The following is a 64,305-nucleotide window of genomic DNA, read 5'->3' on the forward strand; positions in this document are numbered from 1 at the left end:
TCCACTTTAGGGTGTCGATAGCCTCGGGATTCGCGCCCGCCGAGCCCCCCACGATGGCTCGGCCTTGGCACCAACTGAGCCTCGGCTCTTTACACTGCCAGCGCACAGCGACCGGCACGTCGTCCGCCATGCCCTGCGTCAAGCTATCACTGAAGCTCCCATGTCGCACAGGATCGGATGTGACCGGCGCGTTGCTCTAGCACATCCAGGACAGGACCACTCCATCGACCATGCTGCCACAGTAGCAAGCTACAGGGCTCGGACGCGCCACCTCCGCTTATAGGACGCTGCATAGCGAACACATGTATCACCCCTGTCCCCCCTTCAACTATAAAAGGGAGAGACCGAGGCCATTTCTAGAGGGACGCACAGGCACAGACAGACTCACTTACTCGCGCGCAAGCGACACTCTGTAACACGCACGCTTCCCCGCTGCCTGAGACCAACATCTCAAGCAATTCACACTACTCCACGCAGAGACCTGGGACTAGCTCCCTCTCTCGCCCTGCTTGTAACCCCCTACTACAAGCACTTCGGTGCAAGGAATACAAGATCGATCTCTCAGACTAGACGTAGGGCACCTATTGTCTGAACCAGTATAAACATTGTGTCTCTTTGCATCACCATCCAGGATTAGGGGCACGCAGTACACTTTCACTAGTTGGTTGAGGGCCCGCCGGTCCAAAACACCGACAGACATGCCATGGGATATGCGCACGCAATCCCTATCCTTTCCCTCGAAAAACTCACCGAACATTTTGCCTCCCTTGGAGGGCCACGACTTGTTGCGAATGAGAGGAATACAGATCAAAATACACCTCTACGGCCTGTCTGGGCCTAGGGGTTTGACGGTTGGCCCATCAACGGGTTTGACAGCCGCTCCTGGCACCCTTACGATAAGGGATGGAAAGGGATGAGCCCCGCAAGCGGCCAGTGCCCAGGAACACGAGCGCCATGGGTGTCTCAGTCCACGATCGAGTCTCAGCCAGGCTGATCCTAGCTAGATCCCCGCAAAACGGGATGCTAGGACCCCAATCAAAGTATCTAGCTAATGAACCTCCAAATCTCACGGCCATACCCACGAAGGGTCTGACCTCGGCAAGAAGGAATCACCGTTCCCAGGACATGCCATGGGTGACATAAGAAGGCCAAGACCCTCAGAGTCCTCCCTTTCGAAAAACCTCCGAAGGTATTCTACTCCTCCGTAGGCTCGGGGGTTACACCCACCAGGTGCACTCGCGCGCACCCACTGATAAGTCTAAAAAACCCCCAGGTGATTATACCCGAATCACCTAGGGGCTCGGGGGCTACTGTTAGAGACCAATACTAGGGTACCCTAAGAGGAGGAGCTAATAACCATCAACGTTGATTCATCTGAGCGGTCAAGAGTGTGACTACACCTCTTACTGGGCTCTGCCTCGTCTGACCACCGAGGCCATGGGCTTCGCCTTATCCGACCTCTGAGGGTCGGCTATGCCTCGTTGGACACTGAGGCCACGGGCTCCGTCTCGTCCGACCCCCGAGGGTTGGCACCACCTCAGTTAACTTCCAAGGGTTGGCTAACTACGGGCCAGAAAGTACTACTCGAGGTCAAACTTCTCGCATCGTGCAGAGAGCATTCACATCTCAGCATGACCCGTCCCCATGACATGTCATTACGGGGAACTCACATCGCCCACAGTGACGGATGTGTGGTCACTGTGCTACCAACTCCCTACCTGACCACCGTCCAACGTCAGTCGACCGGTGTCAGTTGACTGGCACTGCACCGCTAGCCCCCCACATGGCCCCTGTCAGGGGACTCTTTGACTATTCCGTCCGCTCGGATGGGATAGAAGACAAGAACAACGCATGACGCCCGCACGTATGTTATAGCGGCCAACAGGACCCGGTACGACACCGCTGCTACCATGATCTACAGGGTCAGCGGGACCCATGCGAAGAGGAGAACGACACACCTCCGGGAGCTTGTTTTCTTTTTCTCTTTCCCTCTTCCCTTCGGCTGTAACCCCTGCTTTCCCTTGGGCTATAAAAGGGAAAGCAGGGTGTCCCACTATGGGACATCGAACAAGTGCATCACACAGCATCGGTTCACCGCACCGTATCAGACACCGAGCAATCGAACCACAGAGACTTGGGAGCTACCTGCCTCTCTCGTGAGTTTGTAACTCCCTACTACAAACTCAGTGCTGGTAACACGAGCAGCCCAAAACTAAACATAGGGACATTCGGTCTGAACTAGTATAACATTTGTGTCTTCTCAGCACACCATCCGAACCAGACGCGTAATATATAAATTTACTCGTTGGTGTTTACTCAAAACACCGACAATGATCTAAAAAATTGTAGTTGAAAAGTTTTTTATTTAAAGTTGTTTAGTGTCCCAAATATGTGTTCTAAGTTTATGGATTCTGAAATAAGAAACTTAGAACACATATTTGAGATATTAAACGACTTCAAATAAAAAAAACTTTTCAACTATAAAATTGTAGATTATATTGATAAATATAACTTTCATATAGACCATGTCAACATCCGAGATTTTTTGTTAATTTTAAATTTTAAATTTCAAAATCTGTAAACTTACAATAGTATTTTGGGACCCTAAACAGTTTTAATTTAAAAACTTTTCAACTACAAAGTTGTAGGTCCTGTTGTGGGTTACAATTTTTTTTAATAAAGTTTGTCTTTATCCGAGCTCATTTGGACTTGGATGACACCCGAAGCCAAAGTTCATGGACCCAGAATTGATATTTTAAAAGTAGAGGGACCAAGTTGAAGGACTGCATGTGCATTTTTCTTTTTTTTTTCTTCCGTTGCGCTCGTTTGTAATAACCCCAAGTACTAAGGTTCTGTTCGCTTGTCTTATAATCAGTATTTTTCAGCTTGTTTTTTTAGCTGAACAGTGTTTTTCTCTCATAATAAACCCATTAAAACAGTGTTTCATTTTTTTTTCGCGAAACGAACGAGGCCTAAGAATGACAATGGATCTTAGCCCCCGTCTAGCTAGGTCTACTAGACTAGAGACACGTATTTGGTCGGGCACCCATATGGACCGCGGTCTGATGTGTCGCGTGTCGGCCATGCGATTGGCTGTAAGCGGCTGATGACCAAAGGAGCAGATTTTACCACGTCCATCACATGGGTGTCTCGGTTAAAGAAGAATCTCAGAACTTGTTCAGCAATACTGTAGTTCTTCAGCAAACCAAAGGTATACTCCGTACTCCAGATAAATATACTAGTAGATCGATGCAGCATATATATATATATATATATATATATATATATATATATATATATATATATATATATATATATATATATATATAATGACCATGTTCGTTTGGACTGGCTTGGATTATAAGTTATAGCTGAAAATACTGTTGATTGGTTTAATGTAAGAGAAAAATATTATTTATTGGTTGATAAGTCAAACCCAGCGAAGAGGCTGAATATACTTGTAAGCAAAACACAAACCGGGAGGCGGGCACGGACGTGTTTTGCGCTCCACGTACAGCACTAGTACTCCAAAGCGCCGCGACGGGCAGGGCCGCCACCGCCAGGCATCCGCCACGACGGTGTACGACTAGGGGCTTCCGGTCCACCGGTTCCGTAGGGCGCCACGGCACGGCGGGCATCCTATTGCGTGTGCTGTCGCGCTAACAGTACCAGTACCAGAGCAATGCAAATGGTCCTCCCGTCTATCTGCCGATGTCGTTTTTGGGACAAAGCAGGAGGGTGGAATCCGCATGCTCCCCCGGTTCCTGCAATATGGCGAAAGGGATCACTGCTTCTGAACATACCAGTATACGATACGGACCAGGACCAGCCATGGCAGGAGGATACTACTGTTGCTTATGAACAACACCACAGTCCACAGAGGCCAGATGCCAGACCCACCCACCAGCAATCCAGCATCATGTGTCAGTCACCAGACGTATCTAGTGGGCCACAGAAGGTAAGAAAGCGGCCCATGGTTTCCAAACGAATGAATGTGGCCGGCCTATTACTCTACCCAGTCTGAGCCGAATGGTAAGGTGTGGAGTCGTTCGTTGCGCTGCTGCTACTGCTGCTGCGAGGAGATAGCACCACATCGGTAGCGTAAAGACGAGGCGGAGCACAGGCTGGCTACATAACAAGGGACAGGTGCACCGACTCTAGGCGCGCAGCTGCGTGGTGAGTACAAAGCGAATTATTCTTTCGCCTTTTACTAAAGAATACCGTGTGCACTTCACAATAAGCAGAATACACTAATTTTTGGAGGGTGCCATCTTTATAAGGAGGTGCCCAACAAATTAAATGTAAAATAAAATATTTATATTATTAAATTAATAAATATGTTTAGTAAATTCAAAATTGTCTCTTTAAATATGTTAATAAATTCAAAGTTTTGCATTAAATATGTTTAATAAATTCATAAATTTCACATTTTATCTTTAAGTTTAATATTTTTTTGAGGTGAATAGCTAATTAAATTAAATGCATATGTACCATTGTCAATAATTTCTAATATATCTCAACATATTCTTTTGTTCACATTATTTCCTTTGATTTATTTTTCTCTCTCTATAGTTTCTCCATAAGCAATACCTACTAAAGCAACAGCTCACAGGTTAACAAAGACTGAAAACTATTATTTCAGAAATGCAAAAGCACCCTCACAGGTTAATACGGACTGAAAACAATTATTTCAGAAATGCTAAAGGCCAACTCACAAATTAACAGGAAGGACTGAACACTATTTCAGAAACGCAAAAGCTTATTGAACTAAAAACACTGAACATTAGTCTAGCACTCTAGTTCATATATCGGACTGCAATACTGGACTCTGTTCGCTAAATAATGTTTTGGCTTTTCAGCGAAGTGAACGGGGCTGGCATATGTACTGTACGTTGCATTCTCTTGCTGTGTACGTTCGTTGCTCCTTGCTTCTTTTGTGTCTCGTCAGGTTTGTCTCGCTTCTCTGTTCCCACTCTTTAGCCGTATGTATCGTGTGTCCATTCTCTACAGTCGTGTCGTGTTTGGATTCAGTCAGTTTCTCCAGGGTTCCTAAAATGGGGGGATGAGAAATTTTACAATAGGGACCAATTAACGGGCTCCTGTGATTATTATTTGTGCTTTGTGGGAACTGTAAATGCACGGTACAATGCAAAGAGCGATTACGACGCTGGAACTGCTAACACGACCGGGCACGGACGTGTTTGGCCGGCGCTCCACGTACACTCGATCGTACAGGGCACGTGTATTAGGGACAGAATCTCTTGATTATAAGAATATAAAACCCGTAGTAATCAAGTTGTAGAATTAAGGCTGGGAAGGGCTACCTCCGGTGCGGACTCGACGCCGGAGCAATATTATAGTAGAGCTAGCAGCCGCGCGGAGACGGAGCGGACCAGGCTCGGGGCGTCGCCGGCTGTTGCTGCGACGGGAGACCTGGCTCGGTCGCCCGGCTGAAGAATCTGCGAGGCGAACCCGCGCCAGGGGGAAGGGTAACGGCGGGCGAGGAGTTCGCCGCCGGGAACACACCGCGCTGGGGTAAGCGCCGAGACGACGCGAAGGAAAAGGGCTGCAGAAGCGGGCCTGGGCCTTGGGTTAGGATTATTGGGCCAGGCTCTAGTTGGGCTGTTAAATATTCTGTATAGCTTTTTTCTTTTTCTTTGGCTAATCTGATAAAACTTCAACTTTCGTCCAGGGCATTTCTTTGTCTAAAATCATTTGAAAATTTCAAAGATTTTCAAAATTTTGGATGGTAGCATCAACCAGCACAGAAACTTACTTTTAGTGTCGATTGATGCTACAAACCGGCAATTATGCCCTGGGAGATCGACTTTAGTACATTTTTTGGCTTCTATCGGTCCATGGCACTAAAAGAGGGTATCATTGTCGGTCACCAACCGTGCAATAGACTTCTCTAGCTTTTAAACCTTTGCAGCCTAGGCTGTCGAGGGTAGTGTTGCTCGCGCACGTAAACTAGTTGTTTTACTATCTCCTCTTATTATTATTAATGAAAAGCTGGGTGACTGGATCTTAAAAAAATATTGTCGGCTCTAAAGCAACAAACGTTGATGGAAGGGTAAGAAATGGTCGTTCTGTAGTGTCAATCACGAATCACGATAGCTCACCAAATGTGTTTTCATGAGGGTTTATGTACATATAGCCTATAGGACAAGTATATTTCAAATTTCATAACATATAGATCTAATTATGCTCATTTGACATTGCAATTACTATTGTTCTTTTTTTATAAACTTGGTCTAATTTAGAATAACAAAACTTAAGACAAACTCAAATACCCTGTACTAATCAGGAAGAAAGTACTGAGTGTACGAACTAGCTATTCGCTTATTTTACTCTCATTTGTGGTTACTTTATCTCTTTCTATATCTTTCGACCATTTGGCAGTGTGTGTTCATGTTGTGCGTTTCATTTATATGCGTTTCAAAAGCATGTATGATAATGTGTGTTCACAAAAAAAAAATGTTAATGTGCATATTATGAGTGTTTCTGGCAGCATCAACGTGAATACGGAACTCGAAGGCGATGGACTGCATCTACGCCGGGGTCTATCTATGCAGATTGGCACAAGGCCATGTGTCGATGGGCACGACAGGCAAAGGAGTCTAGAATCCTACACACACGTACGGTCGCCAAAGAGAAGTGCCACAGCAATAGTGTGTTTTTATGATCCTAAATTCCCAATCAATAGAGAATGGCCAACAATAGTTCACTATACACAGAAGAGAAAGTTGGACGAAGAAAGGCTTCCCTCTTAGGGCCTTTACGTACAACCTTCACCGATGAGCTGACCAAGATAGTAGAGATAGGGCAATCTACTTGTAGATCGAGAGAAGCACTATGCCCATTTTAATCGGTGCTCTCTATGCCTATTAGCTTGCAGCTGCAGTAGTGACTTTCACTCTTTCAGCAGATTGATCCCCTAGTATCCAACATGTACACTGAAGGTATTATATATGGGGTAATTTCTTTATTCATTTTTCTCCGGATGATGGGATCTTGTTACATAGTAACAGCTAGTGATATATATATATATATATATATATATATATATATATATATATATATATATATATATTTATTGTCTTTACTTGTCTGTTGTTTATTTAATATAACTACTTGTGTGTTGCAATCATAGTGGTTGGATTATTCTCGGATATGCTTCATATAGTGCACACGATAGAAAGTGGGTTGGTTCGCTGCCTTTATGAAAGAAGTGCGGGTGAGCGCTATCTATACTTGGTCATGCAGCTTGAGGCACGACGGCACGGCACGAAGCCCGTTTTTTTAGCTCGACACGAGCACGGCCCGGCACGGAGGCTAGCGGGCCCGGGCTGGCCCGGCCCGGAGTAGCAGGCCGTGCCTGGGCCTTACCCTAGGCACGTGGGCCGGCACAGCACGGCCTGCTACAGTCGAGCCGGCCCGCTAGCGGCCCGCCTGCGGCCTCCCAGGCCTCCCCGGCTCCCCCTCCCCTCCCCGCTCCCCTAACCCTATCTCATTTCCCCAATTCCCCGGTCGTCGACGCCGTCCCCCTTTCCCCTTTTCCCTAGCCACGAGCAGCATCAGCCATCGGCGTCGCCTCCCCCTCTCCTCTCCCAGGCGTCTATACCCTCTCCCTCTCTACGGCGCGCTCGGCACCGCGCGGCCGCGCCTCGCCCTTCTCCGCTCCGCTCCGCGCCCTCGCGACCTCCCTCCTCCATCTCTCTAGACAGTGGTGGCAGCGGCGCCGCCCTCCCCCACCCTTTTCCTCCCCTCTCCCTCAGATCCGGCGAGCAGCCAGCGACGGTGGCACCCTCTTCCTCGGATCCAGCGAGCAAGCGACAGTGGCGCCCTCCCCCACCCTCTTCCTCCCCTCTCCCTCAGATCCGGCGAGCCAGCGACGGTGGCGCCCTCCCCCACCCTCTTCCTTCCCTCTCCCTCAGATCCGGCGAGCCAGCGACGGTGGCGCCCTCCCCCACCCTCTCCTCCCCTCTCCCTCAGATCCGGCGAGCCAGCGACGGTGGCGCCCTCCCCCACCCTCTTCCTTCCCTCTCCCTCAGATCCGGCGAGCCAGCGACGGTGGCCCCCTCCCCCACCCTCTCCCTCAGATCCGGCGAGCCCAAGGCGGCCCAGGCGGTGGCATCTGCTGTGGGCGCGCTCACCGGTGGCGGATCTAGGGTTCAAGCGTGCGCAGCCGTCTTCCGCCCGCGCGCGGCATCCCCGCGCGGCCCCACCTCCAGGGCGAGCGCGTCGGCGGCGGCCGCCGCCTCCCGTGGCGCCCTGCCTCCTGCTCTCCCCTTCCCTCTCTCGTGGGCCTCGGGCTGGCACGGCCTGTGAAAATGGCCGTGCCTCGTGGGCCGGCCCGGCACGGAAATCGGCCCATAGGGCCGTGCCTGGGCCAGAGTCCAGGCCCGTGGCCCGGGGAGGCACGGCCCGGGAGGCACGGTGTGCCGTGCCGGCCCGTTGGCTATCGGGCCGTGCTGGCACGGGCCCGTGCCGTGCCGTGCCGGGCCGGCCTGTTGGCCATATATAGCGCTACCCCATCCCCACCCCTTCAGTTGTATCACTTCAATTGTTTTGTAGTTTAGCCGGCTGCGTTGGCTCTAATATTTTAGCGTAGCTCTTAATTCCTATTCACTTTGGTGATTACCTCACAGGCTCAAACCGAGAGAACTTGAGATTTCCCTGTTGCTCAATCAGTATTAACACATCTGTCCTACTTCTCCCAAACTTCAACGCCTGAAGCTGTCACGGTGCCTCTGCCCTAAAAGACTTGATGATAAAAATTTATTATTAGGATAGATCACCAAATAATCCCATAAGGTTTTGTGTAAGTACATATATAGGACAATCTTGCCGGCCCTGTTGTCCCTTTCAAGAATCAAGAGCATTATGCAAAAGTAGCCAGCAACATGTCTTCGCTTGTATGAACACATCCACCGAAAAAGCATATTACATGGGGCTGGCAAACTGGTCAAATGATCGACTAGGATGTTGAAAAATATATATGACAGGATGCTCCCCTTATTGTCCAAGGCCTAAAGTGCACTAGAGCAAAAAAGAAAAAAGAAAAACAGTGGTGGAAATTAGATGCAAAAGATCCTCCGCTTCTCCTATATTTTATTCCTCTCCTCTCTTCTTGCCAAAAATTTTGGGAGGAGAGGAGGGAGGGGGGCAGGGTGGTAGATTTGCTCCTGGCAAAAAAGAATTTGCTAGTTAGTGGATCAAGGACTCATTTGTTTTTCAGCTAAGGATTGCAGATTGTATCTTCTATAATCGAAAGCTTAAACAAATGAGTAATTCTGCACCTACGGATTGTAACAATCCACATGCAAAAAATCGTGTTTTTTCCCCGAAAGCGTGCATTGGTACGTGTTTCATTAAGGAGGATTAAGATTCATACAACGTCCGGGATCGCAACACCGTGAGATAACGTTAGTTACCGGGTTAGACACAAACACAAGGCACCGACAGGGGCGGATCCAAAGGGGGGGGGGGGGGGGGGCCCAAGCCCCCCCTACCCATGCCGGAACAGTGGAACCCCTGTGGAGCCCCCATGAATTTTTAGGCAAAGTTCTATAGTGTAGGGGGCTGAGACTTAAGATCGAACAACAGTGTTGTTCAGCCCCCGAAATATTTCCTGGATCCGCCGCTGGGCACCGGCTAACGGTGGATTACACGGAGGTGTATTAACTAAGGGATTAATTTTGCGACTGAAAGAGATAGCCAGCGCGCGTGCCAAAAATTGTTGAAATTCAACAATAATACGTCTTTTTCCAACTTGTAGATCGTTAGCTGTTACGGTCTGCACGTTGCTTTCCACAATCTATTAGGTAAAACAAATAAGTCATGGTACTATGATGGTGCGATTTGGACACAAACCTACCCCACCCTTACTGATCTACTAGTTCTATAGTGGACTACGTGACCGACTTGTTGTATGTATGCATAGTCACTTGTGTGGTGTCCTCTACGTACTACTCTGTATTTAAATGCAGAGGGAGTACAACCTAGCGAAGTGAGGAAACAACCATTTTCTGCAATGAATTGCTGCTACTCTTTTTCTTGCTCATGCCCCAGCAAGAACGTACGGAGTGTCGGATCGCATCTTTTGGATTCTGCAGGATGGAATTTTGGCCAACAACGGGACATCAAATTAAATTTTCTTTTGTGTGTGAGTTTATAGTACCTTTTTGGTCTTTTGTTAGCTTTAAACCAAAACTAACCGTTGGGTTGCTGGGACTTTTTGTGAACTTTTCCACGGAGAGAGTTTAGCCCTGTCACATTAAATCTTTAGATATTAATTAGGAGGACTAAACATGAGCTAATTATAGAACTAATTGCACATGAGTAGACTAAGTAGCGAGACGAATCTATTAAGTCTAATTAGTCCATGATTTAACATTGTGGTGCTACAGTAAATATTTGCTAATAATGAATTAATTAGGCTTAATAGATTCGTCTCGCTACTTAGTCTACTCCTGTACAATTAGTTCTATAATTAGCTCATATTTAGTCCTTCTAATTAGCATCCGAATGTCCGATGGGACACGGACTAAACTTTAGCCGTTGGATTGAACACCAGTGCTCCTGCCCCTGTTTCGTCAAATCAAACAGGACAGGGCAGACCTAGTGCCGGAGGCTCCACGTGAGTGGGTCTGGGAAAAGGAAAAACCGAGGTAAGACTTTCCTCCGCAAAATCTGCGGAGAGATTACTTCGAACCCGTGACCTGGTGACTCAATGAGATAGCTCTCGCCACTGCACCAGGCCTGTTTCGTCAAATCAAACAGAAAGAAGAAAAAAAGAACCAACCATTAGGTGCGAGAAAACAACTGCATCACATCACCATCTTCTATTTTCCTTGCACTGTCAAAAGCAAGTTGAATTGGCTCTTATAACAAACAGCTGAGTTCACATTGGCACATCGGTCTACTACTTATGCCGAACTTGTGAGTTCTTGTTTTATGGTGACACTTCAGTTGATACAAGAGAATATATCGCCGATTCCTTGACACACATGCACGGTTTCACAGCATACATTCACAATCATGATAAACAACAGTTTGCAGTGGCTTTTTGTTACATTATATATCAATTTTGAAGGGGAATAGATATATGTATTGATCATATACTACGAAAAATTATGCATAAAGTGCAACTGGCTGTTTAAATTGACTGAAAGTGGTAGTATCCTTTGTTTCCTCAAGATGACAGTGACATACGGAGTACTAATTGATGACCACCCGCCTGTGTTTAGAAAGCTACTTACTTTGTTGATCGATTGAGTGGTTGGTTGATAATGACAGACTTGCATCAAAACAAAGGAGAATGCTTCACCTTCACGTATGAATGTTGGAGCAGCGTGCGACTAAGTGATGCTGCTAACTCTCCTTGATTCACACAGAGCAGTCATATGTATAGCAGCGTCCAAAACCAAACATAGACTAGTTTTTCCTAACAAACGTGTATTAATTGATGAACTGAAAATGATCTTTGGCGACTAAACTGCTGCTCCATTTCTGACTTCTGAACATCTTCATAAGACATTGACCAACTTGCCGCAAACGCAAAGAAGAGGAGCACAGTTGTTCACTCACCAGATCAGAACCAAGATAAAAAAAAATCCTGTGGCAACATGTTGTACCGGCCTAGATCAGTGCATACCTAATTTTGATGCTATCTTAGGTTTCTTTTGCCAAAAGATGCTATCTAATGCTTTGCACTTTCAAAAAAAAAGTGTTAATGCTTATGAAATAACAAAGAAACATAATATTTTGAGGAGATAATGTGAAAACAACAAAATAAAAATTCTAACTGGAATAATACTAAGCAACCTTCGGTTGTAAATTTCAGTAATATCCGGCTTTTACATATAGTTGATCAGAACAACAGCCTTCACAGGCATAACCCCCCTGGCACTAATGGGTGCAGTCTCTTTCCCTTCTAGTATTCCTCTGCTTTGAGCAATGCTGGGCACATACATGATACTAAAATCTGTTTTAAGATTAGATATTGTTTCCAATGTGAAAGTGGGTGACGACACCTGGAGAATTCCTCCACCGTCTTGATTATAAGAATAGCAGAAGAGAAAATACGTCCCCGCCCGACAGTGAAGCGGCAACTGGGAATCTACTTGCTGCAACTTTCTTCTGTTTGTGTCTTTTGAGCTTTGTTTTGCTGTATCTGTTGAACTGTCTGCTGCCTCCAACCATATAAGTAGCCTGATCCTGGCTGGTTGCTTTGCACTAAAACAAGCACAAACGACCAGCTAAGCTCTCCCCAATCAACGCAGCAATAATGGTGCTGTTCCTTGAGCATCTCTTGCTGGCCTTTGTCTCTCTAGCTTGCTGTACCACAAGCATGACACAGACCTCACTCGTCCTCGCAGCTCATGCGGCATCCACCTCCAATTTCTCCGATCACCTGGCTCTCATGGCATTCAAGTCACAAGTGACGAGTGACCCATCGAGAGCGCTGGCGACGTGGAGCAACCAGTCTGTGCCGATGTGCCAGTGGCAGGGCGTGTCTTGTGGCTTGAAGGGAAGCCGCCATGGCCGTGTGGTGGCGTTGGACCTCGGCGAGCTCAACCTTGTTGGCACCGTCACTCCTGCGTTGGGAAACCTCACGTACCTGAGGCTGCTCAACCTTTCGTCGAATCACTTCCATGGGATCCTGCCACCAGAGCTCGGTAATCTCCATGACCTTGAGGATCTGCAGCTTAGCTACAACTCCATTGAAGGGCAGATTCCACCATCACTCTCCAACTGCAGCTACCTTGTCGATATTTCAATCAACGATAACAAGTTGCAGGGTGTGATACCAGGAGAGTTCAGCTCACTGCATAATCTCCAAATACTCCATCTTGAGTCTAATGCACTTACAGGAACCATACCTTCCAGTATAGGTAACCTTGTGAATCTCAAATACCTCGGCCTAACATTCAACAATTTGACTGGGGAAATCCCAGTAGAGATAGGCAGTCTTGTCAGTCTCGTCGAGTTAGATCTAGGTTACAATCTGTTTTATGGAAGTATCCCTGCATCACTTGGAAACCTCTCAGCATTGACCGTTCTTACTATTCCCAACACTAACCTAGAACACATCCCACCACTCCAAGGCTTATCATCTCTCCAAATACTTGAGTTGGCAAACAACAAGCTCACGGGAAACATCCCTTCTTGGTTAGGAAACCTCTCTTCACTAGTTTACTTAAGTCTCAAGTATAACAGTCTAGTGGGTCAAATCCCAGAATCATTAGGAAACCTTGAGTTGCTTCAGATCCTTTCTCTCTCAGTGAACAATCTTTCAGGTTCCGTACCACAGTCAATTGGAAACCTCCATGACCTCACCGAACTATATCTATCCAAAAATGCACTAGAAGGATCATTGCCTCATTCGATGTTCAATCTCTCTTCTCTTGAACTTCTGCTATTGGATTTCAACAGTTTCACTGGGGATTTTCCACCTGATATGGGCAGCAAGCTATCAAAACTAAAATTACTATTTGCATCAATCAATCAATTTCACAGTTCGCTCCCGTCATCCATATGCAATGCCTCCATGCTTCAAGTCATTGAAATAGTAACCACCTTCATGTCGGGCACAATTCCCCAGTGCTCGGGAACTCACCAAAAGAACCTCTCTGTGGTGTTCCTTGCAGATAGTTACTTTGAGGCAAGAAATGATGCTGATTGGGGCTTCCTGACAGGTCTCACCAATTCTAGCAATATGAGGAAATTAGCTTTGAGTTCCAACAAACTCGAAGGTGTGCTGCCAAATTCAATTGGTAATCTTTCAACACAAATGAAGTTTCTTACCATAAAAGACAACAAGATAACTGGACCAATACCAGAAGGAATAGGGAACCTAATCAACCTAAATGAACTTGATATGGGTAACAACATGCTAGTATCCGCTATTCCAGTATCTCTCAGCAAACTCAAGAAGTTGAATAGGTTATCTTTATCAAATAATGCATTGTCAGGACCCATCCCTGTATCTCTGGGCAATCTTACAGAACTTATTACCCTTATCCTCGGTACTAATGCGATAAGTGGAGCTATACCTTCCAGTCTCAGCAACTGTCCTTTAGAGGTTTTAGATCTTTCTCACAACAATCTTTCCGGTCCGATACCCAAAGAACTATTTTTCATATCAACACTGTCGAAATCCATGAATCTCGCACATAATTCCTTATCAGGTCCTTTCCCATCAGAAGTTGGAAATCTCAAAAATCTCAACGAAATCGATTTATCTAATAATATGATTTCTGGTGAAATTCCAACCTCCATTGGTGAGTGTCAAAGCTTGGAAAACCTAAGAGGCTACTAACAGAGACAGAAAACAAAGAAGCAAGCATCTCTTACTCTGGCAGTATTAGCAATATGAGAATTCCTTGCATTGCCTCCATTCTGCAAGTTGGAATTTTCTGTTCACATGAGACACCAGCAGATCGCCCACCCATCGGAGATGCTCTTAAAGAGTTGCAAGCAATTAGAGACAAGTTTCACAAGCTCCTCCCCAGCTCTCTGGTAAAGGAGCACCATAAAAAATCAACTGACACGTCCCAAGAATTTTCTAGTGCATGACGTCCTGATGCCTTACTGTCTGCTACATCCAGGCTGAGACTTGTGTAGGTTCTTGCTATTCAGGCTAGTGTTTCACAAAATGCTTCATCTTGTTCCAGAATAAAGTTTTCTAGTTGTTCTGGCAAAATGGATTGTTGGATGTCAGCCACCGCTACCACATTTCATGTAGATGTGTTGGAGCTTGGGTTACTGCGAAGGTGGTACGAGTGCGAGGTGGTGGCGCCGTGCTCGGCGCCGGCAGCTAGGGCAGGGAAAACGAGAGAACGCGAGAGCACTAGCGCCAGGGAGCGAGAGAGAGAGAGAGATTAACTCTAATCTCTGGCTAATCTTTTCATTAAACAAACGTTTAGACCTTATAGGCAAATCCAAACACACTGCTAACAAACTACTCAAAACACTCAAGTGATCTAACAAACCAAAGGATAGCTAACACCCCAACTAACGATCCTCAGCGTGGTGATCGCGCCCAACGCGCCTTCGCCAGCCGCGCGCTGATCCCTTAGCCACGGCTGCGCTTCCTTCTCTAATAGGTGTGGCCCACCATAACATCTCTCCCCCCCGGGAAACAACTCGTCCTCGAGCTGTAAGGAGGGGTGCATGGCGCGAAAGGCGTCAACCGGCTCCCAAGTGGCCTCGGACGCCGGCATGTTCGCCCACTGGACCAAGACGTGCCAGGCGCCACGACGCAGACTGGCGCGCAGGACGCGCTCCGGCTACTGGAGGGAACGCCTGTGTTGAAGAGGTGTAAGCGCCGAAGCGCTGGTACAGACATCGGAGGAGTGCCCCGTAATGGCTTCAGCACGCCCACATGGAGCACATCGTGAATGCGGGCGCCATCAGGCAGCTGGAGGCGATAGGCCACCGTGCCCACGCGGTCCAGCACCTGATACGACCCAGCGTACTTGGGGCCGAGCTTCCCACGAGCGCCGGCCACCAGGGACTGAGCTGGACGATGAAGCAGCCGTAGCCACACCTAGTCCCCAACAGCGAACTCCAGAGCCCGATGATGCGCGTCGTAGTGCCGGCCAGCGTACTCCTGCGCCTGAAGCAGACGGACGCGTACCTCCGTGACAAACTGGTCGCGGTTGGCCAGCATGGCATCGATGGTGTCGGTGTGGGCGCTACCCGTCTCATAAGGCAGCAGGGCCGGAGGTGATCGACTGTAGGCCACTGTGAACGGCATCGTGCGAAGCGCGGAGTGGAACGAAGTGTTATAGCAATACTCCGCCCAAGGGAGCCAGTCGAGCCAGTCACGTGGGCGATCACCGGTGATGCAGCGGAGGTACATGGCTATCGTCTTGTTCACCGCCTCGGACTGACCGTCGATTTGAGGATGGAACGCCGTGCTCATACGAAGCTGGACACCGGCTAGCCGGAAGAGATTGCGCCAGACGTGCCCAGTGAACACGGGGTCGCGGTCGCTGACGATCGAGGCGGGGAAGCCGTGCAAGCGGACGATGTCGTGGAAGAAGGCGCGTGCAACGGGTGACGCCGTGTACGGGTGGCCTAGCAGAATGAAATGGGCGTACTTCGAGAACTTGTCAACCACCGTGAGTATGACGCTCTTGCCGTGTACCTTGGGAAGAGCCTCGACGAAGTCCATGGATATATCAAACTAGACGCGGGAGGGCACCGACAGTGGCTGAAGGAGACCGACGCGGTGTAAAGCCTCGGTCTTGTTCCGCTGGCAGGTGGCACAAGAGCAGACATAGTCGCGGACGATGCGCCGGTCGTGCTCGAGGAAGAAATCAGCGCGTAGTCGTTGGAGCGTCTTCTGGACCCCCTCATGACCCACCATGTGGGCAAGATGGAGGATGTCAGGGAGGATCGCCGATGTGCTCGGAACAAACACACGCCCGTCGTGGAGGATGAGGCCATCGTTGACACGCCAAGAGTCACCATGGTCACCAGCGGCGACGGCATCACGGCGCGCCCACAGGTCGTCGAAGGTAGCAATCTCCTGACGCGGCTCATCGAAGAGCTTGAAGGATGGTCTCTCTGATCAAAAGTGATCGGGGAGTCCGACCAGCTAAGGAAAGAGGGGACGGCCGACTCGGCGGCACATGCCTCTCTGTAGCGTACCTTGTGCTGGCGCTTGGAGTGGATGGCGTCGGATCCCCCAAAGATCATGAGGCATTCCTCGGGGTCGAGGAAGCCGTCATCATCCTTGCCCGCCGTGCCTCCTTTCTTGGCCACCTCCTCCTTGCCCTTCACTTCCTTCGGCTTGCCGGCCTGTCGCAGAAAGCGCTTGAGAAGCTCGCAGTCCTTGTAGAGGTGCTTGACGGGGTAGGCGTGGTTGGTGCATGGACTCTCCATGAGCTTGTCAAAGTGGTCGAGCTGGCCCTGCTTGCCCGCACGATCGGCTGCGGTGACCAAAGCTAGGTTGGTCGGTCGGCGCTGATCCTTCTTGTTCTTCTTGCCCTTTTGCGTGGAGGGGCCCTCGCCTTGGTCCTCGCGCTTGGCCTTGCCCCTGTCCCAATCGCCGCTGAAGACCGCCCCGATCGCCGCCTCGCCGGAGGCGTGGTTCGTGGCAATGTCGAGCAGGTCGTGGGTGGTACGGGGCTTCAGACAGCCGAGCTTGTGGATCAAGGACTCACAGGTTGTCCCAGAGAGGAACGCGCTGATGACGTCCGCATCGACGACATTAGGAAGGGAGTTGCACCGCTTTGAGAACCTATGGATGTAATCCCGTAGGGACTCGTTAGGCTCCTGCTGGCAGCTCTTGAGGTCCCAGGAATTCTCAGGACGGACATATGTCCCCTGAAAATTTCAAACGAAGACCCTCTTGAGATCCGCCCAGTCGCGGATGCTGTTGGGCGGGAGGAATTCGAGCCATGCTCGAACATGCTCCCCCACGCAGATGGGGAGATACCGAATGATGAAGTGGTCATCATCCACTCCTCCGGCTCGGCAGGCGAGCCGGAAGTCTTCGAGCCATATACCGGGGTTCATTTCCCCGGTGTATCTGGCGATGTTGGTGGGTGGTCGGAAGCGCTGTGGGAACGGCGCTCTCTGGATGCGACGACCAAAGGCCTGTGGCCCCGGGCCATCTGGGCTAGGGCTCCGATCGTTTGGTCGGCCACCATGCCTGGGATGCGTGTCCCCGCACTCCTCGATGGTCAGGCCGGGGCCCGTGCCGCCTGCTCTCGCCGCCACTTGATGGACGTCATCATCGTGCCGGGCATGGCGTCGATTGTTGATGACGCTGTGAGCGTCACGGTTCGGCCCGAGCCGTTCGCGCATAGGTGGTCGGTGTGGAGCGGGCGCCGGGTCAGGCCGTGGTGCAGCCGCGGCCTCCTGCCCCACGCCCAGCAACTGTCGTGGTGAGTGGATGGAGCGATTCGACTGGTGTGGCCCCATTCCCCCGGTGGGGCAAAAGGCCGCGAGCCGGTATCGCGACGCGGAGCTCTTCGCCTGTTGAACGGCGGCGGTTTCCACCAGCGTCCGGAGGTTCCGGTGGATTGCCTGTTCCTGGGGGTCGGCAGGCTCAGGAAGGCCGCGTAGAAGCATCACCGCAGCAGCGATATTCTGGCCAGCCCGAGCAAATTGTGGGGGATCGTTCCCTCCGTCCAGGATGTTACGCTGGACCTGGCGGGCGCGACCCCGAACGCCGCTCACCGAGTTACACGCACGTGGCGCAGTGTGCTGTGCCCAGCGCGGCAGCGTAGGTGGCGGCTGACTCTGCCGCCATTGTCGTAACTCCTCGCCGTGCTCCTGCGCACGCGTGAGGGCCTTCGCACGAGGGTCCGAAGGAGTGTGAGTCCGCTACCACCGGTGGCTGTCACGGGGCGTCCGCCATAGCGCACTCCCGGGACAGAGGGTGGCCAGATGCCACGACGTCGCCGATGCTGGAGCCATCGCTTTCGACCTCGTCATCTACGAGGTCACGAAAGGAGGCGAGAGCGTAGCCCGCCATCCCCATGAATTCGGATGTGAGAGGGGGCGGCGTCAGCATCCTTCGGAGCCCCCTCATGTACGCGTCCTCGGGGGACGCGAAGCCGTAGGGGAACCGGTCGCACGGCGGTCGCAGTGGGGACAACGGGGTCCCTCCGGAGAGTCAGCGGAAGGTGTTAAATAATGAGTAAAGAACAACATATACGTTACTCACCGTGGAGTTTGAGCCCAGCATGGGCTCGAGGTGCAACGTGAGGGTTTCGATGTTGAGGTCGTCGGGTGGCCCGAGGCCGATGGAGGGCGCTCCTCCTCCAGTGGACGCCGGGACAAGCGCCTCCTCGCGGAGGCGGAGTATGCCGAGCCGGTCAGCGACGAAATCCAGACTCCCGAAGAGGAAGGTCTGGAGTGGCACGAAGACGGGAGGAACCCACATCCCAACAGGTGGGAGCGTGGGGAACTCTAGCGAGCCGAAGTGAATCGTATCGCTCGAGCCCGCCATGACGAAGATGGTGGAAAGGTGGGCCATCCGATGACCAAAAGCGTGAACGCACGGCGTGCTCCCCACAGACGACGCCAACCGTCGGTGCGAAAAGTGACCAACAAGTAAATATTTGTAGTTTTGCCATGCGTTGTGATCGGATATGGCCTAACACTCAATGACACAGGATTGACACTGGTTCAGGCAACGTGCCCTACGTCTAGTTTCAGTCGGTCGGTGACATTTTTCCTGAGCCCAGGTGCTCGAAGTTTGCAGTGGAGTTACAAACGAGTAGGAATAAAAATGGGGTGTTAAAGGCCCGGTTGGACTCTGAACCGAAGGGCCGAGAGTGACGGGGGCTCTAACGTGCGCTAAGTATTAAAGCGTATGCTCTGTGTAGCTTTAGAGTTCTAGAGCTGTTGAGTTATTCGAGTTCTCAGGTCCTCGAGTGCTCGAATCGTCTATCTTCTCTTTTTTTAGAGAGCCAGAGAGCCAGAGAGTTTTTTAGAGAGAGCTCATCTCCTTTTATAGTCGAAGGGGATGGCTTTACAAGTCAGAGAAAGAGAGAGAATGTATACGTGTGCTACCTAGTCTTGTTGCCCACGTTGTCGGGTACGAGACGGTCGTCGGCGCCCACAATACTGTTTATGTCCAGATGCATGTGGCAGGCTCTACCGTGTTCACCTGGTATGGCAAACGTTGGCGCCTACAATACTTTTTATGTTCTGACACACCTAGAAGGTTGCATAGTGCTCATCTAGCATGGCCTGGTAGCACCGTCCTGCAGGTGCGCAGAGTATGATAGAGTACGGTCCTCGGTATTGCGGTTTGACTTGAGCGCCTTACCTTATCTGCTCCACCTGATCCCTAGGCCCTCACCGAGCAGGCGTCCCCGGTCGGTCGTTCCCAGTCGGCCCCGACTGTGTTGGTCGGAGAAGAGCCGTGAGCAGCGGTCCGACGTATCCCCGGTCGGAAAAGGAGGTTGATGTCGGACTGTGTCCTCACCTTAGCCAGGCCTTCCGGTCGGGGACCGGATCATTCTCCCGGCCTGTCATTATGTATCTGGGACGGCCCGGGAGGCGCGCGTTGTCGCTACGCCGTCTGCTGGGCCGAGTTTTTGCAGAGAAGCGGGTCCATTGGGGACCCCGGGTTTATGAACCCGATAAAATGAATTTGCCACCCCTAACTGTTACTAAGTACTAATAAAGATGTTTAAAACATACTATATTCCATGCTCACTAATTTAAGGAAAGTTTATAGGTTCTAAAAAATCAAACGTACCTTGCGGACCAAAATGTATAAATAGGTTAAACTCCACGGATATGGACATCTTTGGCAGATACATCTCTAGCTGATGGCTTATATTATTCTTCTCTCAAACTTCATGGCCAAAACCTAGACTGAGGGGAGACATGTCAGTCATAGGAATAGAATGGAATGCATTGTGAATACTGTTAGTAGGAAATACAAAAATATTCATTTCACAAAATAATCTCTCTCATCTTATTCCACTCACATGTTTTCTTCAAGATGAAGCGACGCTGCTTTGATGGGTTGCTTGCATGCACACTGCATCCTCCTCCTGCATGCATGTTCACACTGAATCTTTGTGCCCAGTCACAGGCTGATCCTATCCTTAAGGAGTGAAAGGAGCCTCCTGCTTATCGTGTCCTTTGTCATAAGCTAGCATGGTGGACTATTCCACAGCAGGTTAACATACATCTACAAATACTCTGTATACCTATCGAGTGTCTGATGGCAATGGAAATAACTTTGCAGCCATTCCTTATGTTATCCAAAAAGACCACACAGTTCTTCATTGTTCCCTCTATTCTCTTCATGTTCCTTCCTGCACAAGAAGATTGGCAGTTATTCGCCAATCTACGACCGTGCTACCGTAGAGACAATCTGACTTGTACCTTGCGATCGGCCCTAATTTGCTCAATGTATATTTGCCTGCCTCTCCAAGAATTCTAGATCCATTTTTCAATTAGATTTTTCCACTCCTCCGTCCATACATGTTTTGATATTTCACATTTACCAGCAATGTCCTTTTGATGCAGCTGAGCAGCTTGACTAACAAATACAGTATCTATGTGGCACTCCACGATCAAAACCTTGAACAAGAGCTATAGTTTCTGCAGTAATCTTCATATGTTTACAAGTGGACCCTTACTGCCAGTCTTTATAGCTCTATTTTGTCAAGAAATCCTTGATTTACCGAGCATGAATATCCATTCTATGTCAATCATTGAAATGGGTCATTTAAGTCTGTGTTCCAAGTTCTCACCAATTTGTAGGCTGTACAGCTTTAGTTGCCTAAAACCTATTGTAGGAGCGCAACTTTGCAAGCCCAGCTGGTAATTTAGTGAATGCATGAAGTGAGAATGCTCAGAAATTTAAGCACTACCATCATGCTTCACTAACCTGACTCAACAGGCCACACACTATCAAGTATCAAGACAGTTGCACCACAAATTACCAATAATCATTGCATGAGCAAACCCCACCTTCTATACAATGAAATCGAACAGCATCCCTCACAACTATTTTCCTGCTAGTGACGACTGATATGAGTTTGATAGCAACATGGCAATCATCACATATCCTGAGGTTTTTCATGATATGGATTGTTGCACCCTTAGGTGTGTGAAGAAGGCCAAAGGCTAGAGCCAATTTCTCACTATGATACATAAGGTGCTCCTCTTTTTGTTCATCCTCAATATCATGTAGGACCACTGCAAAGTTTGGAACATATCCGATAGCTTTTATCTGGTTGATCAGCTCTTCAAGTTTTTCAGTGATTTGGTCCATCTGCGGATGTACCTTCTCCTCTGATGTGAAAACATGAACATCACTTCCCACATGAATCCAACTAACACCAGGTGGCTTCCTAACGCCCCTCTCCCTCATATGCTTACGAACCTTCACAACGCCATCCCATCGGTTGGCTTTTGCACACATGTTAGAGAGTAAAACATAGGTTCCAATATCATTGGGCTCCAACTGAAGAATCTGTTCAGCTACTCGATGACCAATACCATAATTTTTATATACCTGACAAGAACTTAGCAGTGATCGCCATGCAACAACATATGTGCCAATGCAGTTATTCACTATGAACCTCTCAGCCTCATCTAGCCGTCCAACTCTGCATAACAAACCAACCATACAAGTATAATGTTCCTTCCCAGGTGTAATTCCAACTTCCTTCATCATAGTATTCAAGTAGTAGAATGCTTCATCAACAAGACCCAACTGAGCACAAGCTGACAATACTCCAACAAAGGTGACATAAGACGGGACCACTGCTGCTGATAGCATACTGTGAAATGCTTCCATCGCTTCCCTTGCAAGGCCATGATGCGCATAGCCTGTGATCATCAAATTCCAAGAGACAACATCACGAAGTGGCATGGAAACGAAGACTCTTTGCGCATCCTCAATGCTGCCACTCTTTGAGTACATGTTCATGAGGCCATTACCGACTAGCAGATGGTCCCAATGCCCAGATTTCATAGCACAGGCACCAAGGGCGTTACCAGTTCTCAAGGCTGCAAGGCCAGCACAGCTGTTGAGAGCCACAGCATAAGTGAATTCATTGGGTTGAACTCCTTCCATTTCCATGTCCAAGAACAATTGCAATGCATCTTCATACAGCTCATTTTGGTTGTAAGCAGTCATAACAGCTGTCCAAGAAACAACATTCTTTTCTGGCAGAACCTCGAATGCACGATTAGCATCAAGAGCAACAACAACAACAACAACAACAACAAAGCCTTTAAGTCCCAAACAAGTTGGGGTAGGCTAGAGTTGAAACCCAACAGAAGCAATCAAGGTTCAGGCACGTGAATAGCTGTCTTCCAAGCACTCCTATCTAAGGCTAAGTCTTTGGGTATATTCCATCCTTTCAAGTCTCCTTTTATTGCTTCTACCTAAGTTAACTTCGGTCTTCCTCTGCCTCTCTTCACGTTACTATCCTGACTTAGGATTCCACTATGCACCGGTGCATCTGGAGGTCTTCGTTGCACATGTCCAAACCATCTCAACCGGTGTTGGACAAGCTTTTCTTCAATTGGCGCTACCCCTAATCTCTCACGTATATCATCGTTCCGAACTCGACCCCTTCTTGTATGACCGCAAATCCAACGCAACATATGCATTTCCGCGACACTTAGCTGTTGAATATGCCGTCTTTTTGTAGGCCAACATTCTGCACCATACAACATAGCAGGTCTAATCGCCGTCCTATAAAACTTGCCTTTTAGCTTCTGTGGTACCCTTTTGTCACATAGGACACCAGACGCTTGCCGCCACTTCATCCACCCTGCTTTGATTCTATGGCTAACATCTTCATCAATATCCCCGTCCCTTTGTAGCATTGATCCTAAATATCGAAAGGTATCCTTCCTAGGCACTACTTGACCTTCCAAACTAACATCTTCCTCCTCCCGAGTAGTAGTGCCGAAGTCACACCTCATATACTCAGTTTTAGTTCTACTAAGTCTAAAACCTTTGGACTCCAAAGTCTCCCGCCATAACTCCAGTTTCTGATTCACTCCTGTCCGGCTTTCATCAACTAGCACTATATCGTCCACGAAAAGCATACACCAAGGGATGTCTCCTTGTATGTCCCTTATGACCTCATCCATCACTAAAACAAACAAATAAGGGCTCAAAGCTGACCCTTGATGTAGTCCTATCCTAATCGGGAAGTCATCCGTGTCTCCATCACTTGTTCGAACTCTAGTCACAACATTGCTGTACATGTCCTTAATGAGCCCGACGTACTTCGTTGGGACTTTATGTTTGTTCAAAGCCCACCACATAATATTCCTTGGTATTTTATCATAAGCCTTCTCTAAGTCAATAAAAATCATGTGTAGGTCCTTCTTCTTCTCCCTATACCGCTCCATAACTTGTCTTATTAAGAAAATAGCTTCCATGGTTGACCTTCCGGGCATGAAACCAAATTGGTTCATAGAGACCCGCGTTATTGCTCTCAAGCGATGCTCGATAACTCTCTCCCATAGCTTCATAGTATGGCTCATCAACTTAATTCCCCGGTAATTTGTACAACTTTAAATATCCCCTTTATTCTTGTAGATCGGTACCAATATACTTCTCCTCCACTCATCAGGCATCTTGTTCGATCGAAAAATATGGTTGAACAGCTTGGTTAACCATACTACAGCTATGTCCCCGAGGCATCTCCACACTTCGATTGGGATACCATCCGGTCCCATCGCCTTACCTCCTTTCATCCTTTTCAATGCCTCTCTGACCTCAGATTCTTGGATTCTCCGCATAAAGCGCCTATTGGTGTCATCAAAAGAGTCATCCAACTAAAAGGTTGTGTCCATATTCTCACCATTGAACAATTTGTCAAAATACTCTTGCCATCGATGTCGGATCTCATCCTCCTTTACCAAGAGATGCTCCCTTTCATCCTTAATGCACTTAACTTGGTTCAAGTCCCGTGCCTTTCTCTCACGAACCCTAGCCATCCTATAAATATCATTCTCTCCTTCCTTCGTACTCAAATGTTGGTAAAGATCCTCATACGCTCTACCCTTTGCCACACTTACAGCTCGCTTTGCAGTCTTCTTTGCCACCTTGTACTTCTCTATGTTGTCCATACTCCTGTCTTGGTACAAGCGTCTATAGCATTCTTTCTTCTCCTTAATAGCCCTTTGGACTTCCTCGTTCCACCACCAAGTATCTTTAGCCTCGCGTCCCCTTCCTTTGGTTACTCCACACACCTCTGAGGCTACCTTCTGAATGTTGGTTGCCATCTTGTCCCACATATTATTTATGTCATATTCCTCCTTCCAAGAGCCCTCTTTGATAACCCTTTCCCTAAATACCTCTGACGTCTCCCCTTTCAGTTTCCACCACTTTGTTCTTTCAATCTTAGCTTGTTTATCCCTACGGGCACGCACTTGAAAACGAAAATCTGCCACCAAAAGCTTATGTTGAGAAACAACACACTCCCCTGGTATCACCTTGCAATCCAAGCATGCTCGTTTGTCCTTTCTTCTTGCGAGGACAAAGTCAATCTGGCTACAGTGTTGTCCGCTACTGAAGGTCACTAGATGAGATTCTCTCTTTCTAAAGAAAGTGTTGGCTATCATCAGGTCAAAAGCTACCGCGAAGTCCAGAACTTCCTCCCCCTCCTGATTCCTACTACCATACCCAAAACCTCCATGAACTGTCTCGAAACCTACGCTTGTAGTACCTACATGCCTATTAAGATCTCCTCCTATAAAAAGCTTCTCACTACTAGGTATAGCTCTAACCAGGCCATCTAAGTCTTCCTAGAACTGTCTCTTAGCACTCTCGTCGAGGCCTACTTGGGGGGCATACGCACTAATTACGTTTAAGACCATATCACCAACGACAAGCTTGACTAAGATAATCCTATCTCCTTGCCTTCTCACTCCCACCACACCATTCTTGAGGCTCTTATCAATCAAAACTCCTACTCCATTTCTATTCGCGACTGTCCCTGTGTACCAAAGCTTGAAACCTATATTGTCCACCTCTTTCGCCTTCTGACCCTTCCATTTAGTCTCTTGAACGCATAATATATTTACACGCCTCCTAGTCGCGGTATCAACTAATTCTCTTAACTTACCTGTAAGTGACCCTACATTCCAACTATCTAAACGGATCCTAGTTGGTTCAACTAGCTTCCTTACCCTTCGCACCCGTCGACTCTGATGCGAAGACCCTTGCTCATTTTTCACTACACCCGGGCGCCGATGTAGCGCGCCACTAAGGAAGCGACGACTCGATCCTTGGTTACTTGACACCATGCCCAGATCACGACGCGGCGCGTCACGGGGGTGACGACCCGGCCCTTGCCCATTTAACACCATACCCGGGTTCCGATATGGCGCGTCGCTAAGAGGGTTACGCCCCAACGATTTTCTTTCGGGTTTCATCTCCATTTAAGTGGCTAAGTTTTTACATTGGCTCGCCACGCCTAACACAACCCTCCTCCTTTACCAGGGCTTGGGACCTGCTATACTGGGACACCAAAGGCGCCCCACCATAGGCGGAGTTGATTAGCATCATGAGCATGGTCACATTTCCTGTACATATCAACAAGTGCACTCCCCACATACACATTTAATTGTAGCCTCTTCTTCAAAGCCTAGGCATGCACCTGAATCCCAAGCACAAAGTCCTTCATGCTAGCACAATGCCCAAGAACTGCGACATAAGACACATAATCCCATTCCTCAACCTCCCCAGTCATTTTTCTTACAATCCCAAATGAACCATCCAGTAGCCCCCGATCAAGAAACCCATTTATCATTGAGTTGAATGCGAATGCATCAAAACCAGACACATTCTCAAATACCTTCGCCCCATCCTCCATGTGAGCACACTGACAGTACATATATAGAACTGCGTTGAAAACATAGCGTTGCTCCGCCAGCCTAGCCTTAACAGCATACCCATGGCACTGCCTCCCCATGTCATAGCTCCTGACATTGGCGGTTGCGGCCAGCGCCGCTGACAGAACGTACTCGTTCAGGCCAAAGTCGACCACCCTGAGCAACGCGAGCGAGTCCTTATGGCGCCCCAGGGAAGCGTATGCGGACATGAGGAGGTTTCCGGACACGGCGTTCCGGAAGGGCATTGCGTCGAACACCTTGCGGGCGAGCCCAACCCGGCCGCACTTGGCGTAGAAGGAGATAAGGTTGTTGTGCAGGACGACGTCGAAATGGGCGGCTGTGATGAGCCGGACGTGGAGCGCCTTTCCCTTGGATAGGTCGCCAGCGGTGGCCGCCGCGCGAAGGACGGCCACTGCCGCGTGCCGCTGGAGCGCGGCGCCGCAGGGTCTAGCCATGGATTGGGGCGCAGGGTTCAATAGAGAGGTTTAGGGTGCGTTTGATTGGGCTGTGGCTGTAGAAAAAAGCTGCTGTGGGCTGTGAGCTGTGAAAAAGCTATTGTGGACTATGAGCTGTAGAAAAGCTGAAAGTTGTTTGGTTAAATAAGTATAAAATATACCTTATATCTTTATCTCTTGAAACAACTATGGAAGAGCTTTTTATTTCACCAATTTCGAAAAGCAGAAAGCCAAAAGCTAAAAGCAGAGTCAAACCAGCTTTCAAAACTGTACTACGAAAAAACAGCTGCTTCTGAAAAAGCCGTCTGAAAAAGCAGTCCCTTTGGTTGGGCTTTTAGCTTTTGGGGCCAAAAGCCAAAGCAAAAAGCCCAACCAAACGAACCCTTAGAGGAAAGAGGAAAAGTATACAGGCCAGGCAAGTGGTTTTGAGATAAATATATTATTAAGGTCCTCTTTGGTACAGCTCCAGTGGCTCCGGCTCTCACCCCTCCGCACCTGTCAGCCGCACATAGGCCGATAAGGGATTACTGTTCATCGGAGCCATTTTTCTCTCTCTTCTCCTCTCTCACGGAGCCGGAGAAGCTTGGTTTTGAGCTCCACGGCCGACAGGTGCGGAGAGCCCTGCGAAAAAAGGCCCTAAATCTGTGGCTCGAAGTCGAGATGGCGGGCCAAGGCCCATATAAGTTTGGAGGTTCAGCCCATATGTGTATTTCAACTTTGCGTTTCGGGCTAAAGCATAGATGGGTCGGAAGTCCAGTAACGGCCCTACCCACTGCAAAGTGATGGTACTGCTACCAGATTTTACGTGGCCTTTTGACTCACCAAACGTCCTAATAGAACGTAGAAATTTCACAAGAATACCGTAGATTTCATACGTCTTATATACGGAGAAAGATCAATACAAAATAGAACCTCACAGGAACATAAGTGCCCCTGAGAAAACTATATTCAGTTGTTGCCAGTAACTCAAATTGGCAGTGGGAGCTTACAAAATTTTCTGCTTGGTATCAATGCATTGCACTCTCTGACATAGCATCCTCCAGAAAACTTTAGCAAAGAGTAAGGCAAAAATATGGTATATGCATTGGAACTATTTCCACAATGCTCCTTTAACTGGCGTCATTTGGCTAACTAATCTTTCCAACCATCTTTCGTCGATCGCCTCGGAGCGAGACCTTTGGACGAAGGGTTAGGCAGAGGTTTGGATGGTGTCATCGGAGCTTCCTCATCGTCCCAGTCATCTCCCCAGTTGTCGTCCCACTTATCAGACTGATCATCAGGTTCTTTCTTGCCTCCAACCGAAACCGGTAAGTCTGACATGTCTAGCTTCTGATATGCAGGTTCGCCATCTTGCTTGCGTGTCCTCCGAAGCATGATGCACACTCCCACCACAGCAAGGAGAAGAAAGATAGGCAGCAGCGTGTATGTTGATGTAAGTGGCATCCGAATGACTCTGCCAGTCTCCCTTGTGATTGCATTGTAAATGCTAATATTACAGGAGTTTTCTGCAACTTTGAGGACTATTGTCGCCTTGTTTGCATCATCACTAAGAGAAACTCTCACCTGTGTCTAAGGCAAAAACAACCACAAAAAGAGCAAGACAAAGGCTCAGTAGAGTGTTTGAAGACACTCGAACCAAATCTCCAAGATAAGCACAACAATATATTACTAAAAGCTGATAGCTCGAGATAGGTTTCATAAGTACATAAGCAAGTGCAATTAAGAATGTTTTAGACAACAATAGAAAAATGAAACTAAAAAACCCATCAGTATACTGTCTCTGATTCCAATGGAAGTCATTTAGGACATTGACACAGTTTCCAATATGACAATTTTACTTGCAATTATTGTAAAAGTTTACCTTTTTATATGGAAAAATTTATATATTATGATAGTATTTTCCATGATGAACCTAAGACCATCAATCATGTGTTGTCAGTCTATATAGCCTTTCATGTATTGATGGATCAAGTTAAAGAAATTTGACCGATTAGAATCCTGAAACGAAAGATGTGGGGATGGTAAAAAGGAGGTTGATGAAGAATCAGATGGAGTAATTACAAAGTAACATTACTCATTTATACCTCATTGTGATCATTTGCTTCAACATGGATGGCATTTTCAGCTGAAGTGACATAATCTGGGGCCGTGATGCTAACATCAAGTGGGTTTATACCTCTGTTGTCCATCAGAAGCGACAGAGCTGATGAGTCTGGTCCCAACCTTAAAATGTTAGTTTACGTGGAAAACATAAACAGAGCACGAAAGAAGGAAAATGAGCAGACCAAAATATGAAACAGAAAAATACCACAATACATAAAGAGGACCAAAATGTTTTAAAAAAATAATTGATGTCATAGGGGAAAATGTGATGGGTCATTAAGGAAATTCTTTAGGAGGCCACACTTTTGGTCCAGATGCTGACAGAAAACTCTAATATAGTTGTCCAATATTGCTCTGATGCTAAACTTTAGCAACGACTTAAATATAAGCAAATCTACCGAACATATGTACTTTTCTAATTGGCCTTTAAATTTGAAACCTATTTGGAAAACTGTCTGCGGTATCTGAATTATAAATTACTACAGAATATATGGTGGATGCAAGTGCAGAACTAGAGGATATAAAAAATGAAGTTCACATTAGAATAGTTACAATAGTAACTTTCAAAGCAGAAATGACAAGTTTGAATGTCAGATTTATGTATAAATGAGAATGGTATTAGTTTAATTACGACAACATAATAACAACCAGTCCTTAAAAGAAATAAGTTGTAATTTCAAAGAGTAGAAGCTTGATAGAGACAACTAACTTTTTTATATAAAAAAAGTGTATGGTGTGCACTGATAGATAAGGAAGAAAAACCAAACAGCTGGAAAATTACCTTCTCCAGAAACTTTTAAGCAAGCGATGAATTTCTTATTTTCAATGATACATCTATGTGATGGATCACACTCCTTGATAAGAGGATCTTCCATGAAATCTCGTGCTTGTGAAGGCTTTGTCATGCTGTTATCTTTGTCCTTTGGCTGCAGTATCGAGTCATCTCTTCTGATGTTGGTTACTTCTGTTGAGTTATCCTTCTTGTTGTTGTCACCAATATCATTGCTGACTCCTCCTTTCTGTTGGGTCACATGCTCTTTGTTAGGATTTGCCTGATCATGCTGTTCCGATTTCCCAAGGCCTGACTGTGCGCTAGAGCTATCACCATTTGTTTCGGCTGGTGGCGTATCAGCACTACCCTGAATTCAAAAGGAAAGATGCATCACATATAAGCCCAACACATAGCTGCAGCATCGGTTATCCAAATGCCCCTTTGATGTAGACTGCCTTGTTTATATCAAGCTGAGCTCGCTGGTTTTTCAGTACCGGACTAAGTTCTCGTAACAGGTGTTTCAGTATTCTTACTAGTTACTTGAATTTGCAGAATAACCATTATGTGATGCATCTATTTGGGTTATCACCATCAGTATTCTCAAGCTTAACTAGTGCTATAGTTACTTTAATAATGGGGCAACCTATTTGGGTTATCAGCATCAGTATTTCATTAGTTATAATTGAATAAATAATGGGGCAACCTATTTGGGATCATTTAAAGCGCAAGCAGTGGCTATTTGATCTGGACAGCTACCTCGCGTGTTTTCTGATGATGAAAACACTAGATCAATGTCAATACAGCTTTTTCGGCTAACGGTGGTGCCTTAGGCCCCGTTCGCGGGTATGAAACTTGGCTGAAATAGGCTGAAAAACACTGTTCTGGCTGAATTGTTGCGAGAGAAAAATACTGTTCTGGCTGAAAAAGGAAGCCGAACAAGCCATTTTTAGACTCGTAGCGAAATCACACTCGGCCCATACGCAGCTTCAAAGCCATCCAAATCACCCTCCTGCGCTGAGCACATCCCCCAGATCGCGTGAGCAGCGGCGCAGCTAATGAAGCACCCTGCCAGCCAACTAGGGGATATATTTGGGGGGGGGGGGGGGGGTGGGGGGGGGGGGGGGGGGGGGGTGAACACAAACCCGGCTCACCTTCGCTACGGCGACCACGGCGAAGACGGCCACCAGGAGAAGCGCAGCGCCCCGCCGCATCGCCGTCCCCCGGGGACACATCAACCAAGCCTTGGCCCGGGCGCGTCGACCAGGTCCAACCGAGCAGGCGGCCGGGGAGATCTGGAGAGGTGGGGGCGCGAGGGCGCACTCCCGGCTCCCGCCCCGCGGGGGAGACGGAGTCGAAGAAGCGGAGCGGAGGAGACGGGCGGCGCAGGCGCAGGCGAGTCCGAGGCCGACCGACGGAGCACGTTTGAATTTGATAATTATTGTCTAATTATAATCTAACTAGATTTAAAAAATTCATCTCGTAATTTACAATTAAACTATATAATTAATTATTTTTATCTATATTTAATATTCTATATATATATATATAAAGATTTGATATGATAAAAAAAATGAAAAAATTTATAATCTAAACATGGCCCTGGCGGCTGGAGGAGGGGGAGACCCGAGGTGTTGGGACTTGGGATGAGTCAGGTCAGGAGTGGCCGTCCCGCTCGTGGACTCGTGCGCGTCGCTCGTAGTCGTAGGAACGGCGGCCAAACGCAAAACTGCCGGCTGCAGCCTGCAGGTGAGGTGGCGAGGGAGAAGAGACACTGGGAACGACGCCGGCCGGAACTGGGACGGGTTTGGTTTGGTGGTGGCAGCCGGCGGGGATATTTTACCGGCGGCCGGCTCTTGGATCGAGACGGTCCAATTGGATGAATGATCGGATCGTCGATTAATTACCATCTGATCTGGATGGGATGGATGTTCGGCTTTGTTTAGATTGGGGTTAGGAATCAGTATTTGGCATTGTAGTACTTTTATTTGTATTTGACAATTATTGTCCAATCATGGTCTAACTAGGCTCAAAAGATTCGTCTAGTAATTTACAATTAAACTGTGTAATTAGTTATTTTTTTATCTACATTTAATACTCCATACATATATCCAAAAATTTAATGTGATAAAGAGAGAGTAAAAAAACTTACAATCTAAAAAAGGCCTTCATTGACTTTTTGCCTATCGAGATGCCGCGCGTGACGACGGTGTCAGTTTGGGGGTATACTCAGTGCCTAAACAAGTGTCGTGTTTGGTGATTTAATTTCAAAGATACGTGTAACATTTGTATTTTTAAATAAATTTATTTAAAAACTAAATTTAAATATTATTTTAATAATACTAATTATATATCATAAATATTAATATTTTTAATATATATTTAGTTAAAGTTGTTTCTCAAGAAGAAGAAAACGATAGACATTCAGGGAGAAGTATCAGTGTATATGACCTTATGAGTCTGGTTCTCGGTAATGTCTCTGGGCATTTAAATCTTTTTCATGTTGAGTGTTTTAGCTTTTGTTCGTTTAGTGTTTATTTGGATCCATCAGTATTAGGGGATATGCTCTTAGGGCCTGTTTTGCAGGGTTTCTCTCTGGTTCCAGCTCTGGCTCCTCCAGAGAAGCCTTGCCAAACGTTTTTCTGGAGGAGCCGACTTTTTAGTAAAAAGTAGAGGAGTCAAAGCCATTTTAGAGAAACCATAAATTGTGGCTTCTTCAAAACGGCTCTGACTCTTCCTAAAGAGCCCCTTTAAGAGATGTGCCAAATACCCCCTAAAAATGATAGCTAAGAGCACCTTCAAGGCTCCAAGAGTATCCTATTTTTTTCTTTCAAAAATATATAGTTTTGTAACTCCTAAAAACGTATCGGGAGGAAAAAAGAAGGCCATCTCCAAGAGTTTCCAATAATCCACTTCTAAAATATAGAAGATAATTTTACATCAGGAATCATATACTATTTCTAAATTATCAAAACCACTTTTATATATTCTTTCTCTCTCGTACATTTGCATCAGGAACCTCTTTCCTACTCTTATTCTTTCCCACACCCTTCCACCTTTAAATTGACCGACGGATGCGAATGGGAAAGCAGTATCTGCGCGACCGCGACTAAGCGTTGAAAGGATCAAGATGCCCAAGAGGAGGGGTGAATTGGGCTAATTCTAAATTTCTTTGCAATAATTAAACTCTACGGTTAGCCCAATTAACCCCCTTTGCCTAGAAAGTGTTTCTATTGATCTAACGCATAAAAGTTAAGCACCCTAAGTTTCAATCCTACTATAGCATGGTAATTCTAGGAATGTAAATGACAAGAATTGAATTGCTCAAAGTAAATGCTCAAAGTAAAGAGAGAATGAGGAACGCGGTAATGTTTTGTCGAGGTATCGGAGAGTCGTCACTTCCCACTAGTCCTTGTTGGAGCACCCGCGCAAGGGTGTAGCTCCCCCTTGATCCGCGCAAGGATCAAGTGCTCTCTACGGGTTAATTCTTCGATACTCCGTCGCGGTGAATCACCCGCAACCGCTCACAACTTGAGTTGGGTCAACCACAAGCTCTCCGGATGATGACCAAGCTCTCAATCACCACCAAGTCGTCTAGGTGATGACGATCACCAAGAGTAACAAGCACGAACTCTCACTTGACTACGACAAGCCTAATGAGAAGGGTGGATGCACACTTTGCTACTCTTGATCTCACTAATGAGGGCTCTCTTTAGGATTCTCAAATCTCAATCACCTCACTAGGACCTTGCTCTTCTTGGCACTCTCAAAGGTGTTTCTCAGCTGTTAGAATGAGCAAAAGTACCCCCACACACGAGTGGAGGTGGTATTTATAACATCGGCTGAAAAATGAACCGTTATGTGCCTCTACGGGGTGACCGGACGCTCCGGTCATGTTGACCGGATGCACCGGTCAGTTCACCCTGAACTCCAGTGTTTAAAGTATGACCGGACGCTGGCCAGAGTCCGGTCAGCACTGACCGGATGCGTCCGGTCCTGATTTTTCCTCTCTGGAACCTTACTGGAGTCGACCGGACGCTGGCTCTCAGCGTCCGGTCACTTCATCTCTCAGCGTCCGATCACGCCAGACGAAAACACCTTGGTCAAATGAACTGATCGGACTCTAAGCCAGCGTCCGGTCATACTGGAGCCAATGTCCGGTCAGTATTTGACCCTCCATTCACTTCCAACTCTCGATCATATGTGAATGAAGTTTGCTCCATTGAATCTAAGGGCTATTTTGGAGCTACCTAGTGCTAGTTTTAGCAAGTGTGCACCACACCTATCCCACTAGACTCACCTAGGTCAAGCTACCCGTCTATACCCTCCTTAATAGTATGGCCAAAGGAAAAATAAAGTCCTAAACTACTCTAAGTGTCTCTTCAACACCAAACGACACTTAGAACTAGTACATCCTTAACCTTGTCATCCATCCTTTGAAACCAAAATGATTTCCATCGTAGGGGCATGACCATCATGATTGCCCAATCGATCTCCATTACTGTGACCTAACTTAATTGCCTCTGCAAAACACACGTTAGTCACAGTAATCACATGTTGTCATTAATCACCGAAACCCAACTACGGGCCTAGATGCTTTCAAGCGTAAAGTTACGCACGACGGGGGAGGATTTCCCAAGTGCGTAAATTTTAGAGGCACATATTAGGAGTTATTGGAGAGGGTTTTTTCTCATCGTGCTAAAAACCAAGGATTGGAAATGGAAATAGGGTACTCCTAGAGATTATCTAATAACTAAGAGTATCTCCAAGTGTCGGGTATCAGTATTAGGGATACCCGAAGAAGGGATCTGAGGATCGCAGACGATAACTCGCCTAGATAATCAAGGACATATTTTAGTCTCGACCGACCCTAAAGGGACAGTTTCCGCCTCGCTAGACTCCATGGGCATGGGCCCCATGTCGCTCGACCTTGAGGGTATGGGAGCCATCTCACCCGACCCTGAGAGCACGGGTTTCGTCTTGCCCGACCCCTCGGGTGTGGGCTCTGCCTTGCCCGATGGGGTCCGTACCACCCCCAACCACTACAAGACCAAGAGTGTGGGCCTGGGTCAAGCCTCTGACACTAGAAGGGGCATGGGCATGCCTTGACGTGACCCGTGGCCACAACAGGCCACGACGGGGGTTCACATCATCAACAGTGACGGGTGCATGGGCGATGTGCTACCTAATCCTTGTACGGCCGCTGACAAGCACGTCGGTTCACCACACCGTCTACCGAGACGGGATGGAACGCCACGACCAGCTGATGATGTTGAGGCATAGCACCAGTGGTGAACAGGAGCCTGACGTGGAGCCATCCCCATCACCATCTACAGCGTCGGCGAGACCCGTATGAAGGAGAAGAAGGACGCGATGGTCCTAGAGGGCTTCTTCTCCTTGATTTTCTCCCTCTTTCTCTCTCTCTCTCTCTCTTCTCTTTTTCTAATATAACCTGCATCTTCCCCTTCTTATATAAAAGGGGAACACAACACAACATGAAGAACAGAGGCACGAGCACATGGCTAAGCAGCTGAACAAACTCTCAGCATTTTTCAATCCTTCCACCAGAGACCTAGGATCCGCTCCCTCTCTCGTCCATCTGTAACCCCTACTATAGACAGTGATGGTAACATGAGCAGCAGCAGACTAGATGTAGGGATATTCTGCCAGAACCAGTATAATCCTTGTGCCTTCCGAGCACACCATCCGGGCCAGATGCATAAACTAGAAATTTACTAGCCAGAGATCCGAAACACCGATAGTTGGCACGCCAGGTAGAGGATTTTTGCGCGTCTCGACGTCCACATCAGGCCTCGAATGGCTAGTCACGGCGTTAGCTGGGTCCTGGGCACGCACATGGGCTTCAGGAGCCTGGACTTCATCGTCACGATAGAGGAAGAGTTAGTGTAGGCTCCTGCCACCATTCAACCTCTCCACTCCACTGGCCTCAGCGCGATCGTCGAGGCGCTTGAGGAGCTACAGCTGCACATGCCGAAGGCCCATGTACCGAGAGTGACCAGCTCCTTGGCTTCGACTACGAGAGGCTGGAGCACCAACTCGACCCCTTACTAGGACCCTGACCATCCCGAGAGGAGCTACACTACCTTACTTTCTCCTTTGCCAATGCCATGATGCAATTCGCCAGAGGGGAACCGCTCTCCCTAGAACACCTCACCCGAGGTGCTCCAACAGCGTTCTCGTTCGGTCTATGCAATGCTGCGGGGACCGTTGGCCACCTCATGGCGTAGCGCATACATCCATCCCCTATGAACGACGAGTTCGTGGGGATGACCGAATACGTTGCGGAATCTTTCCACAACCTTCTCATGGGAGATTCAGGGTCGCTCTCTGACTCTGACTCTAGCAGGGGGAGCCATCACCCCTCACAAGAATGTTTTGTGGTAGGTACCCCCAGGGACACGTCGAAAGCGTCCACGAGTGAGGGGCTACCCCACCAAACGACCTAGACAATGAGGTCGAAGAAGATGTAGGGGCCCTTCCTTGCATGCGAGTGGAATAGCTAAGGGCGCGGCACCAGAAGCTCGAGGATGCACAACTCCAACTTGAGTAGGAGCGCGCAGAGCTCGAGCGAGAGATTGAGCACTATAGAGACGGTGGGCGTGCGCGCGCCATGGCTCGTGATGTGAACCGGAGGATCATTGAAGATGATGGAGCCCTCCCACACTTTGCTCAGGTAAGCCAGAACATCGCTGCCGTGTGGCCTTGCTCTGAGGGCTCCTAGAGCCCACAACACCCGAGGATCGTTGGGCCTATCGTGAGATCCGCACGCTGCTTGAGCACACGGTGGTGCAGCAGGCGAAGAGCTCGTTGTCTCAGCGATTCGAGCTCGACGCCAGTCAGCACGCACCCTCAGGATGACATGTTAGGGTCGTGTCTACTCACTAGGCGCCGTGCGGCGGTGGGGGCACTCCGCGGCCCCGGTGCATGAGCGTCTCGGCCTCCACGATGACCCACGTAACACCCTGGATGCTCATAGGTGTGGATGAAGCTATGAGAGAGAGCAAGCCAGCCACGGCTACCATCCTCATCACGGCGGACACTACAATAGCGGCGAGGACCGGTGCCCAAGCCTGACCTTCCTGGACCCTAGGCCTTAGGCCAACACATCCTCAATGCTGCCTTCTCACCATGGTACCGACCGCCGACCAACATCTCGACACATCCTCAATGTTGCTGATGAAGAAGGGGGTCAGCGTGGGGCTGGTCTTTGTTTCACCCCTCGGAGTGCACATGAAGTACATGGTCTACATCCACTTTCCTGCCTTCAACAATGTGGCTGAATATGTGGCACTCATTGATGGTCTATGCATCGTTGTTGAGCTGGGCATTCAATGGCTCGATGTCCAGGGCGACTCCCAACTGGTCATCGACCAGGTCATGAAGGAGTCAAGCTACCACAACTCCAAGATGGCTGCGTATTGCTGAGAGGTCCACCAGCTGGAGGACAAGTTCGATGGTCTCGAGTTCAATCACATCTCGAGGTAGCTCAATGAAACAGCCAACGCGCTGGCAAAGATGGCGTCTAGCCGAGAGCCGGTGCCGATGGGCATTTTCGCTAACGACCAGTACGAGCCATCGATCCGCTACGAGTAGCTAGAATGAACTAGTGACAGGCCGCTGACCCCAGGCTCAGGGGCTGACCAACCCTCAGCCCCCCTGACCTCAAGGTCATGGAGCTTGACACAGACCTAGTGACAGAGCCCGACCCTCTTGTTAACTAGAGGACGCCTTACCTTGATTACCTCCTCCGTGAGGTGCTACCGACAGACAAAACAGAGGCTCAGTGGCTCGCGCATCGCGCCAAGTCCTTCGTCGTTATTGAGGGGGAGCTCTACAAGCGAAGCCACTTCGGGATCCTGCAGTGCTGCATCCCCATCGAACAAGGGAAGCAGTTGCTGAGAGATATCCACGGTGTGGTCTACGGGCACCATGCCGCACCTAGGACCCTGGTCAGAAATGCGTTCCGATAGGGCTTCTATGGGTCGACTGTAGTAGCCAATGCTGAATAGATTATGCGCACCTGCGAAGGGTGTCAATACTACGCTCGGCATACCCACCTATCGGCCCAAGCACTCCAAACGATCCCTATCACATGGTCGTTCACGGCAGACAAGTTTACGAAGTGGATAGAGGCTTATTTGATCTTCGTGATCAAGTCCGAGCAAGTCGTGCTGTTCTTCCTTGACATCGTCCATCACTTTGCAGTCCCAAACTCTATTATCATGGACAATGGCACGCAGTTCACTAGGAAAAGTTCCTCTGATTCTACGATGAATACCACATCCACGTCGATTGGGCTGCCGTGGCGCACCCCCACATGAATGGATAGGTCGAGCGCGTGAATGACATGGTCCTACAAGGCCTCAAGCCTAGGATCTTCAACTGATTGAATAAGTTTGGCGGATGATGGGTCGCGAAGCTCCCCACGGTGCTCTAGAGCCTAAGGACGACCCCAGCCGGGCCACTGTTGGTATTTTTTAGCATCACTTGTTACTAGGTTGTCATCCCTAGCATAATGCTAGAAATGTGTGGTTGGTAATTATTAATGACAGTTGTAAACTTTAGAGAAAAATATATATATTAAAGTATCCGCAAGCGCACAGATAATATACCATTGTAGCATTTCATCCGAGAGTATACCAGGTATCGTTATTTATATTTTCACCACAGGGAGGAGCTTATAGAGTGGTGTTGGCATAGAGATATTGACAAATGTGTATACTTATGATAATAATCACTCTCATGCTTTTGCAGGGGTAAGTCATAGGGTAAATAAATAATAAGTGCAAGGTAATAGTGGTATTCCAGAGATAGAATTAGAGACTCATAAAATGCAGTACAGCTAAGCAGGAGATTCGTTAAGATCAAAAGATTCCTAAGTCATTACTTATATACTAAGTCTTTTATACACCCTAATATATACACTCTCATCTATAGTATAACTAACTCTAGAATCCTGAGCAATAGCCCACACTTTTCTTGAACCTTGCTAGCTAATCTATACTAGAAACTTGAAGAACTGGAGCTCTAATCTCTAATCTCTAGAAACCCTAGTTTTCTATCTAGCCCTGACTTATGATCTGATGACTTGATTCTCTTTGGAGGGAGGGGGGCTGGATTATATAGCCCTGCGGATACAACGTGGGCCCTTGGATCAAACTGATTTAAGCAACGGCTTAGATGAATCTTAGGAGGCGGTGGGAAACCGACATAGCAACGAGGCTGATAGGTGGGCCCCTAATGGCCTAGGTGGCCTACAGGTGGGGCCAGGTGGCCCCACTTAGCAGCCTCTCGACCTCTGCTTTGGTGACGTGGCTTCTGGAGTCCCCTGGAACCTTCTGGAGTTGGTTTCACGGTGGAATTTTGATTTTTCCTTTGATGTTTAAGTCCCCCTTATCGGTTTTCTGATTAAACCCTGCTGAAAACACAGATTCACCAAAACTCATAGAATTTTTTAGTTTAAACCCCTAAACCTTCATTGGTGATTATATTTATGCCCTTATATACATATGTTTAATTGATGATTTAAATTGGTTGTTAACTACCATCAACAACTCCCCCAAGCTTACCTTTTGCTAGTCCCTTAGCAAAACTAAACTTAGCATGGATCAGAAATTTAGGGTTGTAACAACTTCTCAAAAGTACACATGCATTCAAATAAGAACTCTCCTCCAAATTAGACCAAGCTAATCTAACTTTCAAACTTACTCATATTACCTTTAACCATGGGGCTTGTAGCCTTCACTTGGGTCTTGAGCAATTGAAAAATAGAACGATCAAGGCAAGCACTATGTCTCATATTCTTTGTTAAACCATTATTCTAGAGTTTTATAAGTTTTCAAAATAAAAACTCAGAGATTCCTTTGTATGACACTCTCAAGTCTCTCATATATGTGGTATTTGTGGATCCTCACCAAGGCAATAATAATGTTATGCCTTTCTTCCTACAACTAAATCTTATTTGGAGCTCATAGGAAGGGTAAATTCATGAAAGAGCATACTTACAATACATATATTGTAAAGTCAAACAACGGATCCAAAGAGAGTTGAGTCATACAATCAAATCAAGATGTGCATGTGTATGGTGGATATATATGGTAGTTAACCTAATTCTACTATGCTCCTTGAAAACATATCTCTCTTTTGAAACTTGGAAATATTTGCAAAAAACATGAGCTATTTTATTCATCTCTCTTTTTTTTAGGCGGGCATCTAAGTACCCATTGTTTTGATAATTCGGACACTTGTCCATTTTTTCTCAACTCTTTTTTTATGAATAACTTTTGCATAGCCACATGCTTCTCTCTACATAACAATTGTTGGAGAGATAGTAAAAAGAACTTGGAGCATTTATTTGGTGGATATCTATGAAGAATATTTTTGGTGTTTACTCTCAGTGTAGGAGTAAAACATTTTTAGGTGGATCTAAATAGAATGGCATGTTGTTGCGCCTACCCCCAGTGTAGGAGTAGTGCATATTTAGGTGGTGTGTATGTGATCTTGATTTTAAGAGCATGACAAAGCTCTCATAAAGTCATAAGGCATCAACAAAGCTTGACTAAACTCAATACAAAAGAAGCAGCATATATGAGTGAAAGTTTTTCTAATCTAAATATCATATATGGCTCTAGTAGGAATTCAAGCTTTGTCATACAAGGAACTCATCATGTAGGATTTTCATATTTTTTAAAAGATAAATCTCTAGAACTTTAGTATTACTAGGAACAAGATAAACAACAGCTCAGACCTTCTCATATCATATTTGTCAATTACCTAGACTTAGCTCAAGCATATGCCACCCACGAGTTTTAAGTTTAGAGCAAATTCTCATGTCAAATCAATCTCATCCAAAACTTCGGAGAATTCAAGACTGAAAACTAGGTACTTGAAAGGAATTACAATAGAGCAACTATTCATCATTTCCATCATGTGAGATCATCTTCAAACTTTAGTTATTTATTGACTCTTAAAAACAAACTAAAGCACACCTTAAGCAAACTATATACACACTCTTTTTATTTGGTTTCCATCATTTTTTTAGATCATACCATAGTAATATATAAAAGACAAAGGCAAATTTTTATTTTATTTTCTTAGTTTACCATTTTTTAACTAATACAAAACCAAAAATTAAATAAACTAAAGAAAATAATAAAATACTAGAAAGAAAATTTACCTTAGGTAAATGGGGGCTCCTCCCCCAAGCTGGGTGTTGGTATGGTCCTTCAGCGAGGCGGGTAGTTAATGTGGAGATGGCCAAACAAGTAGTTCTAGTTGTCATTCTCCTGTTGCTGTTGTTGCTGGATGGCGATGAGACGTTGTCCTACTTCTTCTTGCCATTGGGGTTGTTGGTAAAGAGTGTTTCGGATCTTCTGTTGGTTCTCCTCGATGGTGGTGAGCCTGGTGTTAAAACGAGCATACTCCATCTGCTGTCATGATAACCTATGGGATGATTGTGGTAGCCACGGGCAAAGAAGGGCATGTGTCCTCAATGGTGGCCACTGAAGACCTCCTTGTAAGACTGCTACTGGTAATAGTCAAAATTGTTGTCCTACCATTGCCCACTTGAGCCCTATTAATAGGAACTCTCTGAATGATGCGGAGAAGGCTGGTCCCACCCAGCATGCTCGGGTTGGTGCATATGGGAAGATCCCGTGCTGAGGAAGGTGAACCTGGGAAGGTCCTGCTTGATCAAATCCTGTGTAGCCGGTGAAGGCAGGGCCTTCTAGAATGGGGTCATCTCCACGGTACTGAGGCTACAGGTTGCGAGTGATCCTTGCAGAGGCACTCCTATGAGGTGCTTGCTCTATTTTCTGCAAATCAAAGACAAACAAATCTACCACATACAGACCGAGGTTCTGGTCTGGTAACAGAAATTCATTTATGTAGTCCATATACATCATGACTATTTCCCATCCTTGCCCTTTTTTAACATGTGTGCATGATTAAAATATCCATAATCAATAATCCATCGGGGACTATCAATGTATGTAATAGAAGTGTTTGCTAGTAAACCCAAATTTCTAGCTATGCGGGTGACCAAAGAAGTGCACCCAACACCTCCCTTTAGTCCAGAAATTTCTGTCCATTGTGCCATCATGAATTTTACAGGTGAGACCTTCTTTCTTTTAGCCATGGCATATAATAACTTCAGTTCATCATTTCTAACTGTGTGGAAGTCATTTCTAGGAAAAAGAGAAAATCCTAGCCATTTGTGCATGAACCGCAAAGTAGGGTGGTGAATGTCATTGGTGCGAGGACGATAGCAAACAATTTCTCTCGATATCTCCCTCCAAAACTTTGTCCTATCAAAATCTTGTATAGCTGAGTCTACATCAATTGTGCACTGAGTAGGGAATCCTAGAAGCTCACTAAAGTTCTTCCAAGGAAAAGAGAATTCTTTCCCAAAGAACCTAAATGAGACTTCCGAGTCGATGGTTTGTAAAGTACATAAAAATTCAATAGTCAATAGCTTGCACCCTGACTCATCTATTTCCCATGCATCCTCCCATCCTAAGGCCTTGAAAATAAGTTCAAATTCAGAGTCCATACCCGTGGACTAAAGTAGGGCTGGATCGAAGGCAGGGGTGAGGACAAAATCCTAGTCCTTTAGCTTCTTGTAGATATCCTTCTCCCTATCATCCTAGAGCTTGAGCTGCTTGTAGAAGAACGTTCCTCTCCATGGGGGCTGATCAAGACGGTACTCTAACAGTAGGAGATGGAGGATCAACCTCCATGTCAGTGCTTGCTCAGGATGAAGAACTTCTTGTTGAACGGAACGATATCATTCGCTTGAGTTTGCTGGCGATCTTTCCCATTTTCCTGCAAAATAGACAAAAACAACACAACTCGTGGAATGGGATTAGGAAAATAAAAATATTAGTGGTTAGCCGTTCAAAAAGTCAGTCGTCCAGAGGTTAGTCATCCGAGATTGCCTAGTGAATATTCTAATCAAGATTCTAGCATGTCTTCCACCCTAATTCTTTTTAATTTCCTCTCTTGATTTAGACAGCACTACCACTCTTAAATTCTATTTTTCTTGCTTAAATTTCAGCAGCACCTCTTCCTCTCTTTCTCAAGATTTTAACACTATATTCACACTCAAACTTCCTCTCACTCTTTCTTTTTCCAACACTACTTCTACCAAAGAAAATTTAACTACAAATTTTTCTTCTAGATTTTCGAACTCAAGAGCTGGGATTGTGTTGTGTGATGGCCAAGAGCAGCAAGTTTGGGGCTGGGATTTATAGTGGGGGAAGTAGGAGGTCGGCCAGCCGGCCCCACACAATGGCCAAGTGGCTTCCTATTTCTCCTGGTGGTTCTTTGCTTCATCCTTAAGCAAGTGATAAGCTCCATCGGTGATCCTTTAGGTGGTGAAATGACAGAATGGAGGTGAGTGGGAATGGAGGTGAATAATGGAGGTTGAGTAGAGATGGAGGTGATGGAAGTGATGGGTGGTGGTTGAGTGGGTTCCATGTGTCTCTTGTATTTCTACCGTATATACGTATAACGATGCAAAAATATTTTATAATACTATGAAATATAACAAGATGAATGATGGTATTTTTAAATTTTTATGCCTCCATAATAAATTTTTCTCATGGGTTTTTACGCCGTAACAATTATTTACATGGGGCTTAGATTTTTATAATGTCATGATGAGAATTTATATTTTATGATGCAAATGTTGAAAAGTAAATATGCTAAGATAAAATGATTAATGTAGTACGAAAAAGTAAATATGGATAACTACCGAGTTACCTCTCGGCGAGGGTTTAGGATTTTGAGTCGTTCGAACCGGACTTCTCCATTCGGGTTTATTCTTCGAGGGCATCTGTCAGTCCCAGAGATGGAGACCTTAATGGCTGCACTTGCTTTTCACGCCACTCCAAATTAGAGCATTGTTCCGGTCCTGGCTTGAAGGTGACTCGCTCTTCCTTTCCATTGATATAGAATTTGATTTCTCTAGCTCTGACATCAATGTGAGCATTTGTAGAGCTCAGGAAGGGTGTCCCAAGAATGAGGGGTGTCTTCATGTCTTCTTGCATATCAAGTACTACAAAATCTACGAGAATGAAAAAGTTTCATATTTTTACCAGAATATTTTTGGCGATTCCCACGGGGTAGCAGACCGATTGGTCGGCTAGTTGCAAACACATTGATGTTGGCATAAGTGTTGAATAGTTGAGCTTGTCGAAGACCTTTTTGGGCATGACACCGACGCTTGCTCTAAGATCACATAACGCATTCTTGAAGTTCTGGCTCCTGATTGAGCAATCGATAGTGGGACACCCTAGATCCTTCTTCTTGACAGGTGAAGTATTTAGGATGGCCACACTACACTCCTCTATTAACTTAATTACCTCAGTGGAAGGCAGTGGTCTTTTGTTGTTGAGGATATCTCTAAGATACTTCGCGCATGTAGGTACCTGTATGGCATATAGCAACAGAATATTGATATATAGCTTTTGAATTACCTCTATGAACTTACCAAGCTGCTCATCCATTTTGGTTTTCCGATTTCTATGTGGAAACGGTAGGAGAGTCATGTCATGAAAATCTTGTTGTAATTCTCGCTCTTGTGGCCCAAATTCTTCAACTTCATCGGTAGTTTTCTCCTCTTCCAGCACTACCACTAGTGTCTTGTCTATCCATGTCGGATATGGTGGATCACGAGTAGACTTGCCACCTCTTGTAGTTATGGCGTTTACCTTCTCAAGGTTAGTGGCAAAAGGCAGAGCAACAGCCAACTAGACTAATTGGGATTCTATCTTTTTATTATAGCTAAGTTTGTCTTTTATAGCAGAAGAAAAACTATCCATTTTAGTATTTATGCATTCTAGGACCTTATCATTAAAAGCAAGCTTCTTAGAAATATTCTCATTAATCCTAGCTTGTTCTAAGATCAGGTCTCTCAAGGATGGCTGCTTAGGAGTATTATAGCTATTACCTAGGTACTTATCTTGGTAAGTCGACTATTGTTGTTGATTCCACCCTTGTCTTTGTTGTTGTGGAGCAGAGTTGTTGATGATGATATTTGCATCCTCCTGATATTTAGGGAATTCAACCCCCAAATATTCTCCACATATATTCTGAGCGTTGAATGCATCTTGAATAGCCTGATGATCTTTCTTGTAATTGGCTCACTATTCAAGCCAATTCAACAGTACGTCCATCTTGGTTGACAGTGCACACACCTCTTCTGGTACTTCTTCACTCTTATTACATAATTGAATGTTGCATGATGATCAGCCTTGATTAGAGGCTATCTTTTCCATAAGAGTTTTAGTTTTTTCAAGGGTGAGTGACATAAATGATCCTCCAGCAGTGGCATCGAGTTGTTCATGAGCTTTTTCAGTTAATGATGGTAGAAACTTTGCATGAGCAACCAATCTTCCATCCCATGATGAGGACAATTTGAAATGTATTCTTGAAAATGTTTCTATGCTTCTAGAATGGTTTCTCCTTTCTACTGTTAAAAGTTTAAAATCTTTCCTCTTAAGGCATTGGTCTTGCCTACAGGGAAGAACTTTTCTAGAAAGGCCTTTGAACATCTTGCCCAAGTGTTGATATGATCTTTGTTGGTGTAAAACCACTGCTTCAATCTTCCCACTAGTGAGAATGGAAACAGGCGAAGTAGTATGATGTCTTGAGAAACGTCCTTAATGATGATTGTGCTGCTAATCTCTAGAAAATTCTGAAGGTGAGCACTAGCATCTTCATGTGCCTTTCTGCTAAATGGAGTAGCTTGCACCATGTTGATGAGGTTTGGCTTGAGCTCAAACTCGAGATTGTTGGTTTTGAGTGTTGGTCCAGTGCGGATGTTCTCAGTGCTTCGAGCAGAGAATTCACGCAAAGTCTTCTTAGCCATGACTTCAGGAACTGGTGTTGAGCTTCCTCTTGATTCGGTTGATTCTGATTGGAAATTGTTGGTAAATCACAACCAAGTCTGTAATACCCTGTATAAAATATGAACAAAGACAAACAAGGGTAAGCCTGCTAAAGCAGAGGTTATGATTTTATCAATAAGTATTTATTTGGTCAATTCTCTTTAGCCATGTGCCCCTCCCCGACAACGGTGTCAGAAATGCTTGTTGGCATTTATTAGCATCACTTATTACTAGGTTGTCATCCCTAGCATAATGCTAGAAATGCGTGATTGTTAATTATTAATGACACTTCTAAACTTCAGAGAAAAATATATATATATATTAAAGTATCCGCAAGCGCACAGATAATATACCATTATAGAATTTCGCCCGGAAGTATACCAGGTATTGTTATTTATATTTTTACCATAGGGAGAAGCTTATAGAGTGGTGTTGGCATAGTGATATTAACAAATATGTATATTTATGATAATAATCACTCTCATGCTATTGTTGGGGTAAGTCATAGAGTAAATAAATAGTAAGTGTAAGGTAATAGTGGTATTCTAGAGATAGAATTAGAGACTCATAAAATATAGTACAGCTAAGCAGGAGATTCGTTAAGAGCAAAAGATTCCTAAGTCAGTACTTATCTACTAAGTCTTTTGTACACCCTAATATATACACTCTCATCTATAGTATAACTAACTCTAGATCTATGCATAAGGAACATTACTAAGGAAGATCAAGAACAAAGCTTGTCTACCTTCACAATCACGTTCTATGTGCTCTACAAACAGGGAGTGGACTACAAAGGACTCAACGGGAGTGTCACATCCACAATCTACCATATGACCCAGAGTGTAGAGGACATCCGTAGGCAAACAATATCTAAACACCATGCTTACATAGTGTCAACCACTTAACTCACGCGCATAATGAGCTAATCGCTTTACGAACATGTGCATAAACTCATCAATAATCATAACTATATCGAGCATACAACTAGAGCAAACTAAGAACATAATAAATAGCAACATAATAATATTAAAGTAGCACAAAGTCATAAATATAGAGATACAATGACTATACCAGTCTCTAGACGGTAGATCTGGAATCCTGAGCAATAGCCCACACTCTTCTTGAACCTTGCTAGTGTCATCACAAAAATGTGGTGATGTGATCAACACACAGCAAGTCGAAATGATCTGCTTGGAGTTTGCCCAAAGATCCGCTTGGCTAAAATACAGGACCAACCGATCCTATAAATCCCAAAGGCGTAACAGTCAATTTGACATGCAATTGACAAGGAGAGAAAGTCTTATCAGTAGTTTAAGGCAGAACATGCCAATTTTGCCCAGGCAGTTCCAAGTGTGCTGCTTCGAGAGCAGCCAAACAGGAGAATCGACTAAATAGCCGATACGAGGAGAAATCGACTGTTAGGACTATGATGTTCGTGGGTCATGACTGATTTATGATAACAAGTACAATGCACCCAGATATAAGTAAACATCATCAGCTAGGTGGATATAACCAGTGTAAAGCATTGGGCCGATAAGTTCAATAAGAAAAGATATAACATGCGAACAAATCGAATGTCTAGTATAAATGAATCTACAAACGCTCTGAATCTAATTTATTACCATCAACAATGAGGTTCGACCAGATCAATACAGCTATAATAATGATAACAAACTAAAGCCAAAGAATCCATAAAACTATCTATATATTGACAGGTTCATGAAAAAACACGCTATATGTGTGAAAGCACAGGCGAATCGGCTAAAATAGCCATTTCAGGTAGAAAAGGGATTATAGTATGTGAACAATCGACTATTTAATATGAACAGATTTATAAACTCATCAAATCTAACATGTTATCCTTAACAGTGGGGTTCGATCGGATCGATGGCAGCCTTGATAAAGATAATAGATCAAACCTTTAAAATAATTAAATCTATTCACATTTAAAAGAATCATGAAGATGCACTATAAGCGTTAAAGTACTAGCAATTGGCTATTTAGCCGATGCAGGTATAGCAAACAGCCAAGGTCATGCCTGGTCGAACGCAAATCTACCAACTAGCATACTCCGATTTAAAGTGCTAACAGTGGGGATCGACCGGATCGTTATAGCCATAATAGCGAGCTATAGACCAGATCTAACTAGCTAGTAAACCTTCTCAAGATCAGACATGCCTTAGCCGCGTACTGTGCACGATGAAGATCAAAGTAGAACGACCGATAAAACATAATCCGTCGCTTAAAGTAAGAACCATCGCAATGTGACAAAATAAACGATGGACTAAAAGGATAAGAGACCGATCTAGATCAATCTGGATCGGGCAGATTGATATTGCTAAAACTAATGACAACAAGAACATCAACAAGATCGGTAACTTAATGAATCTACCCGAAGGATGCCACCCTTAGGTAGAGTCGATAACTTGACCTTAATCTAATTCGAGCAGTGGAGGTCGAACTTAACCAATGCAGCCGTACTTGAACTAGATAAGGATCAATAACTAACTTATACTAGAGCTTGTAAGAGGTCGGCCGGACCGATGTAGCCTTACAAATAAAAGTATAAGCCATGATGGTACTTACAGACAAGCCGAAGGTCGACTGGATTGATATAGCTCTGCTTGCTGAAGAACTCGTCGAGATCTATATTACTCCTACTCCTAAGGGTTGGCGTGAAGCCAAAAAGGTAAAGACTATTTTGATTGATTGAGAGATGTCCTTACAATGACCTAGGGTGTACATATTTATACTCTGAAACTAACAGAGTCCATACCAATCTTGACTAACTATAGACATCTTTAACTAAGCAAAAGGAAATATTTAAGATACATAGACTCCATTTCCCTTACATAGAGTCCTTGCTGATAGAGTTTCCTCATTCGTGCGGCCAAACTAACCATACATACATGGCCAAATACAATAATCAACCATGCACGAGCATATATCCAATAATTCTTTCTGATTAAGAGCGTGCATTTTTCCTTGATCTTCTTGCTTCTATTGCTTTCCCTATCTTCATGTGAGGAGCATTTGGTCTTCATGCCTCTCCGATCCAAATATATTAAATAATATTTCTTAATCAGCAAGGGAGACCAGCTTGACGTTTAGCTTCGTGTTGTACTTGAACTCCCTGAGCTGATGCTAATGCGCTTCACAGTTTGATGCTTCCACGGTTGCCACGTTTGTTTGCTTGTGTTGGCTAATTTTTGTTTCCATCCGTGCATGGACTCTAGCACGTAGCTAGCCACAGACAAGCATAGGTTGCATGGCCTTTGCATGCATATAGAAATTTATACATCACATTCCTTCTTAAATTAATCTCGTCGGCAAACTTCCTTAACTGACTCATCTTTTCTTGCTATGCATCCTAGAATCCGCCGTCTTCAACTAAATATATTAACTAAATTGCCAACTTCCTTCTGTAGACTCCATTGGCCTTAGAATTACCAAATCTTGGTGTTAACAGCTAGCTAATCTATACTAGAAACTTGAAGAACTAGAGCTCTAATCTCTAATATCTAGAAACCCTAGTTTTCTGTCTAGCCCTGACTTATGATCTGATGACTTGATTCTCTCTGGAGGGAGGGGGCTGGATTATATAGCCCTAAGGATACAACGTGATCCCTTGGATCAAACCGACTTAAGCAACGGCTTAGATGCATCCTAAGAGGCGGTAAAAAATCGACATAGCAACGAGGCTGATAGGTGGGCCCCTGATAGGCCAGGCGGCCTACAGGTGGGGCTGGGTGGCCCCACTTGGTAGCCTCTCGGCCTCTACTTCGGTGACATGGCTTCTAGAGTCCCCTGGAACCTTCTAGAGTTGGTTTCACGGTGGAATTTCGATTTTTCCTTTGATGTTTAAGTCCCCCTTATCAGTTTTCTGATTAAACCCTGCTGAAAACACAAATTCACCAAAACTCATGGAATTTATTAGTTTAAAGCTCTAAACCTTCATTGGTGATTATATTTATGCCCTTATACATGTTTAATTGATGGTTTAAATTGGTTGTTAACTACCATCAACAGCCATCGGCTACACACCCTTCTTCATGGTCTACGGTTCTGAGGCTACCCTCTCGACCGACCTTGACTATGGGGCACCGAGGGTCAGGACGTACAACGAGCAGGGAGCCAAGGCATCCCTTGAGGATGCCATGGATTAGCTCAATGAGGCATGCGACGTTGCCCTCCTCCACTCAGCTAAATACCAGCAGGTGTTGCACCAGTACCATAGCCATCGGGTGAGGGGGCGGGCCTTCAACGTCGAGGACTTGGTACTCCGCCTCGTCCAGAGCAACAAAAAACATCACAAGTCCCTCCGCCGTGGGAGGAACCATACGTCATCGCAGAAGTGCTCTACCATCGACGGTAAGGTATTCATCAACGCATGGAACATCGAGCAGCTATGTCGTTTTTACCCTTAGCATATGCATGTACCCATAAAAACTGAGAACGGTGTTTCTGAAATACAAAAATACTTTCTTTTTCACTATCTCATCCTCGATCCTTAGTGACACCCGACCCCAGCAATGGCACGGGGTCGGGCCTCACTCGGGGACTAATAAGATCATACCTATTCAGAAACAATTGTTGTTCCCGACCCTTTCTCATGTTAAGATCTAAAAGCGAGAGCTATGGAAACAAACATTGAGTAAAATTGGTCAGACTGCAAGGAACCTACACCCCAGCGACTATGGTGTTCTTGCTCAGCAGCGTGATCAGGGTTCTTTCACCCGTGCCTTAAGCCTTGTAGCCTTAACAACGAAAAAGGGTCAGAATGCAGTAATCTTTTTATAACACAGAAAGAAAAATGTACCCAAAAGTTTGTTTGACCGAAACAAAAGAACCAAACCTTGTTCATTTATTACAAGACCACCACTTTGTTTATCTAACTAACTAATTTTGGGGGGGATGAGCTCATCCTCTATCCTAGAAGATAAGTTCTGTGCTAGAAGGGCCACCTCCTTCTTGATGTCCTCTAGCTCGGCATCAGAGTAGCCGAGCATGAAGCCTTGGCTCATCGTCGCTAGATCGATGTTCTCATAGTAAGAGCGAGCGATCACGAATGACCGATTGACACCAAAGTGGAGCACGCCCCTCACAATGTCATGTGCTCGATCCATGATCTGGACTGTGTGAACCATGAGCAAGCTCGTCTCCTGCATCGGGGCCAACTCAAGGTTGCTACAGACCAGCTAGATGGCGACACATAGGGCATCGTGCTCTTTGCACTCCTTTAGGAGGGTGGCCTTCACCTCACCGAGCTCCTTCTTTGGGCTGTGGCTCTTCGTCACCTCTGCCATGATCCTACCGTCAAGTCATGTCCAAGTCACATGACAACCACGTTAAAGGACTCACCATGGGTTCTAGGGAAAAGGACAACAAGACAAACCAGAGGAGTACCATCCATGTTCGCTTAGAGCTTGCGTGCCTCATCACGCCGCTGGGTCATCTTAGCCTCTAGGTTCTGGATCTGCTCCTAGCGCTGACTGACCTCCATGGCAAGTCTGGCGGTCACTGCTTTCGCTGTAACCTTTAGGTCCTTTTCTCCATGGAGCTCGCCCTCTAGGACGCAGATCCGCTACTGGGTGTCGACACGCTCCTAACGAGCTAGGTGATGCTCCGTGCGAAACCCCTCTATGGTTTGGAGTAGGTCGTCCCGCTCCTTTCATAGCCGCTCAGCCTCCGCCTCATCCACGTGCGTCCTCTCAAGCAAGTCCATGAGCTTCTCCCTAGCCTCTTGGGCATCAATGTGAGCCTCCGCTTCCTTGATCTAGAGATCGGCCAACTCCTGGCAGATGGGGGCGAGCTCTACCATGTCCTGACGGGCGGTAGTGAGCTGTGCTTCTAGTTCCTTATGCCGCTGCTTCTCTTTGGTGAGGTGGTCCCAAACATCCTTCTTGCGATGAAGGAACAGTGACTTCTACCAGCTATAGTCCCTAAGAGACTGTAGAGAGGACATGAGTTAAGAGGCGCAAAGGAGAGAGACGAAGGTTGGAGACACGGACATGACATACCTGGCCGACCAGTGTGACGACATCCTAAAACAAGTTCAGCATAGTGGTCAGGGCATTGACCGCGATCCTGACCCCTGAGTGAACATGCCCCCACTCTCTCTCCTCTACGGCGTCATCGAGGGCAAAGAGAGTTACCCCAAGGTTCCATCGGTCGGCCCATTAGATCTAGGGTCCTCCCTAGGCGTGCGGGTCACCGCCAACCTAGACCAAAGGCTAGCACGCCTCAACACCGACCCTAGGCAGTGCTGATCCCTCACACGGTAGCAACTCCTCTAGAACGGGCGCCCCAGTAGTAGAGGGGGCGGGTGACATGGACGAGGAAGCCTGTCCCACCATCATGCCAGCTAAGGATGCACCGAGCGTGGCCTCCTCTGTCCGCCCCACCATAGGTGCGGCCGTCTACATGGACGATGGCCCTGGCTGCGCTGTCTCCACCAACGACATCATGGCTATGCCTAGCCACACCACGTTCACTGAGGACGCCTCAGGTATGGCCTTCCCCGTTTGCTCCACTACAGATGCGCTCGCCTGCACGGATGACAGCTCCAGCCACGTCGTCTCCACCTATGATGTCGTGGTCGCGTAGTCTCCACCTATGATGTCGTGGCCGCGTCTGGCCATGCCGTACCCACCATGGGTGCCCCAAACACGCCCTCCATCGCCTGCCCTCCCATAGACGTGGTCGTCGACTGTGCCTCTCCGGTGGACCCCACGGTCGCCCCGATGATGCTCCCACCGACCTTCGGCGTGGCACTAGATGGGTCATGGCGCGCTCGCTGAAGGGCGAGTCTTTTTTGGCACCAGCTTTAGGAGGGTCCCATGTCCTCCAACACTACGGAAGGCACCGTGGTCAGATCATGGTGAAAAATTCATTAGAATCAAAAGGACAAAAAAATCTCAGCCTACCTTGATGCCACTAGGCGATGATGTTTCGGGGCCAGCCCGCCTGACCCTCACTGCGACTCCTCATCGCGCTACCACTTCAAGACCTCCCTTTGCTTGGGAGGCTCGGACAAGGTGGAGCCACAATCTCCCCTCGGCTCCGGTGGCGCCGTAGAAGGTCTAGATGGAGCAGGGTGGCTCGCTCCCGTTGTCTCTAGGGGTGTGTCCTCCCCCTCCTGCTCCAAGAGATGTCATGGGAAGGGCCCCACCTATGGTGAAGGTGGCTCCTCGTCCCCGCCGGCCAGGTCGTCCCATGGGATGGGCGACCTAGAGCCATCCTCCTCCTCCTCTTCCTTCTTCGACGAGCCTTGGCGCCGCTTCCCTTACTATAGCTTCGTTTGCTCCTTCAACTGTCGTTTCTTCTCCTCATTGTCCTTATCCTTCTTTCTCCAATCATCTACGGCATGGTTCATTGCCCTCACAGCCGCGTGCTCCGGTAGCGGCGTGACAGAGTCATGAAAGCCCAAATCCACCGCAACTCGATAAAGCCTGGCTCTGGCCGCATCATGGAATATCCCAGGATTGGGAACACGGCATCAGACTCGTCCGTCACCTCCTTGATGGGCTGCGCCCGGTGAAGTCCAGCAAGGGGGCGGCGCGGTTGTTCTTCAAGTAGAACCACTGCGCGTGCCACCCCTTGTTGGATTTGGACAATTGGTAGGGCATGTACTCAACCGCCCGCTGCCCCTAGAGGTGGATGCCCGCTCATCCCATCGGCACCAGGATGTCCCTACTCTGTCCTTCTTCCTATGCAGGGAGACGACAAAGAAGTACCTCCACAACTCAAAGTGTGGCTTGATCCCTAGGTACCCCTCACACATCATGATGAAGGCCATGACATGATGGATCCCGTTAGGGTTGAGGTGCTGTAGCTCGGTCTGGTAGTGGTGCAGCAGCCCCTGGAAGAACGGATGAGGGGGATTGCGAGCCTGTGCTCGTGGAAGGGCGTGAAGGAGATGATGTAACCATCAGGCGGTATCAGCACCTCCTCATGGCTGGGAACTAGCCACTCCATCATGTCGGTCCTCCGTGAAGAAGACTGTGCTTGACGAGGCCCTCCATGCGTGCGTAGGTGACGTCGGAGCGGTATCATGACTCCATGGAAAGTGAAGACGGCTGAGAACCGACGCAGGTAAGGAAGGGATACAGGGCTAAAAATGCTTCCATGGCCCATTATGACCTAGAGTTTGAAGGTTGGCCCACCGACAGGTTGACAACTGCTCTAGGGCACCTTTAGAGCGAGGGGTGGAAAAGGATGGACCCGCTAGCTGCCAATACCTAAGCGCACGAGCGCTACGGGCATCCCAACCCACATTTCCTTCACCCGCTATTTTTTCTCCTCGTCGTCCTTATCCTTCTTCCTTTGCTCATCTGTGGCATGGTTCGCCGCCCTCACGGCCGCATGCTCCGACGACGGCGCGATAGAGGCCCTAAAGCCTAAATCCACAGGTAACTCGATAAAGCCTGGCTCCAACCACATCATGGGATGTCCTAGGATTGGGAACATGGCATTGGACTCGTCCGTCGCCTCCTTGATGCGCTGTGCAATCTTGCTATTGCGAAACGGTCCCTGGGCGAGCACCGTCCTGCCGGGTTCCACAACCGGCATCATCCCAAACAACGGGACATCGCACACCATCATCGATGCCACCCTCCTCGCGTGGTATGCTCCAATGACACTAGCCCTACGAAGGCCATGGATCCTCAGGGATGTGATGGCCTCAAGGATGTCATGCATCCTCTTTTTTTCCTTGTTGGGTGGCCCCCACGACCACATCGGTAGCGCCTCTTCGATCAAGCGCCCAGTGAAGTCCGACAAGGGGTGGCAGGGTCGTTCTTCAAGTAGAACCACTGCGCATGTCACCCCATGTTGGATTTGGACAGCTGGTAGGGCAAGTACTCGGCCACCCACTGCCCCCAGAGGTGGATGCCCGCTCATCCCATCGGCACTGGGATCTCCCTACCTCTGTCCTTCTTCCTTTGCAGGGAGATGGCGAAGAAGTACCTCCACAATTCAAAGTATGGCTTGATCTCTAGGTACCCCTCGCACGTCATGATGAAGGCCACGATATGCTGGATCCCATTAGGGTTGAGGTGCTGCAGCTCGATCTGGTAGTGGTGCAGCAGCCCTCGAAAGAACGGATGAGAGGGTATCATGAGCCCACACTCGTGGAAGGGCGTGAAGGAGACGATGTAACCATCGGGCGGCATCAGCACCTCCTTGTGGCTGAGAACTAGCCACTCCATCGTGTTGGTCCTCTGTGAAGAAGACCGTGATTGATGAGGCCCTCCATGCGTGCTTAGGTGACATCGGAGCGGTACCATGACTCCATGGAAAGCGAAGTCGGCCGAGAACCGACGTAGGTAAGGAAGGGATATGGGGCTAAAAATGCTCCCGCGGCCCATTACGGCCCAAAGTTTGAAGGTTGGCCCACTAACAGGTTGACAACTGCTCTAGGGCACCTTTAGAGCGAGGGGTGGAAAAGGACGGGCCCGCTAGCGGCCAATACCCAAGCGCATGAGCGCTATGGGCATCCTGACCCACGTTTCCTTCGCCTGCCATTTTTTCTCCACGTCGTCCTTATCCTTCTTCCATTGCTCATCTACGGCATGGTTCATCGCCCTCATGGCCACATGCTCTGGCAGCGGCGCGACAAAGGCCCTAAAGCCCAAATCCGTAGGTAGCTCAATAAAGCCCGGCTCCAGCCGCATCATGGGATGTCCTAGGATTGGGAACATGGCGTCGGACTCATCCGTCGCCTCCTTGATGCGCTGCACAATCTCACTGTTGTGAAACAGCCCCTGGGCGAGCACCGTCCTGCCAGGTTCCACAACTGGCATCATCCTAAACAATGGGAGGGCGCACACCATCATCGACGCCACCCTCCTCACATGGTATGCTCCAATGACATTGGCCCTACGAAGGCCATGACTCCTCAGGGATGTGACGACCTCGAGGATGTCGTGCATCCTCTTTTTTTCCTTGTCGGGTGGCCCCCACAGCCACATCGGTAGCACCTCTTCGATCAAGCACCCGGTAAAGTCTGACAAGGGGGCGACGGGGTCATTCTTCAAGTAGAACCACTATGCATGCCACCTCTTGTTGGATTTGGACAGCTGGTAGGGCAAGTACTCGGCCACCTGCTGCCCCCGGAGGTGGATGCCCGCTCATCCCATCGGCACTGGGATCTCCCTGCCTCTATCCTTCTTCCTGTGTAGGGAGATGGCGAAGAAGTACCTCCACAACTCGAAGTGCGGCTCGATTTGGCACCTCCTAGTGCCCAGGAACCAGCCACTCCATCGCATAGGTCCTCCCGCAAAGAGGATCACGCTTGATGAGGCCCTCCATGCATGCATAGGTGACGTTAGAGTGGTACCATGACTCCATGGAAGCGAAGACGGCCGAGAACCGACGTAGGTAAGGAAGGGATACGGGGCTAAAAATGCTCCCACGACCCATTATGGCCTAGAGTTCGAAGGTTGGCCCATCGACGGGCTCACAACCGCTTTAGGGCACCTTTATAGCGAGCGGTGGAAAAGGATGGGCCTGCTAGCGCCAATACCCAAGTGCACAAGCGCTACAGGTATCCCGGCCCACGTTTGAGTCCTGGCCAGCATGTTGTCCATGGTTTTTCCTTGAAGAAAGGTAGCGAGCCCTTAGGACCGGAAGAACGGATCTAAGAACTATATGGACTGGCCGTTAGGAATCTAGAGTCGGTCACCAGCTGACCTCTACTGGACCCCCCATGAATGGGACGCTAGGGCCCCACTCGAACCAGCCCATTAATAGCTAACCGAGCACCATGGTTCATCCATCGAGGAAAACATGGCATGGCTCAACCCCTCTGTTTTGTCGAAAAACGCTTGAGGGAGAATGATTGCAAGACGAGGCGACCCCTCGATCGGACCCCCGCAACACGTGGGGCCTTAGGGGAATTGGACTCGTGAAGAGACCAAATACACGGTCGCGTGACAACAGTAGATCGATCGGGTCCGAAGAGGGGCCAGAATTAAGGAAAATCATCTCCGGTCCCCAAAAAAATCCCACAGCTACACGCCCTCAAAAGAAGTTTGGTCACAATAGAAAGGGATCGTAACCCACCTAGGCGTCCCGCGAGTAGCAGAAGATCGAAGCCCTTGAAGTCCCTCCATCTGAAAAAGCCTACGAAGGAGTATCCTACTCCTCCGCAAGCTTGGGGGAGACTGTCGGGTATCAGTATTAGGAATACCCAAAGAAGGATCTGAGGACCATGGATGATAACTCACCTAGATAATCAAGGATGTATTTCAGTCTCGACCAACCACGAAGGGATGGTTTCCGCCTCGCTAGACCCCTAGGGCTTGGGCCCCGTGTCACCCGACCCCGAGGGTACGGGAGCCATCTCGCCCGACCCTGAGGGCACGGGCTCCGTCTTGCCTGACCCCTCGGGCGTGGGCTCTGCCTCGCCCGGTGGTGTCCGTACCACCCCCAACCACTATGGGTCCAAGCGTGTGGGCTGGGTCAAGCCTCTGACACAAGAAGGGGCACGGGCACGCCTTGACATGACCAGTGGCCACGACAGGCCATGCCTAGGGGTTCGTATTGCCAACAGTGATAGGTGCATGGGCGTTGTGTTGTCTAATCCCCGTACGGCCGCTGATAAGCACGTCGGTTCACCACGCCATCCGCCGGGACGGGATGGAACGCCATGACCAGCTGATAACGTTGAGGCATAGCACCAGTGGTGAACAGGAGCCCGACATGGAGCCGTCCCCATCACCATCTACAACATTGGTGGGACCCGCATGAAGGAGAAGAAGGACGCGGCGGTCCCAGAGGGCTTCTTCTCCTCTATTTTCTCCCTATTTCTCTCTCTCTTCTCTTTTTCTGATGTAACCTGTATCTTCCCCATCTTCTGTAAAAAGGGGAACACAACACAACACGAAGAACAGAGGCACGGGCACACGGCTGAGCAGCTGAACAAACTCTCAGCACTTTTCAATCCTTCCAACAGAGACCTGGGATCCGCTCCCACTCTCGTCCATCTGTAACCCCTACTACAGACAGTGCCAGTAACACGAGCAGTAGCAGACTAGACGTAGGGACATTCTGCCCGAACCAGTATAATCCTTATGTCTTCCGAGCACACCATCCGGGCCAGATGCGTAAACTAGAAATTTACTAGCTGGTGATCCGAAACACCAACACCAAGAGTCGTCTTTCTAAAGTTCACTCTCAAAATCACTATTTTAAGAGTCATTTGTCTAAAAATTGCTTTCTATATCGTTTTACTCTCTAAAATTTTTTCTATATCCCGTGTGCACTCTAGAGAGCCATTCTCAGTTTCTATCTTTGGCTAGCAAGAAAATCTAGAATAAAAGGTAGGTATATTTGAATAACCAGATAACGAAGTTGTTGGAGAGTATTTTTTCATCAAAATCTCTATTTCTAGTAATTAGGAAGGATATAGAGAGTCTTTTGAGGATGCTATAATATTGCCAATTTTTAGCTAGCTAATTTTTAACAGTGGAATGTTTGGATCCACCTGCTAATAGGTATTTGGATAATGAGTTAAGGTGCATATGAACTACTAGAAAAAATGTCCGTGCGTTGCAACGGATAGTTATTTTCATTCTTATTAAGATGTTAACATCTTTCTCACAGTTCTTCTATCTTTACATCCGTCGACGACAATATGTATACCCTTGATGCACCTACAAACACACTATTTAGTCGTTCAACTTCATCAGAGTAGTCATATACAGGTAGGTCTCTGTTGCGCGCGCAAGCAGCTTCATTGATGGCGGCTCAATGTTTGTCGTCTTTTTTAGCGTACAACAAATCTGCCTCTTCTTGTGTATCAGTTATTTTTTATTTATATTTAGTTGAACAGGTTTGGAACAGGAGAAAAAAAGCAACGGAAATTAGCAAAAAGAAGACATCCGGTTAGAAAAAGAGAATGGAGAAGAAATAGCATATATAGACAATGGATGGTACCCTATGCAAGATGGATGAGGACTGACGTACGGTACCCGTGTGCGTGACGGACAACTCCTAATAGAAATTAGAACATTCACGTGGAAAAAACAGACAAAGGAAAAGATAATTTTTTTTTAAAAAAGACCAAAAATAATAAGATAAGTTTGCCTAATTTCTGCTTTTTCCTTTTCTATATGGATTAGGATTAGGATTCCTATTCAACTTGCTCAGGATAAGAGAATATATTTAGAAAAGGATTCCTAGCTATCGAAGTTATTTTAAGAACATGTGCCAAGCCGTTGTCATATAAATCAAGAGAGTTTTAAAAATAGATAGACGACTTTCACATTCACAGAGTTAGTTAGGGAACGATGGACCAAAGAAAATGGGTGGAAATTTCGTCTCTTTATTATTAGGTATAGATATAGATATAGATTAACAGCTATAAATCTGCTAATGTAACTAATAGTTAGCAGCCCTCCAACTAATAATTAGCAGGTCTATTTGGATCTACTAGTACTAATTTTAGTTGCTAAATTTTAGTGTTCATTCAAGGATCCAAATAGGCCCTACCTTTACCAACTAGTGAACTAAGAATTAGATGAAGTTAAATTAAAGTTTAATTCAACCACTAGTCTATTTGTTTAGATGAAATAGGATTAAAATTTTAGATAATTAACAATTACTAGTTCCTTGTATCCAAAGGTCGTTAGACTTACCGTGACGAAGCAAAAAATCTGAACAAGCTAGCCATACAACCAAAGGTGCCCCCCCCCCCCCCCCCCCCCCCCCCCCCCCCCACCCACACACACACACACACACACCAAGTTTCTTTGCTCGATCGGTAGCTTAGCTTTCCATGGCCGCCCCAGCCTCTATGGCGAGGTTCAAAATCTTGACAAAAAAAAGAAGAAGAATAAAATCTTGGCGAGGTTCAAAATCTTGACAAAAAAAAAGAAGAATAAAATCTTTTATATTATCTCTTATCACTTGCATAAAGTATAAATATTTATCATTATACAAATAACTATATATATGTAAATATATAATAAAGTAGATATATGAATAGATAGTTGATACACCAAAAAAATTATTATACATATCCGATACACTTGAGCAGGTATGTAAGCACGTCGCTGCTGCCATGGAGCGATTTGAGACAGGGAGCGACCGGACCAGTGGATCACGCTCCTGGCGGTTGTAGTACAAAAGGGCTTTGCTAGCGTCCGGCCCAGACGTCCCCCCTGCGGACACCCGAGTTCTTTCTGTTTCGTCCCGTTAAGACATCAATCAATTCAGCAGCCGTCGATCACCCGACTCTCGTTGTTTTTTCGCATGTCCGCAGGGCTGCAGGACTCTTCGCTCGTATGCATGGTTACATGTAGCTGCTGCCGCACCTGCCGCGCCCGTCGGCCTGGCCCCGCCTCGCCTACTGCTATGATACACATGAGCCTGCTGCCGTGTTCGCTTCGCTTCCCGCGCATGCGGGGACCACCTCTGTCTGCACTTACTTTTCGCGCCCGCTCATACAACACTTACAAAATAAAGCATTTGTTACCACGTACGTCTAAAATAGATGAAACATTTAGAATATATTTTTACAATATATTTGTATAGCCACTACAATATATGCAGCATTCAGATAAAATACTTGCAACATACATTTAAAATCGTTAAAATATTTGAAACATATATTTACAACATACGTGAATGGCCACAGCAACATATGCAATATCAAGGTAAAACACTTGTACCATAGGTTTGAAACAGCAAAAACATTTGAAAACATACACTTGCAGCATACATCTATAGCCAGTGCAACATATGCAACATTCGGATAAACTACATGCAACATACGTTTGGAAATAGCTGAAACATTTGAAACATACACTTACAACATACGTGTATAGACATTGCAACATATACAACACTAGATCTACTTTCACAACATTCAAATAAAATATATGCAACATACAAACGCATAAAACATACGGTTGTAACATGTACTCATCTACTTATCTGCTTGCACCCAATAAAGACTCGTTGACATGGAGCTCAACGCCAACGCGGACCTCGATACCATGACGCGGAGGTCACCGATGGTTCACGGACCTTCGGCTATGCGCAACGCGAGTCCGGACGAGAAGCACACGATGCGGCGGAGTGCAGTGCGAGGCGCGGGCGACGCGAGTCACGAGGCGTGGGTAGGAGCACGAGTCACAAGACATGGGTGGGGCGCACGAGACACGAGGCGTGGGATGCACGAGACGCGGGGCGGATGAATCCGTCTCGTCCGCCCGGATGAATGCTCAGTAGTACAATACAACGGCGCGCTACTCTCCGGTCTTCACCCGCCACTGTATAAAACCCTAAGTTCAAGACTTTTGTTTTTCTTACCGGAGGTAAAGATTTTTGTTTGTTTCATTCATCGCGCTTCGGCATCAAGCATTCAAGCGTCGGGTGGAGTGGATTCAGCTCAGCCGCGGTGGGAAGCCCAGCGACGCGTCGGGTTTCATCCACCGGCGGCCCGGACCTGGCGTGAGCTAGGATGCCCACCTTCGGCTCGGCCCAGACCGGCTGCTCCTTCCTGTGCTAAAAGCCGCCGTGACACGTGACATGCCAGCTCCCGTTTGTCGCGGGGACCTTTGTCGCGAACCACGGAGTTGGTGAGCACTGAGCAGACTGCAGACGGCAGGTGAGAAAGCGATCCTTGCCGGCTGCCTGCCTGCCCACCTCTTTTACGTATTCTTTATCAAAAAAAGAAAACCTCTTTTATTCCTTTTTAAATCCAAACACAAAAATGTTTTAATAAAACATATTAAGGCGGATGAGGTCAACCGTGTCTGGATGGCCCGCCCTAACGCTCCAGCCTCCAGCGCGGGTGGTGGTTTCGGTGTGCCACATCAGAAAGGAGATGCCATATCGGAGACGGATGAAAAAGTTAGGCAGAATAATCGTTTTTGTCGTTTAACTATTACTCGAGGCTCAGTTTCATCTTTGAACTTTTAAAATGGCCGTTTTAGTCCTCAGACTTTACTTTCAGGCTCAATTTCATCCTAGAACTATGAATATGGGTCATGTTCGTTTGTCTTATGGGTCATGTTCGTTTGTCTTATAATCCATACTTTTCAGCTTATTTTTTCAGCCGGAACAGTGTTTTTATCTCATAACAAATCAGCTGGAATAGTGTTTCGGCTTGTTTTTTCAGCGAAGCGAACGAGGCCATGATCGTTTTAGTCATCAAACTTTGCATTTTGAGCTCAATTTCATCGATAAACTACCAAGTGCATTTTGGTCTTTAAACTTTTATTTTTCAACTCAAATTTGTCTATCCAAAAAAAAACTTTATATTTTAGGCACAATTTCATGCATGAATTATCAAAATGCATTTTTGCACAACTTCATCCTTTGTCTAGCACCACCCACGATAGTCATCGTTAGGTACTTTCAACATTTGTATTTATATTCTAAGATGAATATAAATATAGATCTAAGTATTCTTAAATATGAATTCTTTTTATCCTATGGATAAAAATAATTATTCTATACACATGGTTATTAGTTGACCCTAATGCTAGAAGTAGCTAAGAAAATAATTATAGATCTGCTATTATTTCAATATATCCATGTATTCTTAAGGTAGCGTTTAAAGCAACTGTAGTTGCTCCCACAAAAATCATTTATAGTCGGATATATATAAATGGTACCATTATAAGGTACCATTAAAAATAATAGCTTGGAATTATTAATGGCCAGTAAAGAGTTTTTAGATGAATATTATTTTTCTATCGCCAATCGCTCCGAAAATGCAAAGTTTGAGGGCTAAAATGATCGTCTTCAAAGTTTTAGGACGAAATTGAGCCTAAAATGCAAAGTTTAAGAACTGAAATGATCATCTTCATAGTTCTAGGATGAAACTGAGCCTAACAGTAGAATTTGAGGACTAAAATGGTTATTTTGAAAGTTCAGAGACGAAACAAAGCCTCAAGAAATAGTTTAGGGACCAAAATGACTATTCTACCCAAAAAGTTAGTAGCTTGTAGAATGCCAGTTGTTCTTGTAGAGGCACCAATAGCCTCAGGAGATAGAACGCTAGCTTGTGAGAGGGAGAGAAAGGACTGTTGCACTTTTGTGTGAGCATGGACAAAAACTGTGGTCTAGCATATGGGTGTCTGCGCTGTGTGCATGGAAGTTTGGATGTCGTCTCAAATGGATTTGGCTTATCTGTATCTTTGCGTTGGTCATGCTCTAAGCTCATAATGCATGCGATAATGCAACTTTTTTTTTGCGACAAGCGATGATACAATCTAGGTATTAGGATAATGTAAGGCCCTGTTTAGTTGCACCTCAAAATGCTAAAATTTTCAAGATTCTTCGTCACATCGAATCTTTAGACACATGCATGAAGCATTAAATATAAATAAAAAATAAAACTAATTACACAGTTTAGACGAAATCCACGAGACGAATCTTTTAAGCCTAATTAAACTATGATTGGACACTAATTACCAAATAACAACGAAAACACTACAGTACCGTTTTGCCAAAAATTTTAACATCCCAACTGGCCCTAAGTTATGTCGTGCAACTTGCGTAAGTGGTTGTGGTTGGTGAATGGATATTAGATTACCTACATTTTTTAATATTGCTATTATTAAGTGTCGTTGTCAATTGCTATCACTTACCAGATTACTCCCTCATCCACCCCCTCCGCTCTCCAAAATATAGTTCTTTGATTTTTGAGAAGTTAAATATTTTAAATTTGATCAAATTCATACAAAATAATACTAGTCACTACGTCAGATTCTCACATTAGGAACGGGGGCATTTTTACTGTAGGGGCGGCTAGGGTTAGGGGCGTCCCTACAGTGGGCGTCCTCGGGCCCCATCAGCCTAGCCGCCCCTACAGATGGCACTGTAGGGGCGGCTAGTAACCTGAGCCGCCCCTATAGTTGGGGCTGATCTGTAGGGGCGGCTCAATCACCAGCCGCCCCTGCAGTGCCCATTTGTAGGGGCGGCTGCCACCAGCCGCCCCTGCTGTTCGACTGTAGGGGCGGCTGAATCACCAGCCGCCCCTACTGATGGCGCACGAATAAATAGCAGCCACCCCCTTCTTTCACCTCGGGACACACTCTTCTACACAAAAAAAAGGTTGGGAGGCCTTAGGCTCCTCCTAAAAATTGCTCTACTAAGGGAGAGGTTTTGATCTCAAATTCTTTGGTAGAGAGGCTCTAAAAGGTAAGGAAATGCTTCTCCAACTCTTTATTTGAAGTTTAATTCGTTGGTTAGTGAGTAATTTGATTTTTGGTTTTCTATCTCTTCCATGGAGCTTGAGCTAGTTATGAGTGAAATTAAACCCTAATTTTTACTATACTAGGATAAATTAGGTAGGAAAGTAAGATTGCACCCTTTGTTAGTACATCTTTGTTGATTTTAGTGTAGTATTAGTGAAGTTTGGTGCATGTGTCATGAAACCCTATATCTAGATCTAGATCTAGATCTAGGATTTTGTTTTTTTTTCTTTTTCAATTTTTTCTTTATGTGACTAGGGTTTGCATGTAGGTGAATGTGTAAGATTTTAATTGTTGCTAATGTGTAAAATATCCTCTACCATGGCTACTAATTATCATTTAATATTTATTTTGATTCATTTCTATAATGTGTGTTTTTAATTAGTTATGGATAAATAGGTCATTAATTAATTATCCTCTACCATGAAATTAGAATGGAGTTTGCATGAAAGGTAGTTGATGAAATATTAAATGTTGCTAATTGTTTTCTTTGA

The 64,305-nt window shown here is 46.6% G+C and overlaps 2 protein-coding genes, 2 non-coding genes and 1 pseudogene across 5 annotated transcripts; 3 read left to right on the forward strand and 2 right to left on the reverse strand.

The window, feature by feature from the left end:
• Nucleotides 1-4,167: 4,167 nt before the first annotated feature.
• On the forward strand, nt 4,168-4,285 carry LOC136519315 (U5 spliceosomal RNA). Its single transcript, XR_010774864.1, has one exon. It is a non-coding gene; the product is annotated as a U5 spliceosomal RNA (small nuclear RNA).
• A 7,977-nt stretch (nt 4,286-12,262) lies between these two features.
• On the forward strand, nt 12,263-14,676 carry LOC136519131 (receptor kinase-like protein Xa21). Its single transcript, XM_066512782.1, has 2 exons — nt 12,263-12,683; nt 13,656-14,676. The coding sequence occupies exons 1-2, from the start codon at nt 12,293-12,295 to the stop codon at nt 14,324-14,326; spliced, it is 1,062 nt and encodes a 353-aa protein (XP_066368879.1). The 5' UTR covers nt 12,263-12,292; the 3' UTR covers nt 14,327-14,676.
• Nucleotides 14,677-21,433: 6,757 nt separating this feature from the next.
• LOC136518979 (pentatricopeptide repeat-containing protein At5g39680-like) lies at nt 21,434-26,816 on the reverse strand (annotated as a pseudogene).
• An 870-nt stretch (nt 26,817-27,686) lies between these two features.
• Nucleotides 27,687-31,456, reverse strand: LOC136517862 (uncharacterized). Of its 2 annotated transcripts, none has more exons than XM_066511519.1 (4): nt 30,843-31,456; nt 29,701-30,058; nt 28,901-29,028; nt 27,687-28,379 (listed from the first exon to the last, which is right to left on the reverse strand). In XM_066511519.1, the coding sequence occupies exons 1-4, from the start codon at nt 30,921-30,923 to the stop codon at nt 27,948-27,950; spliced, it is 999 nt and encodes a 332-aa protein (XP_066367616.1). In that variant the 5' UTR covers nt 30,924-31,456; the 3' UTR covers nt 27,687-27,947. The 2 variants fall into 2 exon arrangements, with proteins under 2 accessions (XP_066367616.1, XP_066367615.1); XM_066511518.1 differs by having other exon boundaries at nt 27,688-28,385; nt 30,843-31,451.
• Nucleotides 31,457-45,107: 13,651 nt separating this feature from the next.
• On the forward strand, nt 45,108-45,214 carry LOC136519331 (small nucleolar RNA R71). Its single transcript, XR_010774882.1, has one exon. It is a non-coding gene; the product is annotated as a small nucleolar RNA R71 (small nucleolar RNA).
• Nucleotides 45,215-64,305: the final 19,091 nt, after the last annotated feature.

The sequence above is a fragment of the Miscanthus floridulus genome, chromosome 17 (assembly GCF_019320115.1).
Source record: "Miscanthus floridulus cultivar M001 chromosome 17, ASM1932011v1, whole genome shotgun sequence".
Lineage (NCBI taxonomy): Eukaryota > Viridiplantae > Streptophyta > Magnoliopsida > Poales > Poaceae > Miscanthus > Miscanthus floridulus.

What these genes read in the sequence shown, in the direction of transcription:
- LOC136519131 (XM_066512782.1), top strand. Translation starts at nt 12,293, where the DNA reads ATGGTGCTGTTCCTTGAGCATCTCTTGCTGGCCTTTGTCTCTCTAGCT. An exon ending in GATCCTGCCACCAGAGCTCG is followed by an intron (nt 12,684 to 13,655) that starts GTAATCTCCATG and finishes TGTTCCTTGCAG; the next exon opens with ATAGTTACTTTGAGGCAAGA.
- LOC136517862 (XM_066511518.1), bottom strand. Translation starts at nt 30,923, where the DNA reads ATGTGTCCCCGGGGGACGGCGATGCGGCGGGGCGCTGCGCTTCTCCTG. An exon ending in CTTAAAAGTTTCTGGAGAAG is followed by an intron (nt 29,029 to 29,700) that starts GTAATTTTCCAG and finishes GGTTGGGACCAG; the next exon opens with ACTCATCAGCTCTGTCGCTT. An exon ending in AAGCAAATGATCACAATGAG is followed by an intron (nt 28,386 to 28,900) that starts GTATAAATGAGT and finishes TTTTTGCCTTAG; the next exon opens with ACACAGGTGAGAGTTTCTCT.